Below are 72,089 nucleotides of genomic sequence, written 5' to 3'. Positions count from 1 at the left end.
ATCTACCAGTTTTCTATTTTCTTTTGACCTGTACTGTGTAATGAGATGGTGGTTTTTCAAACCTACCCCCTCATTTTAGAAGAATGTTTTAGTTTTCATTTTCAAGTAATTTCATTTTCGAATTAATTTTGGAGAAAAATATTTTCAATTTCCAATTCAGGATTCCGACATCGTTCGGAATTGTAAACATACCGCACCGTTTTTGTTCCGTTTTCATTTCCTAAAAACGATGTCGTACCGTATAAAACATCCTGAATTGGAAGATAACCGTGTTTTTTTTTTGGTCGCTAGCTAGATAAGTCGAAATTAAAACGTTTTCATCGACGGAAATTTACCGAATTTCGACTGTCGGGCACATCTGATTTCCGCACCTCCCTGTGGGTATAAAATCAGATGTTCCCCCGCAGGCCATTTCACTTACGATTGACTGACGATTAATTCACCTGCTGTTCACGTTTACGATTAATTAGTGCCGTCCGCCGTAAAAACTTGTTGGGAGATTTCTTTAGAGTTGCTTTTCTTTTTCTTGGTTTTGATTCAGAGTATTCAATTCAATTCAATTCATTAAACCAAAATTATTACAATAACATTAAAGAAATACTGTCATTTGAACCTATGTTTTGTGCCTGACAGTGACAGTGATTTTACCTAAAAAAAAAATATAGCTATAAAACTAATTCATATACATGAATCCATTTTATCATAACTATACCATCAGTTCTTACATCATGGACAGAGATGAATGCAGCATAGTACAACTTAAGAATTAAGGATAAAGCTTTTTATTTTTCTAACAAAATATTTGAGGTTACTTATGTGCTTTATCTTCTGGGGTAAGGCGTTGTACAATCGTAACCCTACATGTAGGGCATGTTTTTGGGAAATTGTTTTCTGTATCTTCGGTGTTTGTATTGGACTTTCGAATTGACCTCTGGTACTATAAGGATGTTCATACCTGACATAACTTTTGCGGTGTTTATAGATCATTAAAAGAGCATTTTTGTGTAATAGTTGATCAATTTTGTACACTTTAGCTTCCTCGAATAGAGAGTGGGAGGAGTAGAAACGATCCCTTTTTATAATTATCTTCAGAATGAATTTCTGAGTTGTTTTCAAACCTTCGAGATGAGTATCATAAGCTGCGCCCCAACCAACTATACCATATTCCAAAATTGACTGTACCAATGCGAAATAAATCGTAAATATAGTTCTCTGTGATAATATACTGACTAATAGTCTGAATTTCGGTAATGTACATCTAAGTAATTTTATGATATGTTTAATATGCTCATCCTATCGTAGTAGTCGGTCAATGTATACGCCCAAATATTTTATCCTATTAGTCTCTTCGATGAAATCCCGACAGTCACAATCATGTTCACAGTTCTTTCTCTTGTGTATTTTAATTGTTTTTATATTTGGATAAGTAGCCTCAGTCAACGTAAATGTGAGAAATTTCGTCTTCTTGATGTTCAAAGTTAACAAATGTCTTTCCATTTCCCCACAGATCACTGTCAATCCCTCCTCAGCTCTCTTGGTTACAGACTCCCACGTATCTCCCCTAAATATAAATGCAGTATCATCGGCATAGGCTACAACCCTGGTATCAGAATCAAATTTTAACTTTAGCATTTCATTAATATAGATATTGAAAAACAAGGGTCCCAAGACTGTACCCGGGGGACACCGTAGTTGACTGTTTTTGCATTACTTTTAGCATTATGAACTTTTACTATCTGACTTCGATCTTTAAGATATGTTAGCAAATGTTAATTTGACCCCCCTTAAAATATACTGATAATGTCCGACGACGAATGTCGAAGGAAGAATAAGAGTATAGAACCTATGCTCTGTGAAATCTGTGCTCCAATGTTACCTGCTCTCTCTTCTGCACAGGCCGAACACCCAATTACTTGAACTATCTTGTCGGGCGATACGCTTTGTACCTGACCCTTTGTTAGAGCACCTCCACGTGCTAGATAACCGACCGCCATCTTACTTTGTGAATAAAAAGTATCAACCACGTGTTTTACTTAATTCTAACATCAGAAGTGGGATTAAATTTCTTCTTTCGAGAAAAGAAATTGAGGATCCTATTTTGTGAGTGAAAATCATTTGTGTTTTGTGAGAATCTAAAAGAATAAGCCGAAATGGACCAGCAAAATCTCAACAAAGCTCCCGAAGAAAGTGAAGCCATTTCGGTAATGCGGATAATGGAGAACCAGGCCCAACTTCAAATGAAGATGATGGAGTTGCTAGCCAACATGTTTAGTTTAAGGAACGACACCGACCACGTGGTGACCGCATAATTATCGTTAGCCCAGTTTGACCCCGACGATACATCCTTTTCAACCAAGGAGTGGATTGAGGAAGTTGATCAAATTAAATTCGTAAACAGGTACGTCTGATACTGTTGCAGTATTAAAAGCTGGGCAAGCCTTGAAAGGCCGTGCAGCCAAAATTTATCAAAATTGGAAACCGATTGTTAGAAATTGGTCAACATTTTCTAGGAATTTAGAGATAGCGTTCCCTGAGAAAGGAACTCCGGCCACGAGGCTTAGAGCTAGCATGTTGATAAGTAGTGCAAATTTTAGTTCGTTAGTAGAGTATGCTCATGCCAAGTTGAATTCGATCAGGAAACTTTGTGAAAAGTTTCCGTGGGAAATAGTGTTGAGCTTGATAGCACATGATATCACTAATGTAGAAGTTAAGAATAGATTATTAGTGCAAGAACCTAAGAATGAAATGCAGCAGCTGAAATTGCCTTCTTCATAGGATTCCGACGCTCCATATTAGTCTCAGATAATAGTAGAAAACTAGAAAAATGAAGCAGCTACTGAAAACAGAATCAGACAAAACCTTTCATGGGAATTGTAGGAACTGTGGAAAATTAAGGCATAGAAAGTTAGATTATTGTAAAGAAACGTTGTTTTAATTCTAATCAAGAAAATTCCAGTCTTGAATGTAATTTCTGTGATAGAAAGGGACATACTGAAGATTTTTATTTTGTTAAGAAAAAGAGAGAAACAAGTTCAGTCAAACTTTAGTTACCCAGTGTTCGTAACAATCAATTAAGCACATTAGATTTGAATCTAGACTTGTCAGGATTGGACGAGCGATTAGTAAAGTATTGAATAAATCGAATATTGTCAAATAACAAAAATTTTCATGCATGTCGACTAACTTAGTCGGAACAAACCTAGTGAAAATAAGATACTGGCGCTTTGTTATGTTTCAGGAAAATCAAAACCAATTGCAAAAGTTTGATCTGTTTTGTACGTGAATTCTTATGAAGATTTACACAAGACAAGCGCTCTCAAGAATGTAAAATGTTCCCGTTGAGCAATCCAGGAGTATAGTATAACGCTGGCAGGTCTCGAACATCAGGTTAGGTTACCGATTGATGTTAATCAGAAAATTTCCATGAAGGTGACATCTATCGAATGAAGAAAAACTGAAGCCAACATTTATTGGACCTTTCGAAGTGCAAGCAGTCCTACCAAACGATCTATATGCCTTGAGAAGAGTAGGAGTCCAGAATAGAACCAATGAGATCTTGGCCTAAAAAAAGCAAATAGTGATGAGTGAGTGCTAGTTTCAATGATGCGCCATGATGAAGTGAAATATTCTCATGTCCATCAGATTTTATGTTCTATACTGTTCCTTATGAGATTCTTATTGTTATGTTATGATCCATTGTATTGTCTCATGTTCATTTTATGTTGAATGTTTTCCAAAGCACTTGAAATTCCATGATAAGTTTTCGGTACTTTAAATACGAAGATGTAAAATTGACAAGTAAGGCCCAGACGGGATGTCGCTAGTGAGGCTAACTCTGTGCAATTGAGAAGTAAGGTCCGGACGGGAGTCCCTAGTTGAGGCTAACCTCTGTGCAATTTCACAGTTGTGATATTGACAAGTAAGGCCTAGACGGGAGGTCGCTAGTGAGGCTAACTTCTGTGCAATTGACAAGTAAGGTCCGGACGGGAGTCCCTAGTAGAGGCTAACATCTGTGTAATTTTACAGTAGTGATATTGACAAGTAAGGCCCAGACGGGATGTCGCTAGTGAGGCTAACTCTGTGCAATTGAGAAGTAAGGTCCGGACGGGAGTCCCTAGTTGAGGCTAACCTCTGTGCAATTTCACAGTTGTGATATTGACAAGTAAGGCCTAGACGGGAGGTCGCTAGTGAGGCTAACTTCTGTGCAATTGACAAGTAAGGCCCGGACGGGAGTCCCTAGTAGAGGCTAACTTCTGTGCAATGTCACAAACCTAATTTAACAGTTTATATGTTGTAAATGACAATTTTATCAACTTTTTAAATTCCAAGTGTTTTGCTGACCTGATCTGTAAACAGTAAGCGGTGGTGGTTTTTTTCTCGCTTGGCTCTTTTTTCCACCTATAATAATGCCGCAGCGCGAGCCAGCGCATCAAACAGAGCCATGTACACAAAGATTCAACTGTTTTATGTTTACAAGCACCCTTTAACAATGTTGTTTGATATTAAGATATTGTTTATGCCTACCAAGTGAAACGAGGACGTTTCAGTGGTCAGTATGGCCGTGTTAGCAAATGTTAATTTGACCCCCCTTAAAATATACTGATAATGTCCGACGACGAATGTCGAAGGAAGAATAAGAGTATAGAACCTATGCTCTGTGAAATCTGTGCTCCAATGTTACCTGCTCTCTCTTCTGCACAGGCCGAACACCCAATTACTTGAACTATCTTGTCGGGCGATACGCTTTGTACCTGACCCTTTGTTAGAGCACCTCCACGTGCTAGATAACCGACCGCCATCTTACTTTGTGAATAAAAAGTATCAACCACGTGTTTTACTTAATTCTAACAGATATGATCTAATTAAGTCAGCAGGTTTACCTCTAACACCGTAGTGCTCAAATTTCTCAAGTAGAATATCGTGAGAGACCGTATCGAATGCTTTTTCCAAATCTACGAACATGACGATGACCTTCTTGTTTCTATCAATTGACTCATAAACTGTTTTTGTGACTTCAAAAATTGCATCACTGGTGCTTACTCCAGATATGAACCCGTATTGACCCGGTATACTTTGTTTTTATTTTTTTCTTTTCACGGTATTGGGTGATTTTGAAATTTGCAAATGCAAGTGGCCAAACCATAGGTAGGACGACACTCCGCCATTTTTTTTTCTATTTCGTATCATTGGAACTTCAGCCTCCCCTCATCCCTTCCTACAACTAGTTTAAGCTCCACTAGTACTGCAGAAGCACCCCGCTGGCGTGGATACTCAGGGGGCGCGGAAAGCACTTTGGAGTGGCGAGAAACTTCCTCCATCCCTTCCTACTCCTAGGTCAAGTTCCACTCCTACTGCAGAAGCACCCCGCTGGCGTGGATACTCAGGGGGCGCGGAAAGCACTTTGGAGTGGCGGAACACCTTCCTTCATCCCTTCCTACCCCGGGTTAAGTTCCACCCCTACTGCTAAAGCACCCCTCTGGCGTGGATACTCAGTGGGTGCGGAAGCACTTTGGAGTGGCGAAAAACCTTCCTTCATCCCTTCCTACCCCGGGTTAAGTTCCACCCTGACTGCTAAAGCAACCCGCTGGCGTGGATACTCAGGGGGTGCGGAAGCACTTTGGAGTGGCGAAAAACCTTCCTTCATCCCTTCCTACCCCGGGTTAAGTTCCACCCCGACTGCTAAAGCACCCCGCTGGCGTGGATACTCAGGGGGCGAAGAACGCACCTAGGGGTGAGCTGTCGTAAATCTGTGCCGTCTTTCATCCCCTAACCTGGCTGAAGTCCGATATCTGTCCGTTAAGTGTACGTCTCAGGTTCTGGCTGGCGAACTAGTCCGTATACTCCCGCATAACTGTTGAGATCGGATTCCGTTTCATTCCGTCCGTTTTGCCCTGTAAATTCACTGATTTCGAGTCTTTCACTGTACGAATTTTGTAATAGTGCCATTTGTGTTTCTTTTTTTTTTACGAGTCGACAAATAAAGGTTGTGTACGTTGATTTTGACTATAATTGGGCGTCGCTAACACCCCAGACACCAAGGAATCTTGTCTTCGGCTAGTAGCTACCAGGGTAGGTGTGCTATTCTCCCTTAAAGAATAGCTGGCGAGTGCACCGAGGAAAACCCGTTACAAAAATAGCGCCCGAGCAGGGACCGTTCAGAATCTACTAGGAAACAACTGAGGTGAGAGACAATAACCGGACAGTGAGTGAATTCCCGAAACAGTGAGTGAAACCTCAGAACAGTGAGTAACTATTTCTTGAACGGAAAACTGTGAAAAATAAACTTGAACTGTGTTTTATTCCCTGCCACTCTGTATTGAACTGTTATACTGTGATTGGAATTGGACTATATTTTGGAAATTTTCCTACTGTTGAACCCCGTTGAAAATAATTTGTGATTATTTTTTTTGCCGATTACTGTATTGAGTTGTTGAAAACTGAACTGTTATTACGCCGTTATATCAGTTAAAATTATTTCCGATTTCTTATTATTTCTGATTTATTGAATTGAACAGATTTTATTTCAGATTGAAGGTGAGTGAATTTCCGGACTTTGAAAAATTGAAAATTTATTGTCGCAATTGGTGAAATTTAATAGGTGTGATTTACCTATCGGTTCAATAGTGAATCACCTATTATCCTATTGATAACCTATCTACGTGTTTTCTATTTCCTCTCGACCTGTACCGTTGCAATTTACTGATTTATGGTGGTATTCGAATTTCAGGAAATTTTCCGGACTATACGAAGTGACTTGCGATTGTGTGCGGCATTTCTCGAATATTTTCGGACTTTAATGGGAAGAATTGAAATATTTTCGAGTAACGTTGGACTTCAATAATTTTTAAATTTTTTTTTTGTGATACATCGGGACTTAGATTGTTTTTGGTGTGCCGGGACTTAAACCTTTTTTCTTCTGATACACCGGCACTTACACTTTTTTGTTTGGGGTACACCGATACCCACTTCGAACTTAAGTGAATAGGTTGGCTAACGATTAACTTACCGGGTTGGACTTAGAACTTAAACGGATTGTGAAAGACATACCGAGTGTGAGATATTGGTACGTTCTGAATTGGACTTGGTTGAATATAATATGTCGAACATGGATGTGAACCGGTTACTCAGTGATGAACTTACATACGAATTACAAATACTAATAGAATCAGACAAACAATGTGTTTCAACATTTAAAAATCATGGTCCATAAATTCCTGCACTGAATAAAAACAATTCTGCATCAGCATCCCTTTCAATGACATCAGAAATTTCTTTCCTCTTTGTTTTTTCAGAGAATTCGGCAACTTATTGTATAGTTTGGCACACATGTGAAGGGGAGATTGGAGGCGGAGTCGACCACATCTCCCGGAATCTTGACTCCACTGGCACCGACTACCTGTAATGATAACCGTCCGTTAGTAGAGGTCAGAATAGCCGGCAAACACTTCCGAGCACTGAAAGATACCGGAGCGACCAGGAGTTTCTGCAGTCAGGCCGTATCCGATCAGTGTGAAAGTAAAGGAATCACAGGACAAACAATGCACAACAGTTTCGCAGTAATAGCGAACGGACAAACCACCGTCACACCGAAACTGTACATCACCACCGTGCAATTTCCGATTACACACTGCCTGATTTGAAATTCTCACTGGTACCAAACTTACCGGTAGACATTATTCTGGGGATGGATGTTCTGTCGACTTTCAAGTTTTCCGTAAATCTCAGTGTGCCGTCAACCAAGTATCTGTAAAAGATGCATACCCGTTACCGTACATAGGGATGGGCAAACGTTAAAAAAATACCGATATATATTGTATCGATATTTCCCTACAGTATCGATATATATCGTGAAAAAATATCGATATATCGATATATTAGAATAAACGGAAAAAAACACAGATTTGGTTGTATCATCAATATTTTTATTATTTGAATATATCGGTTTAACGATATATACCGAATTTGTGGTTACCCATGAGCATTCGGAATGAAGCACAGATTTGAAAGTTTTAATATTTTTATTATTTAATATACAAAAATTTTTCATTGAAGCCAGTATTCATCTGGTATTGACAAAAGGAGTACCCTCTGCTTGATGTGTTCCCCTGTCAATCTGCTCCTATTATCCGGCACTGCTAAATTAATCACCGAAGCCAGTCTTTCCGAAGATACTGAGGAGGCAGGACAAATCAAATATTTCAAGGCAATTTCGGAAAGAACTGGTGTAAAATGCTGGCAATTCACCCAGAATTTAATCGGATCTGCCTTCCTCTTTATAGCAATGGTTGGTCTAGATATTGCTTCAGTTCATCGGCGATGGAGCCAGAACTTGGTATCTCTGGAGTTGCAGGGCTGAGGGTCAACAGTTTTTCATGCCTGCTCCAGATTGACGACTCATTACTCGGTTCTGCATTCACTTCACTTGTGTTGCTATTTGGCGAGCGTTGACCTCTATGCCTATGCTCTCTTCTAATTTCATCACTTATTTTTGTAATAGCATTCGACACTGCTATTGGAGAAGTGAAGTGGATGCGTTTGAACCGAGGATCCAAAATGGTGGCTGTGGAAAGCAAATTATTCCTTTCTGAGGGAGCAAGCTTAATTTTTTTGAGTAAAGCTGCTTTTACAATCTGCCCTATAGTGGTTGATGGAGCAGCTTGGTCTGTTACTTGGAGAAGTAAGTTTGTGAGAGGAATAGCTAAGCTTGAGGTGACATAACTGTCACCACTTACTTCTTCAGTAGCTTCTTTGAAAGGAGCAAGAAGAGCAATTAGATCGCGAACTATGTTGAGTTGGGAACTTGTGAGCATATCTGGAATATTTTTGTTGGATAAACTCTTAGTAGCTACAAGAGCTGAAAGTTTCACAAAACGCTCCAACATATCGAAACATGAGTTCCATCTCGTGCTGACAGCTTGTGTTAATGTTAAAACTTCTAATTCTTTCTTTCCAGCTGCTTCTTGCTCCGATCTCAACTGATCCATAGCATTTACAGATTGTTTGAAAAATGTAACAATGCATTTCACCTGATCACAAATTTCTGAAAATGCATTTATTTCTCTTAGTACCCCATCAACCACTAGATTCGAAGAATGAGCCATACAAGGAATCCTACCATCTTCTCCTAAAAATAATCGCACCGCTGACACTATATTTGTGCCGCCATCAGTGGTAATAGAGACAATTATATTATTGTCTATTTTAAAATCTTCACAAATCTCTTTCCAACATTCCTTAATATACAGTCCTGAATGACTCTAAAAAAGGGTATATTGTCACCTATCACACCATATAAAACACGTTATCATTGCTAATCATAATAATTTGAAATAAAGTTATATCATAATGCATATGAATGGAAAAATATACCTCAGAAAGTTTTTGAGCACACAGGTTTATGCTCTGAAGGACAGGTGATTCTTTTATAGCTGAGATGAAGTGAACTGCTAATACGAGGAAACTCCTCGCTGAATTTGTTAATGTGAGTATGTCACTTGTATAGAAGATGTCTCATTCAAGGTTTTTGTGATGATCTCCTTTGTGGTACAGTCCTTGTTTTCAACTAAATGCGTTACCTGTAATTTGAAAAAATCATTGTTATAAAAATCTTATACTTTAGTCTAAATAGCAGCTATTCAACTGAGTTACTTTTATGAAATATATATTAAAATATTTTTAAGAAATACCCTTTTTTCTCAAAGGAAGTTTATAAAGAGGGCAAATTGTATTAATGAACTTTTGTAAGCCTTTTTTTTCTACACATGACCGTGGCAAATTATCCTTGCATATCATATATATTAATGCCTATGTAATTTCACTGTGTTTCTGTCCGCCTTCTGGAATAAAAAAATTATGATTTAGAATACAATTGATACATAATGAGAAAAAAGGATGAAAGTTATGAAATTAAACATATATTTTGCTATAATTCAACCACAAAATTACCTGCAGAGCTTGAACTCCTTTCTGAGCAACTCATTAAAGTAGGTTGCTCCCACTTTTTTGTCGCTGGCATGCAAAATTCAGAATCAGAAGATTCTGCAGATGTACTTGGCATTGAAAAAGTAGCCTGAAAATAACAAAGAGTTAACCAACCTATTAATCGATCATTTCAAAAGAAGTATTCAATTAATGCATCGTAGGATTGATTCTACTTACACCTTACACTTTCATCATCTAAGTCTGAAGACGCTGACGACGTCGAGGCAACACTTGCAACATCTTTTCCTTTTGGTGCAGAGGCATTGGTAGATTCAGTTGTCTTCCTTTGCTGATTAATTTGCATATAGGCAAAAGTTCTTCTTGACGCCCTGGTGCTCTCTCATTTCAATTTCTGTTGTTCAGTGTATGCACCTTGTTTTTTCTTTACCGAATACAAAAGGTCCAGAATTCTTGCCTTCGACTTCTTTATGGCGTGAGAAGGAGAGATCATATATCCCCTTATTTAAATAGGTCAGGCTGGCTTAGCATGCTGAATAGAGCAAAATTGTATTGTAACGAGACGGTAGTTTTCAAACCCATTTTAGAATAATTATTTTAGTTTTCATTTTTAAATAATTTTGTTTTGAATTAATTTTCCGAGAAATATTTTCAATTTCCAATTCAGGATTCCGACATCGTTCGGAATTGTCAACATACCGTACCGTTTTTATTCCGTTTTTATTTCCTAAAAACGATGTCGCACCGTATAAAACATCCTGAATTGGAAGATAACCGAGTTTTTTTTGTTCGCTAGCATAGATAAGTCGAAATTAAGACATTTGCATAGACGCAAATTTACCGAATTTCGACTGTCGGGCACATCTGATTTCCGCACCCCCCCTGTGGGTATAAAATCAGATGTTCCCCCGCAGGCCACTTCACTTACGGTTGATTCACCGAGTACTTACGATTTTCGCTTGATTTTTGACTTTCGACTGTTCCAAACCTTCCGCCGTTGAGTTTTAGTATAAGATTTCTTTTGAGTTTTGGGTATTTTTTTTGTCGTTCCGAATATAAATTTTTAGTTTGGTTTTCTCTCTGTAAATTGTCGTGCACCATTTGGGCGATTTCGAAAGTTGTGAGTGCAAGTGGCCAAACCATAGGTAAGACGACACTCCGCCATTTTTTTGTATCATTAGGACCTCAGCCTCCCTTCATCCCTTCCTACCCCGGGTTAAGTTCCACTCCTACTGCAGAATCACCCCGCTGGCGTGGATACTCAGGGGGCGCGGAAAGCACTTTGGAGTGGCAGAAAACCTTCCTTCGTCCCTTCCTACCCCGGGTTAAGTTCCACCCCTACTGCTAAAGCACCCCGCTGGCGTGGATACTCAGGGGATGCGGAAGCACTTTGGAGTGGCTAACCCTCTTTCCTCCCCCGTTGTTACGACGCTCACCTCAGCTGTTATCGAAGAACCCCGCTGGCGTGGATACTCAGGGGGCGAAGAACGCACCTAGGGGTGAGCCGTCGTAGGTCTGTGCCGTCTTTCATCCCCTAACCTGGCTGAAGTCCGATATCTATCCGTTAAGTGTACGTCTCAGGTTCTGGCTGGCGAACAAGTCCGTTAACCTCCTTATAACGTTTGAGATCGGATCCCGTGTTATTCCGTCCGTTTTGCCCTGTAAATCTCACTGATTTCGAGTCGCTGTAAGAATTTTTGTAATAGTGCCATTTGTATTCCCCTTTTACGAGTCGACAAATAAAAATTGTATACGTTGATTTTGACTATCATTAGGCGTCGCTAACACCCTAGACACCAGGGAACCCTGTCTCCGGCTAGTAGCTGCCAGGGTAGGTTTGCTATTCTCCCTTAAAGAATAGCTGGCGCTCGAGTACACCGAGGAGAAACCCGTTACAAAAATGGTGCAACGAGCAGGGACCGTTCAGAATCTACCAGGAAACAACTGAGGTGAGAGACAGTGAGTGAATTCCCGAAACAGTGAGTAAAACCTCAGAACAGTGAGTAACTATTTCTTGAACGGAAAACTGTGAAAAATAAACTTGAACTGTGTTTTATTTCCTGCCACTCTGTATTGAACTGTTATACTGTGAATTGAATTGGACTATATTTTGGAAATTTTCCTACTGTTGAACCCCGTTGAAGATAATTTGTGATTATTCCTTTTGCCCATTACTGTATTGAGTTGTTGAAAACTGAACTGTTATTACGCCGTTATATCAGTGAAAATTATTTCCGATTTCTTATCATTTCTGATTTATTGAATTGAACTGTTTTAATTTCACATTGAAGGTGAGTGAATTTCCGGAGTGAATTTAAAATTTATTGTCGCAATTGGTAAAATTTAATAGGTGTGATTTACCTATCGGTTCAATAGTGAATCACCTATTACCCTGTTCATAACCTATCTACCTGTTTTTTATTTTCTCTTGACCTGTACTGTTGAAATTTACCGATTATTTCTGATTTTTCTGAAAGCTGAAAGTCAATTATTGTGATTTATTTTCTGGCTATTGAACTTGAAAGACTATTTGGAATTTAACATGTGCGTTCTGGTGCTATTCGGATTTCGGGAAATTTTTCGGACTATACGAAGTGACTTGCGATTGTGTGCGGCATTTCTCGAATATTTTCGGACTTTAGTGGGACTGATTGAATTTTTTTTCCGAGTAACGTCGGACTTTTAAAAATTTTTGAAAATTTCTTTTGTGATACATCGGGACTTAGATTGTTCTTGGTGCGCCGGGACTTAGACTTTTTTCCGATACACCGGGACTTAGACTTAATTTTTGTTCGGGTTGCACCGATACCCACTTCGAACTTAAGTGAATAGGTTGGCGATTAACTTACCGGGTTGGACTTAGAACTTAAACGGATTGTGAAAGACATACCGAGTGTGAAATATTGGTGCGTTCTGAATCGGACTTAGTTGAATATAATATGTCGAACATGGATGTGAACCGGTTACTCAGTGATGAACTTACCTACGAATTACAACTGAGGGGACAATCGATACCGGGTACTGTAATGACTAAACGGAGTCTGCTGCGACAAGTACTTCAGTCTAATGAACCTCCACTACCCCCAACATCATTGAATCCCGCCTCCGAGATTGAGATCTGTCAAAATAAACTCACCGATTTGGTAGAATCCCTTCAGAACTTCAATCATAATAATGCGGCTAACGAATTTTCGCGAATTTACACCAGATTAATACACATTCAAGGCAGGCTGAACTTTATTGTCACCGCAGACACAACACAGTTACAATTGATTGAACAAATGAAGGCGACTACAGATAAAGCCTTGGAGACACTGGAGGAGCTGCGAAGGAAGAGTAATCGTGAACAGCCGCAGACATCCAACCGAGATCAGAGGTCTATTCTGGATGTAGAGGTGTCCAGTTCACCTGGGATGTCACCGATCTAACCGGAGAGGTTATCAAAGGTTGAGACATCACTTATCGACTTAGGAGATGGTGTCGATCCTCCTGCAGTAGCTAATGTCTCACGTACCTGTACACCTGTAAGGAATCCAACATCAGAACAGGTCATGAATGAGACAAGGCAGACATGTAGAGCATTACTGCGACAATTACCAACGATACCGCTCACACAGTCACAGGACTGTGGGACAACAACACCTGAGGGCCCGACACAAAGTAGATGGGTTAATTTCACACGAAGGGTGTCTTTTCCACACTTACCTGCACCGTGGATAAATTCTGACCGGCCAATTATCACAACACCTGCCAGATCGGAACCGGAGTCTCGATCAACAGTACCAACTGTTCCGGTACACAAATGGAACATCTCCTTTGATGGCACTGGTAGTGTGACCGGATTTCTTGAGGAAGTGGAGAGGCTGGCTGAATCACGTAAAGTATCCCTGGAACAAGTTTTTGAATCAGTGTATGAATTACTACGAAAGGATGCGAGGGATCGGTTCATTCCCCGGAGAGGTGCTTTCGAGGACTGGGAGGATTTTAGCAACCAACTGAAAGAAGCATTTCTGCGAGGAGAATCTGTTGGAGGAAATAAAAAGGCGAACACAAGGCCCTGAAGAAAAGTTGCTTCTATATGTTACCCGGATGCAGAACTTATTCCAGAAACTCACCTATGCAAAACCATCCGAGGTGGAGCAGATCCGGCTTATCCGACAGAGGTTGATCCCGCCCTTACAGCAAGCCTTGGCCTTCCAGGAGACCAAGACTTATGATGAACATCTCCGTAAGGGAAAAGTTTTCGAACTAGTCCAGTGGCAGATGAGCCAGTACACCCGGCCACCCTCCAAACCAGGTTTTGTGGAGGAACCTCACCTGACGTACAGTCCCCGTCAACTGAACCGATATCAAGCAAGTTTTTCTGTGGATACCGGAGGACAGGTTCACCAGACAATCGATCACAGGGAATCAGTACCGCCGACACAAGCCAACCAGACACGACTTTCTCCGCCGGGGGAAAGCCGTCCAAAGCCACCCAGGTCCAGAGAATCAATAGTCCAGCAACAGGAATCTCACCGTCCGACTTCTGAAGACAGGTCCGAAGGTCGATCCAGACCTGCAACACCGCCACCCCGCCGTCCAGCCGAAAATAGCCCCGCTGACCGGACTGAACCACCTTCAGGGAGGAGAGTGTCCTTCCAGACACAATGTTTCCGATGTGGTGGATATGGCCACATGCGTCGAGAATGTCGCAGGCCACCGAAAATCTTCTGTTCTCGATGCCAGAGGGAAAATATTCTCACGAGACTGTCCGTGTTCGGGAAACTGAAAGGGAGATTGGAGGCAGAGTCGACCACATCTCCCGGAATCTTGACTCCACTGGCACCGACTACCTGTAATGATAACCGTCCGTTAGTAGAGGTCAGGATAGCGGGCAAACACTTCCGAGCACTGATAGATACCGGAGCGACCAGGAGTTTCTGCAGTCAGGCCGTATCCGATCAGTGTGAAAGTAAAGGAATCACAGGACAAACAATGCACAACAGTTTCGCAGTAATAGCGAACGGACAAACCACCGTCACACCGAAACTGTACATCACCACCGTGCAAATTTCCGATTACACACTGCCTGATTTGAAATTCTTACTGGTCCCAAACTTACCGGTTGACGATATTCTGGGGAGGGATGTTCTGTCGACTTTCAAGTTTTCCGTAAATCTCAGTACCGCCGAGTGCTTTCTGGAAGGCCGACTGATCTCGAAACCGATGACTCCCGTCGAAACCACCGCAGAAGTTCACACCGCCGAAGAACACCTATTGGAATTGACGGAGTCTCAGAAACAGGAGCTGGAGGCATTTCTGAAAGTAGAATTAAAGAAGTTTGAAGACCTATATGGTACAACCGACCTGATTGAACATAAGATCAAACTGAAACCGGGCACCGAACCGATCAAACAACGATTCCGACCCCTAAACCCGAAAATGCAGGAGATCTTCAATCAGGAAGTAGACCGTATGCTGGCTGAGGGAGTGATTGAACCCTCCAAGTCACCGTGGAGTTCACCGGTAGTATTGGTCAGGAAGAAAGACGGAAAATACCGTTTTTGCATCGACTTCCGTGCCGTCAACCAAGTGTCTGTAAAAGATGCATACCCGTTGCCGTACATTTCTGGGATTCTGGATGAACTGCGTAAGGCCAAGTACATCTCCACACTGGATCTGAAACAAGGATACTGGCAGATACCGTTAGCAAAGGAAAGCCGTCCGATTACTGCCTTCACAGTTCCAGGAAGGGGATTGTTTCAGTTCACCGTCATGCCGTTTGGTCTTCACGCTAGTCCAGCCACATTCCAGAGATTCTTAGACACCGTTATTGGCCCAGAAATGGAACCGGAGGCGTTCGCTTACCTGGACGACATAGTTGTCCTGGGGGAAACTTTCGAGGAGCACCTGGAGAACTTAAGAGAAGTATTCCGGCGGTTGAGAGAAGCCAATCTTCGTCTCAACCCCGAAAAGTGTGACTTTGTGCGAAAATCCCTAAAATACCTAGGACATGTCGTTACTTCCGAAGGAATCCGTACCGACCCGGATAAAGTTTCCTCTATCGTAGCATTCCCAGCGCCGAAAACCATCCGTGAATTGCGCCGTTTTCTGGGAGTCGCTAGCTGGTACCGCCGTTTTATAGAGAACTTTTCCGATGTCGTATCACCGTTAACTCACCTGTTAAAGAAGAAACCACGTTGGAAGTGGGGTGAGGAACAACAAAAAGCGTTCGACCTCCTGAAACAAAAACTGACCGAATCACCGATACTGGCCTGTCCGGATTTCAATCAACCGTTCGTCCTGCAAACAGACGCCAGTGACGAAGGCCTTGGAGGAGCCCTGACCCAAGTTCTTGATGGAGAGGAAAGGGTGATCGCCTATGTCAGCCGTACCTTGAACACCGCCGAAAGAAATTACTCCGTGTCCAAAAAGGAATGTCTCGCCATCGTTTTCTCGATAGAGAAACTGCGACCATACCTGGAAGGATTTCATTTCACCGTAATTTCCGACCACATGAGTCTGAAATGGCTGAATTCCATCAAGTCACCGTCCGGAAGAATTGCTCGATGGGCCGTTTTCCTTCAGCAATTCGACTTTGAAGTCCAATACCGGAAAGGTGCCCTGAACAAAGTCGCCGACAGTCTGTCCCGAAACCCGTTACCGTCTGTAGATTCCGTATGCCTGGCCGACGTCGAAGTTCGCTGCAGTTGGTACAACAAAAAGCTCCAAGAGGTACAAAGAGACCCAGAAGATTTCCCTGACTACGCCGTTGAGGATGGGAAACTGTATCGTCACTTCTGGGACTCTTCCGACTTTACTGAAGTTGGATCCGGACAACCATGGAAGCTCTGTGTACCCACCGAACAACGACTGGAGGTCCTGAAAGAAAATCACGATTCTGAATTAGCTGGTCACCTGGGAATATCCAAAACCATCTCTCGGCTAGCCCGGAATTATTACTGGCCAGGGATGTTCAGAGATGTCGCAAAATACGTAAGAAACTGCCCATCCTGTCAAAGGTACAAAGTACCACAACAGAAGACGCCTGGAAAAATGCAACCACATAGAATGACTGATGCACCGTTCCAAGAGGTCTGTACAGATGTGGTTGGGCCACTCCCCCGTTCCAAGAAGGGAAATTCTTACGTAGTTCTGATGCAGGACCGTTTCACGAAGTGGGTTGAATGCCGTCCGTTGCGGAAAGCCACCGCTAAAACCGTTTACTCAGCCCTGTATGAACAAGTTATACTCCGATATGGCTGTCCGAAACTGGTGATAACTGACAACGGGGTACAGTATGACAGTAGACTGTTCAAAAACAGTCTCCGAGAGCTCAACATTGCTCACCGTTTCACCCCTCCGTATACACCACAGTGCAACGCCGTAGAACGAGCCAATCGTACGTTGAAAACTATGATAGGTCAGTTTTGTGAAGCCGATCACCGTAATTGGGATGAGGAATTAGGTGAACTAACTTTTACCCTGAACACCGCAAAACAAGAATCTACAGGATTCACACCGGCATTCCTGAACTATGGAAGGGAATTAACTGTTCCAAAGGCAATCTATTCGTCAAACATCCAAGACGAAGACACCGAGGAGACAAACAGAAGCCCAGAAGAAAGTAGAGTAAATCTTACTCACCGTACAGAACAAATCCGTCATCTTCAGGAGGCCTATGAGTTTGTCAATACCAGGTTGTACCGTGCATTTGAGCAGCAAGCTCACCATTACAACCTCCGTCGAAGAGAAGTTCGTTTTTACGTCGGTGATAGAGTTCTGCGCCGTGCTAATCCGTTGTCATCCGCCGTTGATAGCTTTGCAGCCAAGTTGGCTCCGAAGTTCTCTGGTCCGTATACCGTTGTGAAAGTGATTTCACCCGTTGTTTATGACCTGAAAGATGACAGTGGTAAGAAAATCACCAACATTCATGTGGAAGATTCCATCCGTCAGACCATTAGTAAGTATATTGTATGACAACCGCTGGGATACTACCTACCTTACTCACTGCCGGGTCTCTGTTCCGTTTTCTTTTCGCCTGTCCGAGGTGCCACTATGTGGCCAAAACCTACGACAAGAAGTCCCGTTAATGACCGAAATCAAAATAAACCGTACCGTTATATTGTACTAATCACCGATAATAAATGGGATACATCCGTTCTGTCTGACTCTATTTCACTCCTCTATTACCGTTAAAAATAATATTCATCACTGTAAGTAGGTTAGTAATGGGGTACTACCGCTGCTTTCACCGAATAAGTGCCCAGGTGAGTGAAATAGAGCCTTATACTTGTATCTCCTTATTAACTGACAAAATGTACATACCTATATTTCCGCGATTCCACCATAACCGATAGATCTAACCAGGTCTGCCAGTGTTGGAAGATTCTGTTCCGTACAGTTTTGTTTGTTCTGTGCAGCTTTTATTACCACCAAACAGGGCCGTCTGACTGTCATTGTGTAGATAAGTTGTATCCTAGAACACCTACAACAGAAAATTCCGTTAATTCACTGGAAAAACAGGAACCGTAACCGTTAATTCAATTTTTCTGTATTAATTGTGGGACCGATAATAACAAGTGAGATACACCCGTCCTGTCTGTCCCTATTTCACCCCTGTGTCACTGTTAAATACAATAACCGAATAGAAAATAGCCATAGAAGGCTGACACCGCTCATACCGATATTACAAACTGGCCTGAACGGTGTGATGAACCCCAGTTTTCTGAGGAAAATTGGAGTTCATCTTAGTGCATTTTTTTTTCTCGTTTTAAATTTCCGTCTTTGAAAATATTTTAATTCTCGAATATTCCGTACGTTCATTCCGACAGGCAGAGTAAATGTAAAAAACCGCTTATCTGTATTTCACGTTGTTTTTCTTACATGCCGCTGAAGATTTCGACGTTTTTCATCTGTTGATATGCGATAAACCGGAGCTGACGACGTTTTTCAGTCTTGTCGCATTCTGGAATTTTCAGATTTTTACCGTGAGAGGGGATATGCCTATAAAAGCAAATTTTCCCCCCGCGACGGTCACTTTTGACTTTTCGACTGTTACTTCAGTTCTTCGGCTGACTTTTGAATTTTACTTCAGTGCTTTCCTTTCGCTTGAGTACATTTCGCTTTCTAACGTGGTTTCTAACTTCTGTTATAAATTCAGTTGATTTTCCGTATTACTTTCGCCGTTGAAGATAATCATTTTGTGATATTTGCATCAGTGCTTAGAGTTAATTTTTTAGTTTTTTCTTTTAAATCGTTTGAGTCTCGAGTGCTTGAAACAAAGGAGGTAGGTCCCCGTCTGTACCGTTCAGTTTCTTTGTTAGACCTACGCCGTTACTTCTTTAACTTTGACACTGCTGTACTGTATCGTTTCCTGTTGTATTTTATCGTTCTTTACCCTGTCCGCGTTCCGCGTCATAAGTGTTAAATCCGAAATCTCTTCTTTTCTGTCAATCATGGCGTGCTATAACACTTGGGGCAGAGAATAAGAGATACCGCACGTAGTCAGTGAGATCCCGTAGTTGCGTTAAAAATAGACATTTTCTTCGCTGTCAGTCATGGCGTGCTACAACCCTTGGGGCAGCGAATAAAAGTCTCGAACAGGTCCGCCCTAGCCCTTGAGGTACTGAAGGGAAAGTTCCGTCAACCCCCCTGTCCGCGTTCCGCGTCATAAGTGTTAAATCCGAAATCTCTTCTTTTCTGTCAATCATGGCGTGCTATAACCCTTGGGGCAGAGAATAAGAGATACCGCACGTAGTCAGTGAAATCCCGTAGTTGCGTTAAAAATAGACATTTTCTTCGCTGTCAGTCATGGCGTGCTACAACCCTTGGGGCAGCGAATAAAAGTCTCGAACAGACCCGCCCTTATTGTGTTTCATTCCCGGAGAAATACAACTACACACCGATACCGTATAGCAAGTCCTTAGCATTCGTCAGTTCTGGTTGGCGCATTTTATTGAACCGTTAATTTTTCACTACACCCGGTATAAATTTCATAAAGTGCTCGTGACCGGATAAGATTTCCCGAATGTATTTTCACTTATAGAATCACTCATATCTCACATATCTCCCTTGTACATATAACTAGTTTCCGAAGGTGTGAATAAACTTTTACAAAATTCGATTTTGACTTCTTCGTTGTCGCTACCGCCCTAGACAACATCGAGCTCTGTCTCCGGCTAGCAGCTACTCTGGTAGGTTTGCTATTCTTCCTATTGAAAAGAATAGCTGGCGCTCGAGATTAAAGGCTTCTCCGAGAAACGCACGTTACAAAAATGGCGCCCGAGCAGGGACAGTGCAAAATCCAGTAGGAAACAACAGAGGTGAGAAACATTAACCGGACAGTGAGTGAATTCCCGAAACAGTGAGTAAAACCTAAGAACAGTGAGTAACTATTTCTTGAACCGAGAACTGTGAAAAATAAACTTGATCTGTGTTTTATTACCTGCCACTCTGTATTGAACTGTTATACTGTGAATTGAATTGAACTATATTCTGAAAATTTTCCTATTGTTGAAACCTATTGGAAATAATTTAATTAATTTGTGATTATTCCTTTTGCCGATTACTTTATTGAGTTATTGAAAACTGAACTGTTGTTGCGCCGTTATATCAGTGAAAATTAATTCCGATTTCTTATTATTTCTGATTTATTGAATTGAACTGTTTTAAATTTCGTATTGAAGGTGAGTGAATTTCCGAACATTGAAAATTTATTGTCACAATTGGTAAAATTTAATAGGTTTGATTTACCTATCGGTATTAGTGAATCACCTATTACCCTATTGATAACTTGTCTACCTGCTGTCATTTGCTTTTGACCTGTACTGTTGAAACTTACCAATTATTTCTGATTTTTCTGAAAACTGAAATTCGATTATTGCGATTTATTTTCTGGATATTGAACTTGAAAGACTGTTTGGAATTTGACCTGTGCGTCCTGGTGCGGTTCGAATTTCGGGAGATTTTCCGGACTATACGAAACGACTTGAGATTGTGTGCGGTATTTCTCGAATATTTTCGGACTTTAGTGGGACTGATTGACATTTTTTTTTTCGAGTAACGCTGAACTTGTAAAATTTTTGGTGTGATACATCGGGACTTAGATTATTTTAGTGCGCCGGGACTTGAACTTAGATTTTTTTTTTTTTTTTTTGATACACCGGGACTTAGACTTTATTCTTTTTTGGGGTTACACCGATACCCACTTCGAACTTAAGTGAGTAGGTTAGCTAACGATTAACTCACCGGGTTGGACTTAGAACTTAAACAGATTGTGAAAGACATACCGAGTGTGAAAGATTGGTGCGTTCTGAATCGGACTTAGTTGAAAATAATATGTCGAACATGGATGTAAACCGGTTACTCAGTGATGAACTTACATACGAATTACAACTGAGAGGACAATCGATACCGGGTGCTGTGATGACTAAACGGAGTCTACTACGACAAGTACTTCAGTCTAATGAACCTCTATTACCCCCAACATCATTGAACCCCGCCTCGGAGATTCAGATTTGCCAAAATAAACTCACCGATTTAGTGGAATCCCTTCAGAACTTCAATCATGAGAATGCGGCTAACGAATTTTCGCGAATTTACACCCGATTAATACACATACAAGGAAGGCTGGACTTTATTGTTACTGCAGACACAACACAGTTACAACTAGTTGGACAAATGAAGGCAGCTACAGCTAAGGCGTTGGAAACACTAGAGGAGCTACGTCAGAAGAGTAATCGTGAACAGCCGCAGCCATCTAACCGACATCAGAGGTCTCTCTTAGATGTGGAGGTGCCCAGTTCACCTGGTGTGTCACCGATCCAACCGGAACGGATTTCAGGGCTCCGAGAGCCATCACTTATCGACTTGGGAGATGGTGTCGACCCTCCTGTAGCAGTGGAGGTCTCACGTACTGGTACACCTGTAAGGAATCCAACATTAGAACAGGTCATGAATGAGACAAGACAGACATGTACAGCGTTACTGCGACAGTTACCAGCGATACCTCTCACGCAGTCACAGGACTGTAGAACAACAACACCTGAGGGTCTGACACAGGGTAGATGGATTAATTCTACCCGAAGGGTGTCTTTTCCACACTTACCTGCACCTTGGATAAGTTCTGACCGACCAGTCATCACAACACCTGCCAGATCGGAACCGGAGTCCCGATCAACAGTACCGACTGTCCCTGTACACAAGTGGAACATTTCCTTTGATGGCGCTGGAAGTGTGACCGGATTCCTTGAGGAAGTGGAGAGGCTGGCTGAATCCCGTAAAGTGTCCCTGGAACAAGTTTATGAATCAGTTTATGAATTACTACGAAAGGATGCGAGGGATTGGTTCATTCCCAGGAGAGGTACTTTCGAGGACTGGGAAGATTTTTCCAACCAGCTGAAAGAAGCATTTCTGCCTGTCAACTATGAGGAGAATCTGTTAGAGGAAATAAAAAGACGAACACAAGGTCCTGAGGAAAAGTTGCTTCTGTATGTTACCCGGATGCAGAACTTATTCCAGAAGCTCACCTATACAAAACCATCCGAGGTGGAGCAGATCCGACTCATCCGACAAAGGTTGATTCCGCCCTTACAACAGGCCTTGGCCTTTCAGGAGACCAAGACGTATGATGAACTTCTCCGTAAGGGGAAAGTTTTTGAACTGGTCCAGTGGCAGATGAGCCAGTACACCCGGCCACCCTCAAAACCAGGTTTCGTGGAGGAACCTCACCTGGCGTACACTCCCCGTCAACTGAACCGATATCAGGCGAGTTTTTCTGTGGATACCGGAGAACAGGTTCATCAAACAACTGATCGCAGGGAATCAGCCCCGCCGACGCAAGCCAACCAGACACGACTTTCTCCGCAGGGGGAAAGCCGTCCAAAGTCACACCGATCCAGAGAGTCAATAGTCCGGCAACAGGAATCACACCGTCCAACTTCTGGAGACAGGTCCGAAGGTAGATCCGGAAATTCAACACCGCCACCCCGTCGTCGAGCCGAAAATAGCCACGCTGACCGGACCCAATCATCATCAGGGAGGAGAGTGTCCTTCCAGACACAGTGTTTCCGATGTGGTGGATATGGCCACATGCGTCGAGAATGTCGCAGGCCACCGAAGATATTCTGTTCTCGATGTCAGAGGGAGAACATTCTCTCACGAGACTGCCCGTGTTCGGAAAACTGAAGGGGAGATTGGAGACGGAGTCGACCACATCTCCCGGAATCTTGACTACACTGACACCGACCACCTGTAATGATAACCGACCGTTAATAGAGGTCAAAATAGCCGGCGAACACTTCCGAGCACTGATAGATACAGGAGCGACCAGGAGTTTTTGCAGTCAGGCCGTATCCGATCAGTGTGAAAGTAAGGGAATCACAGGACAAACAATGCACAACAGTTTTGCAGTAATAGCGAACGGAAAAACCACCGTCACGCCGAAACTGTACACCACCACCGTGCAAATTTCCGATTACACACTGCCTGATTTGAAATTCTTACTGGTACCAAGCTTACCGGTAGACATTATTCTGGGGATGGATGTTCTGTCGACTTTCAAGTTTTCCGTAAATCTCAGTACCGCCGAGTGCTTCCTGGAAGGCCGACTGATCTCGAAGCCGATGGCCCCCGTCGAAACCGCCACAGAGGTTCACACCGCCGAAGAACACCTGTTGGAACTGACAGAATCTCAGAAACAAGAACTGGAGGCATTTCTGACCGAGGAATTAAAGAAGTTCGAAGACCTGTATGGTACAACCGACCTGATTGAACACAAGATCAAACTGAAACCGGGCACCGAACCGATCAAACAACGATACCGACCCCTAAATCCGAAAATGCAGGAGATCTTCAATCAGGAAGTGGACCGTATGTTGGCTGAGGCAGTGATTGAACCCTCCAAGTCACCGTGGAGTTCACCTATTGTATTGGTCAAGAAGAAAGACGGAAAGTACCGTTTCTGCATCGACTTCCGTGCTGTTAACCAAGTGTCTGTGAAAGATGCATACCCGTTGCCGTACATTTCTGGGATTCTGGACAAACTCCGAAAAGCGAAGTACATCTCCACACTGGACCTGAAACAAGGATACTGGCAGATACCATTAGCAAAGGAGAGCCGTCCGATTACTGCATTTACCGTCCCCGGAAGAGGTCTGTTCCAATTCACCGTGATGCCGTTCGGTTTACATGCAAGCCCAGCCACCTTCCAGAGGTTCCTAGACACCGTCATTGGCCCAGAAATGGAACCGGAAGCGTTCGCTTACCTGGACGATATAGTTGTCCTGGGGGAAACTTTCGAGGAGCACCTGGAGAACTTGAGAGAAGTATTCCGACGGTCTCAACCCCGACAAGTGTGACTTTGTGCGAAAATCCCTAAAATACCTTGGACATGTCGTCACCTCCGATGGCATCTGTACCGATCCCGACAAAGTGTCTTCGATAGTGTCTTTGCCAATACCGAAAACCGTCCGAGAACTGCGTCGATTTCTTGGAGTTGCCAGCTGGTACCGTCGTTTCATAGAGAACTTCTCCGATTTAGTTTCCCCGTTGACTCGATTACTGCAGAAGAAACACCGTTGGAAATGGGGAGAAGACCAGCAGAAGGCCTTCGAGCTTCTGAAACAAAAACTCACAGAATCTCCGATACTGGCTTGTCCAGACTTCACCCAACCGTTCGTTCTGCAAACTGACGCCAGTGACATGGGCCTTGGAGGTGCCCTAACACAAGTGATCGATGGAGAAGAGAGAGTAATCGCCTATGTAAGCCGAACACTAAACCCCGCAGAGAAAAATTACTCAGTGTCAGAAAAGGAATGTCTCGCCATAGTATTTTCCATAGAGAAACTGCGACCGTACCTAGAAGGATTCCATTTCACAGTAATTTCCGATCACATGAGTCTGAAATGGCTAAACTCCATCAAGTCACCGTCCGGAAGAATTGCTCGATGGGCCGTTTTCCTTCAGCAATTCGACTTCGAAGTCCAGTACCGTAAAGGATCGATGAACAAAGTAGCCGACAGCCTGTCCCGAAACCCGTTGCCTTCCCTAGATTCCGTATGTTTGTCCGAGATAGAAACAACCCAGTGCAAATGGTACAACAAAAAGTTACAGGAGGTGGAAAAAGACCCAGCAAATTTTCCTGACTACGCCGTTGAAAATGGAAAACTGTTGCGACATTTCTGGGACTCATCCGACTTCACCGAAGATGGAACCGGCCAACCCTGGAAACTCTGTGTACCATCCGAACAGCGAACAGAAGTACTGCAGGAAAACCACGACTCAGAACTAGCAGGTCACATGGGGATTGCTAAGACGATTGCACGGATAGCCAGAAATTATTACTGGCCAGGAATGTTTAGAGACATTGCGAAATACGTGAGGAACTGCACATCGTGCCAAAAGTACAAAGTTTCGCAACAGAAAACCCCTGGTAAGATGCAACCACACCGAATGGCGGATGCGCCGTTCAAAGAAGTATCCACGGACATAGTTGGACCATTGCCACGGTCAAAAAAGGGAAACTCCTACATCGTGGTAATGCAAGACCGGTTCACAAAGTGGGTAGAGTGTCGTCCGTTGCGGAAAGCCACCGCCAAAACTGTTTATTCGGCCCTCTACGAACAAGTCATACTGAAATACGGTTGCCCAAAACTAGTAATATCCGACAATGGAGTACAATTTGACAGCAGACTATTCAAGAACAGTCTCCGAGAGCTGAACATCGCTCACCGTTTCACACCACCGTATACTCCTCAGTGCAACCCTGTAGAAAGAGCTAACCGTACCCTAAAGACCATGATAGCACAGTTTTGTGAAGCCGATCAACGAACTTGGGATGAAAAGATAGGAGAGTTAACGTTTGCCATCAACACCGCTAAACAGGAGTCTACTGGGTTTACACCGGCATTTTTAAATTATGGAAGGGAATTAGAAGTCCCGAGGGCGATTTATTCGACAAACCCCCACAATAATGAAATGAACGGAGAATCCAACCGTACAGGAGAAGAAAACAGAGACATGACTTACCGTACTCAACAGATCAAACATCTCCAGGAGGCTTATGAGTTCGTCCGTACTAAACTGTACCGTGCCTTCCAACAACAGGCTCACCACTACAATCTTCGACGAAGAGAGGTCCGATACCATGTGGGAGATAAAGTTCTACGCCGGGACCGTCCTTTATCCTCGGCCGTTGACAGTTTCGCCGCCAAGTTGGCTCCGAAGTTTTCCGGACCGTTTACCGTCGTTAAAGTTGTTTCACCTGTCGTCTATGACCTGAAAGATACAGAATGTAGAAAAATCACTAACATACACATTAAAGATTTAAAACCATTTCATGCATAATATATATTATTGTCATGATCCGTTAACCGTTCTATAGAAATAACCTCTGAAAGGAGGAAATCCGTTATTTTTTTCCGTTACCGAATAGATATATTTTTTTCCGTTACCGACTATATTATTATTTTCCGTTTACCTGTTTATCTGAATAACTGTAGTTGCTCAACCAACCAGAACCAGTGCATCCAGACAATCTGTCTCCAAGAATCAACGGATAGAACCACCCCGGAAGAAGTTGAACAAGTTCCGCATGTCAACCAGTAGGGAGTTAGCCCTCTGTGCCTGTCCAAGAAACCAATGCCACCTGCAAGGAGAAATCTCGTAAATCTGAAGCACGTTATTAAGCATAATTATAACCAACTACACCGTCACAATTCCGTTCAAATTCCGTACAGGCACCACCGTTGACCGAAATACTGTATCTACAGATTTTCATCCGTTCAGCATGCAATTATAAATCAAACCTGTTAAAACTGTCCGAAAATCTGTTACTTATGTAAGGAATACCAATAAAGGATACTGTTTCACATTACAACTGAGTATATCCGTCTATTAATCCAATAGATCTAACCAATTTCTGTCCTGAACCGAATCGAAATTATTGTACCGTCAATTTAACACTGTTTACCTGAAGAAAACACCGTCTACCTGAAAACAGAAAGCAGAGAAAAACCGTTCCAAGAAGAAAAGTTGACCACGAGGAACGATGAAGATTGGAGAGTTTATTGTTAGAAATTACCCACCTGCAAGTCTCATGCCGGCTCCGAGAGTCCCAACGTCCGTGTAGCCAGGTAGGAAGGGGTGAACCGGTCCATTGCGCCCCACGTACCGAAGGTTTTCCACCTGTTGCAGCTCCCACGAATCCTGGGTAACCTACAAAACCACGATGGAATTCAAACACCCGCCAACCACAATTAAATTAGGTACTCACCGGAGGGATGAAGCATGGCACGCTTCCGACCAGCGATGAAGATGAATTTCCACATAGAGAGGGAGGATTTTTCACTGTTAGACACCATTTATCCACGGAACGCTGAACAAAGTTCTTTGACAAGATGGCGGAGACCTGCGCCGAAATGACTGACGCTGACGTTTCTGCGTGCGCATTGGAACTACCATTCCAACCATAGAGAAGATAAGTACTTGATCGAGTTGTAATTGTGATCTGGTCACGTGCATTTATAGGTGGCGCGCGCGAAAGTAAGGTCATTATTTCTAGGGGTAGATAGAGTCGTGAAATTAAACTCACTTTCATCGTAAGTTAATTTCTTTCGAGATGGAGGGGATGTGATGAACCCCAGTTTTCTGAGGAAAATTGGAGTTCATCTTAGTGCATTTTTTTTTCTCGTTTTAAATTTCCGTCTTTGAAAATATTTTAATTCTCGAATATTCCGTACGTTCATTCCGACAGGCAGAGTAAATGTAAAAAACCGCTTATCTGTATTTCACGTTGTTTTTCTTACATGCCGCTGAAGATTTCGACGTTTTTCATCTGTTGATATGCGATAAACCGGAGCTGACGACGTTTTTCAGTCTTGTCGCATTCTTGAATTTTCAGATTTTTACCGTGATAGGGGATATGCCTATAAAAGCAAATTTTCCCCCCGCGACGGTCACTTTTGACTTTTCGACTGTTACTTCAGTTCTTCGGCTGACTTTTGAATTTTACTTCAGTGCTTTCCTTTCGCTTGAGTACATTTCGCTTTCTAACGTGGTTTCTAACTTCTGTTATAAATTCAGTTGATTTTCCGTATGACTTTCGCCGTTGAAGATAATCATTTTGTGATATTTGCATCAGTGCTTAGAGTTAATTTTTTAGTTTTTTCTTTTAAATCCTTTGAGTTTCGAGTGCTTGAAACAAAGGAGGTAGGTCCCCGTCTGTACCGTTCAGTTTCTTTGTTAGACCTACGCCGTTACTTCTTTAACTTTGACACTGCTGTACTGTATCGTTTCCTGTTGTATTTTATCGTTCTTTACCCTGTCCGCGTTCCGCGTCATAAGTGTTAAATCCGAAATATCTTCTTTTCTGTCAATCATGGCGTGCTATAACCCTTGGGGCAGAGAATAAGAGATACCGCACGTAGTCAGTGAGATCCCGTAGTTGCGTTAAAAATAGACATTTTCTTCGCTGTCAGTCATGGCGTGCTACAACCCTTGGGGCAGCGAATAAAAGTCTCGAACAGGTCCGCCCTAGCCCTTGAGGTACTGAAGGGAAAGTTCCGTCAACCCCCCTGTCCGCGTTCCGCGTCATAAGTGTTAAATCCGAAATCTCTTCTTTTCTGTCAATCATGGCGTGCTATAACCCTTGGAGCAGAGAATAAGAGATACCGCACGTAGTCAGTGAAATCCCGTAGTTGCGTTAAAAATAGACATTTTCTTCGCTGTCAGTCATGGCGTGCTACAACCCTTGGGGCAGCGAATAAAAGTCTCGAACAGACCCGCCCTTATTGTGTTTCATTCCCGGAGAAATACAACTACATACCGATACCGTATAGCAAGTCCTTAGCATTCGTCAGTTCTGGTTGGCGCATTTTATTGAACCGTTAATTTTTCACTACACCCGGTATAAATTTCATAAAGTGCTCGTGACCGGATAAGATTTCCCGAATGTATTTTCACTTATAGAATCACTCATATCTCACATATCTCCCTTGTACATATAACTAGTTTCCGAAGGTGTGAATAAACTTTTACAAAATTCGATTTTGACTTCTTCGTTGTCGCTACCGCCCTAGACAACATCGAGCTCTGTCTCCGGCTAGCAGCTACTCTGGTAGGTTTGCTATTCTTCCTATTGAAAAGAATAGCTGGCGCTCGAGATTAAAGGCTTCTCCGAGAAACGCACGTTACAACGGTAAGTGAAATAGAACATTACATTTGTATCTCCTTATTAAAATTACCGACCGTACTTACCGTTTCTTCCGAAATTGTACCGTACACACTGTTATCCCTCTGCTCCAGGGTATCAGTGTACTAAATGCTTTTCTCTCATTTTTATGCAACCTACAACTGCTGCTGACTCCAACACCCTCGGAGAATTTCACCACCGTCACAAAGGGGAGCCAACGACGCTGTCTGTTATTCCAAACTACCCTGGTTGGATGATATTGGCAACTGTTAACCCCTATGACATGTGCCCGGAGCCGGCTTTGCGAAGTCCACCCTAAAATGGTTCAGAAATAACACAACGAATGACAAATCGAAATTGTAGTCACTTTGAAGATTCCGTCCTGCACTGTTTCCACTATTTTACGGCATTTCTTTCACCGATGGAAATGGAAATCGAAATTTGGAACCACATGGCGAAATTTGACAATTGGACTTTGGAGGTTAGCTGATAGAACACAGAACTTCGACAGCATCATCGAAGCGCGCCGTCAACGCGGACCATAGAGTGGGAGTAACCGAGATAGCATTAGCCGAGTATACGCCACCTGGAGTAGATAAGGTGAACCTGTTTAATGTAAATCGGATCTCAATCGTCTTGCCGTGAATAGTCAAACCGTTAACCGGACTTAGTAGATTTCACCGTGAAAAATTTAATCCCCTATTTCATCGTGGATTCAATTTTTCAACCGAAGCCCCGGGGATGTAACGAGAGGGTACTTTTCAAACCTACCCCCTCATTTTAGAATAATTATTTTAGTTTTCATTTTTAAATAGTTTTGTTTTGATTTAATTTTCCGAGAAATATTTTCAATTTCCAATTCAGGATTCCGACATCGTTCGGAATTGTAAACATACCGTACCGTTTTTATTCCGTTTTCATTTCCTAAAAACGATGTCGCACCGTATAAAACATCCTGAATTGAAAGATAACCCAGTTTTTTTTTGTTCGCTAGCATAGATAAATCGAAATTAAGACATTTGAATCGACGCAAATTTACCGAATTTCGACTGTCGGGCACATCTGATTTCCGCACCACCCCTGTGGGTATAAAATCAGATGTTCCCCCGCAGGCCACTTCACTTACGATTGATTCACCGAGTACTTACGATTTTCGCTTGATTTTTGACTTTCGACTGTTCCAAACCTTCCGTCGTTGAGTTTTAGTAAAAGATTTCTTTTGAGTTTTGGGTATTTTTTTTTGTCGTTCAGAATATAAATTTTTAGTTTGGTTTTCTCTCTGTAAATTGTCGTGCACCATTTGGTCGATTTCGAAAGTTGTGAGTGCAAGTGGCCAAACCATAGGTAAGACGACACTCCGCCATTTTTTTGTATCATTAGGACCTCAGCCTCCCTTCATCCCTTCCTACCCCGGGTTGAGTTCCACTCCTACTGCAGAAGCACCCTGCTGGCGTGGATACTCAGGGGGCGCGGAAAGCACTTTGGAGTGGCAGAAAACCTTCCTTCGTCCCTTCCTACCCCGGGTTAAGTTCCACCCCTACTGCTAAAGCACCCCGCTGGCGTGGATACTCAGGGGGTGCGGAAGCACTTTGGAGTGGCTAACCCTCTTTCCTTCCCCGTTGTTACGACGCTCACCTCAGCTGTTATCGAAGAACCCCGCTGGCGTGGATACTCAGGGGGCGAAGAACGCACCTAGGGGTGAGCCGTCGTAGGTCTGTGCCGTCTTTCATCCCCTAACCTGGCTGAAGTCCGATATCTATCCGTAAAGTGTACGTCTCAGGTTCTGGCTGGCGAACAAGTCCAGTATAACGTATAACGTTTGAGATCGGATTCCGTGTTATTCCGTCTGTTTTGCCCTGTAAATCTCACTGATTTCGAGTCGCTGTAAGAATTTTTGTAATAGTGCTATTTGTATTCCCCTTTTACGAGTCGACAAATAAAAGTTGTATACGTTGATTTTGACTATCATTAGGCGTCGCTAACACCCTAGACACCAGGGAACCCTGTCTCCGGCTAGTAGCTGCCAGGGTAGGTTTGCTATTCTCCCTTAAAGAATAGCTGGCGCTCGAGTACACCGAGGAAAAACCCGTTACAGTATATGAACTGTTTTTATTTCAAAATCTTGAAGTTTAAGACACCTCCCTACTTGTACAACAGGATCAGGTTTCGGACTGATGTTCACACGTTGAATTTAAAAAGAAGGACCCGATTGACTATTCCTAGACACAACAAGGAAATATTCAAGAGATCATTTTCGTATAATATTGTTGAGTGCATAAATGCTTTGGATAGACTGGAGTTGGATTGGTCCGTTTCTTCTTTCAAAGCGAGAATAAGGTCGATGATATATCTCAGTCAGTGTCAACACGTCTAGTTGAAAAAAAGGGGAATGTATGTGTTATATATTGGCGAATCTGCGCAGCAGATAAGAATGAAACACATGTGCCTAACATAATACGTAGGATTAAGAGATTCATTCAGAGTGTAACTGCGACCTGAAATAAATATATAAAATACAAACGGGTTTTCGTCCCAATCATACTATTGGAATAAATATAAATTGGTGAAATACATCACAGTATGTATGTGTGTATGTATGTATGGATGTATGCATGTATGTATGTATGAATGGATGTATGTATGTATGTATGCGTGTATGCGTGTATGTATGTATGTATGTATGTATGGATGTATGTATGTATGCGTGTATGTATGTGTGTGTGTATGTGTGTATGTATGTATGCGTATGTGGTCCAATTTTCGCTGCCTTCTGTCTCTCATTTGTTTCATTTTGTTTTGTCTTATATTCGAAATGTGATTTTTAGTTTATATAGCATAAATATATTATGATATTGTGTACAATTCAGGAGTTTTGTATTGTGTTGATAATAAAGAAGAAAGAGAAGAAATTGAGGCCGGAACAGAATCCTTGGAATTCTGATATTGGGCCTTTTGTTGTACACTCTGTATGGGATATGCTTTTTATGTTACAGATATAATTGCATAAATTTTAAGTGATACGAACAATAAAGTTATTATTATTTTTATTACAAAGCTTAACAATGATCGAATGATCTACCCGTACCGTAGATACGAAGGATGGAACTACGAAGTTAACCTAATATTTATTTATTCATTTATTTATTATTCATAAAAACCTTACGGTTTTATTACATGAATAAATATGTAATGAGGTACATTGTGCATAATAATAACTTTTTACAAAATAAAATTTATAGAATTTATAAAATTCCCAAAATGTAGACACCTAAGAAAAATAATTACATTCATATAATCTTTCCTAAATTAATTGAATTGTATGAGGATTGACACAAATTTCAAAGTTCCTCACAGAGATATTGTTAAAAAATCGAGGGTGTTATGATTTTTAATTAAAGAGTAGTGGACTGTATTAAAAGATAATTGAGTTGGAGATGGTATAAAAACATTTATTAAGAATCATTCACAACCATAAAATGAATATGTCACCTGCATGAAGCTAATACAGTAAAAAGCAACTAATATTAACAACATCTATAAACTCAGAGAGACAATATCCAATTAAAAACAAGAGATGGTCCAGAGCAGTTCAAAATGAGAAGTCACTTGATGTCAGACTTAGACGTTGAGGAGTTCAATAAATTCAATATCAACACAACGGTTACACAGTGATAGGGCAATCAATTGAAAATTGATTGCGAGAGCCTCCTTTTTCTATCAGAAAACGCGAAGGTTAGAATATTGAATTTTAAAGAGAAGACGCGAGAGTACAGAGAAATAGGCCCGAGGTGAAACTGCAATGTCTAAGTCTGATCATCAACGAGAAATCGATACATTAAATTTGAGTAGATCAATAATGTTAATGTAAGTATGAGCAGAACAAGAGTAGCACAAGTTAAATGAGAAGCACAGAGTTACTGAATTTGAGAAGCACTAGAATATTAAAAATAATATGAAAAGGGCAATAAATTCTAATTAAATGAGAAGTTCGATAATAATTAATTAAATGAAAAGGACAATCATAATTAATATGAGAAGAACATAGTATAATTCATATACATTGAGATGATCTTGAAGAGTGCAAAAATTTATCAATGAATTCAGCATTTACAGAGACGAACTGCTTACAAGTAAGCACGATTAGAACGTTCATCAGAAAAATAGAAGAAACAATTGATAAATTAAGAGAAGTCATGAGAGTACTGAGTTGAATAAATCTCTAATCGTAGATTTTGAGATGTGCTGAAGGCTGAGAAAACTAACATGCATGTTGAGTCCGATGAATGAATATAGAAGAGAAACAATGAGAGTACATATTATAAAGAGTAGACCATACCAATCGAGTAGACATGAGTGTTCGAGCAGACGTTCCAGGGTGGAGCCTAGGTCGAGGTGTATCGAGCAATGTCATTGATCGTTCAACTAACGTTGAGGTGTTCATCCTGTTCTGAAGAAAACAGCTACATCCAGGGTCCACCCTGGAGAAGATGAGGATTCATTCATCTGAAACTCAACACCATGAATTAGTCATATGTATAACGAGGTGATCATAAGAGTTGTCTTAAAAATGATTAAACTGATTCTAATAATAAGGAATATTATGAGTAGACAGTGAATCAGCAATCATTTTTATTGAGATGGACTTGAGAAGTGTCAATCCTGGTGCTACATACCCATTTTCATGTGAGAAGATCTAGAGAAGTCTGAAAATCTATATAAATTATGAAATATAATAAAATATATAGTTATGAGAAGACAATAGTTCGATTTGAGTTGAGTAGACGTTTCAGGTGAGCGGTGCTAGCAAGGATTATGAATCTATTTCAAGATTCTACAATCTCTTGCACGTGGACTAATTTTTTCAGAGTGAAATGGTCATGAAAATGGTGTAATTTATAATTTTGAGCAGTCTGAGAGTACGTTACCTTATGAGATGAACAATTTAGCACCAGGATTGTGCGAGAAGACTTAAAAATTGAGAACAACTAAAAGAGGTGAACTTAAATTGAGGTGTTACAAATCACAATGATAGCAGCGCGAAGTTAATTCAACGGAGCTAACAAAGAGAATCTTAAGAAATTGTGTAAAATGTGTGGTTTTTCACTCCTGAAAAACACTGAAAGTGGGGCCGCTGCGTCGTTCAACCAGCGCACCGCCGAATCGGAGTACCATACGCGGCCACCGGAGCTGGTCAGGAGCGTAGACTAGAGAGAGGTCGGAGGAGGGCTTCGCTCAATTTTTAACAGATATCAATATTAAATGCTTCAAGATTGTTTTACGAAACACTTCAGTAGAAACTGTCCAGTCTAGATCTATTGATGCATTGAATTGATTCGCAAGTCGAAGCATGTTTACCGTAGGTGATCTCGAGATGTTAAATGATGGAGGAATATTAAACATTGGAACCTGGCGCATTCTTCTAGGTGGCACGTTAAATCTAATAGAAGACAAAAGTTCAGGGGAGCTAATTCTATTATTTATAATATTATATAAAAATACCAATACTGAGAGTTGTCTTCTATTTTCTAGAGATAATATCTTGAATTCATTCCTATGAGTTGTACTTCTTATTATCTGGTAGTCAGGGTATACGTGATGTTTTTTAAAATAGAGCAACCTTAAAAACTTATTCTGAATTTTTTCTAATTTCCGTGAACCAAATTAATGAGCCAAACTCTAACTTGTTCCTAACCAAGCTATAGTACAAAAGTTCAAGTGTGTTAATATTATTGAAAACATGTGATTGTCTTATTATAAAACCTAACGTTTTATTAGCTGACTTCAAAATACTTTCAATGTGTATGGCAAATGAGAATGTGCTGTTGTAGATTATACCTAAATCTTTGACTTCAGTGCAGCGTTGTAAGCTTTGAACCCCCATTAAATAATTAAAGAGACACGGTTGCTTAATACGTTAGTTATAGTTAAAACAGAACATTTGCCTAAATTGAAATATAATTTATTTTTATAACTCCATTCAAAAACCCTATTAATGTCTTTCTGTAACATAACACAATCTCTCACTGTTTCTATCTCTTTTAATATTTTGATGTCATCTGCGGATATAAGGCCATCTGATGACATAAGTACTTTAGGCAAATCATTATTAAAAAGTACAAAAAGAAGCGGCCCAAGGTTGGAGCCTTGTGGCACGTCAGAATTTGCCTCAAATTTCCCCGATGTGTTTCCGTTGTGTTTTATCATTATATATCTATTTTCTAAATAACTTTTAAATAGACGAAGTAGGTTATATGTTAATCCAAAACTACCCAATTTCTTCAGTAATATGTCGTGATCGACTTTATCGAATGCCTTGCTGAAATCGGTATATACAACATCGAGCTGAGATTTACATTTCATTGACTCAAATACATGATTACTAAAAAGAAACAGATTTGTATTAGATGATTTTTTTGACATAAATCCATGTTGGTGAGGTACTATATAATTTTCAACATGCGTATACAATTTACCATATAATATCTAATCAAAAAGTTTGGCAGGGGCACACATAATTGAAATAGGTCGATAGTTTTCGATATTCATTCTATCACCGGACTTAAATATTGGACATACCAGTCCTGTTTTCAAGGGTGAGGGAAATATACTAGTTTTTAAAATAAGGTTTGGTATGTGACGCTTTAGTTGAAATAGACGTGAAAATTTGGCATCCGATTGAATTGTGAATTTTTGCGGAATTGGGTTTGCGAATTAAAATTTTAAACCTTGCCAATTGGTGCATTTCTTGAACAGTTACTCGTGTTCTGAAAGGTGCCAATTTCCACTGAAAAACAAGCAAGTTTTTGAACAATTATTGTTATAAGTGTTGAGTGAATATTGTTTGTTTATTCACGCATATCAGTGATACATCTGTCACTGGCTCTAGCCGCTTCTCGTTAAGCGCTCCATACACGTTCCGACCTGTTCACATCAACTATAAAAATTTGCAAACAACATGCCCTCCTGCCACAGCTGTTCTAAGCCAGTTCCTAAAGCTGATGAATCGATCCAATGTTCGACCTGTTTGTGCACTTTCCACTTGGTGTGCGGAAATCTCACTCCCGCCGACAGGACGGCTCTGATCGTCCTTGGAAAAAAATGGTGTTGCAATTACTGCACCTCTTCAAGACGATTGAAAAGAGCCGAAGCGGCCGCTGTCTCCCAAATTCAGCAGACCTCTCCGTTGGCGGATGATGCTCCTGTTACCATGAGGGAGTTCAAGCTACTTTTGGAAAAGATCTCATTCCAGTGCAATGCTCTCGATAACCTCACCACTGCTGTTACTTCTATGAAGGAGGACATCGCTGGAATCAAACTCTCTCAGGAGCGGCTTACTGCGCAGGTGTCCAGATGTACGTCCCGCCTCGACGAACATGAATCAAAATTAACATCTCAGGGCGACAGCCTCCAAAAGCTGGGCACGGATCTCTCTTCTCTTTCTTCGCATTTGTCTCAAGTCGAAAACGAGGTCACCAATTTCCATGGTTTTGCGGAGAAATTGAAGAACGAAATTGTGAATGATCTGCCAGTTCCCACTACTTCATTCGAATATCCCGAATTAATTGATAGAGTACGTCGTTCACATAACATTATTGCACGTTTCGTTCCTGAGAATTCTGATAGCTCTTCCGACGAGAGCACGGTGAAGCAAATTGTCGATCAGATCCTGCCCTCTTATTTCCAACATATTGTTCACCACTCACGTCTTGGTTCGTCGTCCCGTGTGCCCAGACCTATTGCTATAACTTTCTCTAGTTCTATCTTCGTTAGGAAAATACTGCAAAATAAGGCAACTCTGGCTAGATCCCCACTTTTCCAAAAAATTAAGCTTTCTGATGATTTAACTCCGGATCAAGTCATGTGTTTGAAGCGGGCACGGAAGGAGCTGCGACGGCGTGAATCGGACGGGGAGGGGAATTTGACCATTAAATTCATTAAGGGTGTGCCCAAGGTGGTTGCTATTCCGGCAACTTCTACTTCAAAAAAGTGAATTTTTCCTCTGTTTCCCAATGGACTGTACTCTACCTCAATGCTCGATCAATCAAAAATAAGTTTTATGAATTATGCGCAAATATTGAACTCCTGAAACCTGATATCGTTTGTATTTCAGAAACCTGGCTACATGATGCTCTTCCAGATCAATTATTCAACATCAGAGGTTTTTCTTTATTTCGATGTGACAGTCTTCTCAATGTGGGATATAATGGTGTCTGTATATACCTAAGTGATGGCATTTCCGCGTCTTTCTCCACCGAGACATTCTCCTATGATATTCCGCACATTGACAACCTATTCGTGAGGATGTCCTCGCCCACCTTCTCTATCTGTGTTGGCTGTGTCTATAGACCCCATCCATCCCCGTCTGATGATTTACTTCTGAACCATATTCGTTCAGTATCGGAGACCCACCGTAATGTCTTCATAGCTGGAGATTTCAATTTCAGGGAAATACAGTGGCCAGTAAGTTCTTTTCCCTCCCCGAGTTCCGTGGCCGGGCGTTTCCTTAGCTTGCTTGATGAAACTGGCCTCCACCAAATCGTTGATGAGCCTACACGGATCGTACATGGTCAGACTCCCTCCACGCTCGATTTGCTGTTGACCAGTGATCCGGATTTGGTTTCTGACATAAAATATATGGATCCTCTCGGTCGGTCTGATCATAGGATGGTTGTTTCCACCCTTCAGTACACCCCATCCGCTGGCAACAAAACTTCAAAAAAACACATTTCATTAACTGATTTCGATTCTCTCAATCGTCATCTGTCCTCCATTGACTGGAACCATTTGTTGGGTGGTTTGGATGTGAACAGTGCCTGGGAACGTTTCTGTACTTGCCTCGATGAGTCCGTGTCACGTTTTACTAGAACTAAATTTGTTAGCTCCGTGGCGTCCAAGCCTTGGTTGAGTGAGGAGATTCTCTCTATGCTGCGTCGGAAAAGGATGTTATGGCAGTGTTATCGTCGCGATAGGTTAGAACAGAGTTACAACATCCATCGCCGCTACTCTAATGCTTTGAGTCTGAAAATAAGGGACGCTAGAAAGTTGTTTTACGACTCCTTAGCTCAACCTAACAATAGAAAGAAGTTCTACAAGCATATTCGGGACTCTCTGAGTTCGAAGGTATCAGTCCCTTTAGTGAGAAATGCAACAGGTGACCTTTGTTCTGATAGTTCCGAGTGCGCTGGTGTTTTTTCCGATACATTCTTTGATTCGTTTTCTAGTGAACCGTGTGATCCTATGCCGTCAATGTCTACACCTCGCACGGTCAATTCACTGGATAGCATTGATGACCAGGAGGAGGAGATTTTGCAAATTATATCTCAGTTGGACTTGTCTACTGCACCTGGTTTGAATAACATTTCAGCTCGTATACTAAAGAGATGCTCCACAAATCTGTCATTTCCCATAACCATGATCATCAGGTTATCTTTCCATACATGTCAGCTACCATCTGCTTGGAAGAAATCTAAAATTACTCCAATTTTCAAGAAAGGGGACAAACTGTGTCCCAACAATTACCGTCCCATTATTCTACTTCCTTTAATTTCTAAGATTGCTGAGAAGGTTGTGTCTGGTAGACTACTACAGTTTTTGATTGATAATGATATTATTCCCAATCAACAGCATGGCTTTTTACCGGGACGGTCAGTTATTACATGTCTTCTTGAGTGTCTCCAGCATTGGACCAAGTCTATCGATAGTGGAATACCTGTGGATGTCATATATCTGGACCTCTCTCGAGCCTTCGATCGTGTTCCCTTTCGGCGTTTACTTTTTAAGCTTGAACATCTGGGTGTAAGGGGTGGCGTTCTGGAATGGCTGCGTTCATTTGTTGTTGGGAGATATTTTTCGGTCAGGGTAGGTGACTCATTATCTGATTTCAAACCTGTCGTCAGTGGAGTGCCGCAGGGTTCTGTTTTGGGTCCCATCCTGTTTTTGGCGTACATATCAGACCTGCCCTGGTTGTTCTTGTCCTTCTGCTCCCAATATGCTGATGACATCAAGCTCTTTTATGATGCATGCTTTCCTCAGATTCTCCAAAATGACTTGATCCAAGTGAGCCAATGGTGCCAGAGGTGGCTTCTTCCTTTGAACGTGGACAAGTGTGGAGTTATTCACCTTGGGAGACTCAATCCACGAAATCGATACACCATTGATGGCAAATATCTGGAGTCCACTACGCACCATAACGATCTCGGGCTGTTGATCACCGAGGATCTGTCCTGGTCAGCCCATGTTAGCAGTTTATCCTCTAAGTGCAGTAAAATTTTGTACTTAATAAGAAAAGTCTTTCCTAGATGCTCAGTCGATACATGCAGGCAGTTTTACATCACCTACGTTCGACCAATACTTGAACACGCTGGCCCTGCATGGTTTCCTGATCTGATCTCTGACCGACAGCGTTTGGACGGTGTACAGCGTTCTGCGACGCGGATTCCTTTTGGGAGAATTCGTCCTTCTTATGAGGATAGACTTAAAATTTTTAAGCTTGACTCGTTTAGTGATCGTTTATTGCGTGGTGATCTTATAGTGACTTACCGGATTCTGCATGGTTTTATTGGTGGCAACCTGGACAACATTTTCACGCTAAATACAAATCAACTTCGCGGCCACCAATACAAGCTTTACCATGAAGTGTTCCGAACTCGTGCGAGACAGTTTTTTCTACCGAATCGCGTGTTCGCGGAGTGGAACTTGCTACCAGCCAGTATTGTTTGCGCTGAGAGTGTAAACTCTTTCAAAAACAGACTAGACTCATTGTAGTTTTTATGTGCATAGGATTGCTAAATTTTGTTTTTATATTTTTGTTTTGTTTTTATCTTCTGAAGTGTCATTTATTTTCATTTTGTATGAGATTTATAGGCTACGGCCTCTTCTCTGTTTCCTTTATAATAATAATAATAATAATAATAATAATAATAATAAAAATATGTATCAGTGGCTGCCTCACCCACTCTCCACAGGCCTTTAATATATAAGGTGGTATTTCGTCAGCCCCCTCTGACTTTTTGGGTTTTAGCTTTTTCAGCACAACAGCAAAGTCTAATTCACCAACTGAATTCAATACGAATGTATTATTTGTTACGTCCAAGTCAGAATCAAAAAGCAAATTGTAAGAGGCTTTTTTGTCAGCATACACTGACGAGAAAAATGTTGCAAATGATTCTGCAGTTTTTTCCTCTGTTACTACTACTCCGTTATATACAAATTTATCACTATTCGAATTTTTCCTATTATTCTTTATATAATTCCAAGAATTGTTTATATCAGAAGTTACTTTCTGCTCTAATTTATTAATATATTTCTTTTTTTCAATTTTTATAAGCTTAGTTACCTCTAGTCTCACGTCTATGTATTTATCATTAAAATAACCGGAACTATTTTTTAGTTTTCTATACCTCTCTTTTTCTCTTAAATTACTTCTTATGTCGTTTGTAAACCAAATGGGATACATCTTAGATCTTTTATAATGAACACATCTTGGCACACATTCCTCTATAATGTTATTCCAAATTCTATAAAAATAATCTAAGGTTCGGTTCACATCTAGTCTTTCGCTCAGTACCATATCCCAACTTGTATCCCTGATACGTTCCGTTAAAGTAAGAAAGTTGGCTTTTTTAAACTTGTAATTTGTATAAATTCCAGTAATATTATTAATGTTTTTACAAATCCCCCCATTAGTTATATTTTTAATACAAATTTCAAGAGCAGGATGATATTCATCTTCTTTAACAATTGACACAAAATCCCTATTAACTGTACACTTATAAGGTGTAAGGGGGAAGGATGCGTTTTAAAGCCTCTCCTCTCAAATGCCAACCTCACCTACACGCGGTGCACCCTGTTTTACGAACAAGGCTCTGGCGACCGAACATGAGCGGTATAACTCTGTTTCCCACAATTACCTAGCCTAAACATTGGCTTGAGCAGGAAATGGCCCTCTGCGTTGCTTAAGTTACGTCTTAGACCTTGTCGTCTCAGGATACCTGTGCCACAAGATAATCTAGTCGTAGCCGCAACCAAAGTTGCACTGACAGCGTAACCAGTGCAGCTTTTGAACACCTTCTAACGCAGCTCCTACAAAAAGATGGATCAGTCGAACAGGACAAAATTCGTATCCGGAGGTAAAATACCCTCCCATTCGGATCTCCGGGGGAGGGTGACTGAGCGAGTGAATCATCGAACAAACACCAATAAAAAGCACATAGCTTTTGCAGCATGGAACGTCAGAACCTTGCTAGATAACCACAAGGCTGACCGACCAGAGAGGCGTACTGTCCTAATCGATAAGGAACTGCAACGAACATCCATTGCAATAGTTGCCTTAAGCGAGACACGCTTTTCGGACGAAGGTAGCTTGGTAGAACAAGCGTATACTTTTTTCTGGAAAGGCTTGCCGGAAGGCGAAATCAGACAACATGGCGTAGGCTTTGCCATTAGAAACGACCTGGCGGCCAAACTTACCGAAAATCCAGTTGGTATCTCAGAACGTTTAATGACCCTACGTTTTCCTGCAGCGAATAACACGTTTGTGAACATCATTGCAGTATAAGCACCCACTTTGAACTCCTCTGACAACTTAAAGGACACTTTCTACTCGTTGCTACATTAAGTAAAATCCCAAAACGAGAACGAATTATTCTCCTTGGAGACTTCAACGCCAGAGTGGGCAGATGTCAAGACTCAGAACTATGGCCGGGAATAATAGGGAAACACGGCACAGACAGCATTAATTCGAATGGAGAACGTCTGCTGGCTCTTTGTGCAGAACACAATCTTTGTATAACGAACACCTTCTTTATTACGAGACCCAATTCAGGGGGGACCTGGCGCCACCCGCGCTCAGGGCATTGGCATACCCTCGACTATGTGATCGTGAGAAGAAAAGATCTGAAAGAGGTGTTGGTCACTAAACCCAGAGCAGATCTGGAGTGCTGGACTGATCATAGGCTGGTAATCTCGAGAATGAAAATCTCAATGAGCCCAAAATACCAACGCAAGCCAAAGTATCTAAGAGAGCGCCTTCAAATCTCCAAACTACAAAACCCTTCTACAAAGGAAAGATTCACAGCTACCGTCAAAGATAGCCTAAAACCACCGGATTATAACGACGACATTGAGACTCATTGGCTTCGCTTCAAGTCATCTCTTACAAATACAGCGAAAGAAATATTGGGCACAAAACGCTCCCGAAAATCCCCAGACTGGTTTGCCGATAGCGAAACCCATATCGCACCCCTTTTGGACGCAAAACACAAAGCGATGAAAACCGCAATTAACAAGCCTGGCGATGTTGCAGCCCAAATAGGTTTCATAAACATAAAACGCGAGGTCCGTCAAGAAATAAGAAAAATCAAGTATAGCTGGTGGAAAGAAAAAGCAAGGGAAATACAAGCTTACGCCAATAACCATGACTACAGGCGTTTTTTCGAAGCTATTAAAACTGTTTACGGTCCAAGCAGAAAAGCTAGCTTTCCTATAAGAGATGCTCATGGAGCTATTCTAACTGATGATAGAAAAATTCTCGAAAGATGGAAGGAGCATTATTCACAGGTCTTGAATCAAAATAACGTCTCGGATTTATCCATTTTAGACCTGCTCCCCGCGTATAGTCCGATGACATCGCTTGATGACGAAATCTCAACGTCGGAAATCATAAGTGTGATTAAAAATATGTAAAATGATAAGTCACCTGGTCTAGATGGCGTTCCAGCGGAGATATTCAAAGCCTTGGATGAAGACATTGTCAATAGTCTCCTAACACTATTCCGCAAGATCTGGGAACAGGGAGATGTGCCACAAGACTTCAAAGACGCTTTAGTTATCAACCTCTATAAGAACAAAGGCGATACGTCGAATTGCAACAATTACAGGGGCATATCGTTGCTTAATGTGGCCGGTAAAATTCTCTCGAAGATTATGGCTAATCGTCTGGTTCCACTCTTAGAGAGGCTTTTACCTGAATCCCAGTGCGGCTTTCGACCAAATCGAGGTACGGTGGACCTAATTTTTACACTGCGACAGCTACAAGAGAAGGCCCGTGAACAACAATCAAAGATTTATACAGCCTTCATCGATTTAAGTAAGGCATTCGACTCGGTGAATCGGAGAGCGCTATGGAAAATCATGGAACGTCTTGGAGTACCCGAAAATTTTTTAGCAGTGTGTAAAAGCCTTCATACCAACAACACCGCTAGAATACCGCATAATGGCTCTACAACCGACCATTTCTCAACCAACTCCGGAATAAAACAAGGCTGCGTATTAGCGCCTTTACTGTTCAATATTTTCGCCATAGCTGTATCGATAATTGCTGATATGAGTATGGCCGTAAGAGGTGTTGGGATAAGATTCAGATTTGATGGAGGCCTGTTTAACCTGAAGCGCCTCAGAGCAAAAACCCGTACCAAGTTTATCACGGAACTTCAATATGCAGACGACTGTTCACTCATCGCTAGCAGCTCAGAGGATCTACAGATAATGATGGACACCTATAAACATATATACGAAGCTTTAGGCCTTAGACTGAATATCGACAAGACCAAAATCCTGGTAAGTCCGCCAGAAAGCCTTCAAACAGATATCAGCCTGGAGAATGAAACTCTAGAACAGGTCGAGCAGTTCAAATACTTGGGAAGCTTCATTAATACTAGGGCTAATCTAGACACGGAAATACAAAACCTTATCAATTCGGCGTCACGGGCGTTCTGGAAGCTAAAGGACAGAGTGTTTCAAAATCACGACCTCAATCTGAAGACCAAGACAGCTGTTTACAAAGCAGTGGTCCTCCCAACGCTTCTTTACGGAAGCGAAAGCTGGACGCCCTACAGGCGACATATTAAACGGCTTGAACAAACGCAACAACGTCATCTAAGACAGATAATGCACATCAGATGGTTCCACAAAGTTTCGAATGCAGAAGTCTTGCAGCGCGCGTGTTGTACAACAATCGAGACCCAAGTAACGAGGGCCCGACTCAGATGGAGCGGCCACATTCTGAGGATGCAAGACACAAGACTCCCCAAAATAGCTCTATATGGCGAATTCACTGAGGAAGCCCGGAAACCAGGAGGCCAGAATAAGCGGTTTAAGGATACACTACATCAATCCCTAAAATTAGTTAATGCCAATCATAACTGGGAACAACTAGCGTCAGATAGGTCACAGTGGAGGTCTTTGGTCCACAGTTATAATGGAGAATTGAGAAGGATACAGCGGCGGCCAGATTTGGTTGGTGACTATCCATGCCCTGAGTGTGGAAGGATCTGCAAGTCACGGTTGGGTCTCTTCAGTCACAGGAGGGCACACAGTCGTAACTAGCCCTAAGAAATTACAAGTCTGTTCAATTTTTTTTTCTTCTTTTTGTAGATTTATTCCCGGTAACGGGATACAGCAATCAATGAATGAATATATAAATTATTCTCCGAAGAGATTACTAAATCTAATGTTCTTCCATGACTGTTTTTCATTATTATAATGTGAATCCATTAAAATCCATAAAATCATGGAAACTCTCAAGTACTTTGTTTGATCTGTTTTCATTATAATCAATTCCAGTTATATCAGGTATATTAAAGTCTCCAAAGAGTTAAATATCAGATATTTTTATATTATCTTGTAAAAATTCAAAAACTGATTCATACACGTTAATTAAACTTCCAGAAGGAATATATACCTCACAAAAAACGTACCTACAACCTTTTGCCTTGACTTCCACTATAACTGCCTCAAAAAATGTGTGTTTTTTGATAACTTTTAATACTTTATATTGTTTTTTAATTGCTAGAAAAACACCGCCACCGGTTTTTTTATTTGAAATTTCTAAATTTCTATCGCATCTTACCAAATTGAAAATTCCTAAATCTACTACCTCTCCATCATTCACTCCATCCTGTAACCAAGTTTCCACTGCTATTATTATACCAAAATCACCAATCAATGAGTTTCTAAAAAATTCAGAACATTTAGTGTTCAATCCTCTACAGTTTTGGAAATAAATATTAATAAGTTTCGACATATTGAGTCTTATGTGAACTCGCACTCTACCCTAAAATTATTTAATTTGAAATCGGAATAACTGCCTCCAAGCGAAATTTCAATCATCATAAACGAAGTAACAATCCATTTACCCCACATTGAAATATATTAGCTTTTCAGCGAGAATAGCTCTGGTACATACGTTGAAAACCGCGCTCTGCAAATTCTGAATTATATTGTTGAGTTGGTTGGTAATTTTGTTGTAGCTGTGATTCTTATCAGTGGTCATTTAATAGGGTGAGAGAATTTTGACCTAATTATCGGGATTTTTCACGCCGAAAAAGTAGCATTTTATTCATTGTTTATTTCGATTTTTTCCGTTCACTCAGAGGAATCGGCGTTAAACGTAGCGGGAGTCCCGTAATTCACGATCCTGTTTAGTACTGGCGATCTTTGAAGCGTATTTCGATTGCACTGCGATTCGCTTTGTTTATTAGTTGTTGCGTGTCGCCTTAACTTGTACTGGTCCTAAACTTGTTATCCTTTCCTTGTTTCCTGTTTCTCGTGGCCTCCCCAGTCTGTCCCTAAAGTCTTCCTTATAGGCCCAAGGAAGTGAAGTGTGTCTTTTCTGTTAATCCTTGACCAGTACCCTGTGCTCGATAGTTTTTCAGTATGCCTGCATCCTGTCCTGTCTGCGTCAGGACTGTTTCGAGCAGTCAATCATCCATATCGTGCTCAAAATGCGGAAAATGTTTTCACGCTTCTTGTGTAAATCTATCAGAGAAGGAGTTATCCCTGTTGAAAAGCAGTCAAAACTGTAGGTGGGATTGTACTGGGTGTTCCTCTAGTGGGCGCACCACGCGAAGTCGTACTGGCAGTTTTTCTATTTCACCAACACCGACTGCCGCAGTCCCTGATCCCGACTCATCGAAAAGTCAGTCAATTACTCTGGAACATTTCAACTTGCTTATGAACCAAATGAAGAACCTGATTGCTAGTGTTGAACGTGTTGAAAAGCGACAGGACGACTTATTTTCTCAGCTGGCTGTTTGCACTTCTACTTTAAGTGATCATTCAAGGATCCTATCCGAACATCAGAGTTCTCTGGAGCGATGTTTCGAGGATGTTGAGACGGTCAATCGATCTCAGGCGACCATATCTGAAGATTTGTCTACAATCAGAGGGAGGCTGTCTACCCTGGAAAGCGGTTTGTCCTCATCTTCTCGACCTCATTCTGACTATCCTGAAATTCTGGAGCGTATTAGGAGGTCACACAACATCATTTTGGTCGATGTGCCTGAAAGTGGGGATAGCTCCCGGGATGTGGTGCTTGCTGGAGAGATTGTTGATCACGTCCATAAACACTCTAGTTCAAGCTTGGTGGGGGTGACGCGGCTGCCGGCTAGAAATACTTCAAGACCACGTTGGCTGAAGGTATCATTTTCCAACCCTGATGTTGTGACTCATATCTTGAGGAACAAACTTTCTCTTCGCGGGAGTCCACAGTACAGAAACATTTCTATACAGGATGATAAGACGAGATTGCAAATTGGTGAGCTCTCCTCATTGCGCAAGGAGCTTAAGACGAGGCAGTCTGGAGGAGAGACGAATATCACAATAAAGTATGTAAAGGGCTGTCCTAAAATCGTAACTACCACTGTAGATGCCTCTCCGGGGACTTCGAAAAAAAACTAGATGTCATGTCATGGCCGATTATGTATACAAACGTTCAATCGCTGGGTTCTAAGTTCTCTGAACTACTGTCATTCGTTCAATCTTATCGTCCATACATCATTATGCTAACAGAAACTTGGCTCAAACCCTCAATCAGTGACAGCATTTACTCTATTCCATCCTATACACTTTTTCGTGATGACAATAAGAATGCCATTGGTTATTGTGGAGTCTGTATCTATGTAAGCGACTACATCGCTGACAACTTTTCCATTGATGTTGTGCACAAGGACTGGTCTGGAATTGATAATCTGTTTGTGGACATCTCGCGTAAAGATTTCTCAATCACCGTGGGGTGTATATGTCGCCCACGACCCTGTGCTTATGATCACATTTTGTCTGATTTTTTGTGTGAACTATCTTCAACAAAGGAGAACATTTTAATTACTGGAGACTTTAATTGCCCGGACCTTCACTGGCCTCTTATACACGTTCCTCCATGTACTTCATCATCGTACCCTTATGCGAAATTATTTGCTGATTCTGGATTGCAGCAGCTCGTTCTGGAACCGACCAGATATAGAAGTGGTCAAAATCCCTCTTTGTTGGATTGGATGATTTCCTCCGATTCCAACCTGATTTCTAGGATAGACTATCTACCACCGTTTGGGAAGTCTGATCATGTTGTCCTGACTGCGATGATCCAGATGACTCCTGTACATACTTCACCTCGGCATACCAGAACGATCCCAATAATAAATTATGAAGCAGTGAACACCGAGCTTCATGGAATCAGCTGGAGGGAACTGTTCAACCGATGTGATGATGTCGATGATATGTGGAACTGCTTTATTGATATTATGAGGTCTACGCTCTCAAGGTTCACTAGAAAGATAACTATCAAACTCAACCCACTAAAACCTTGGATAAGTCAAGATATTCTGAAAATGATCAGATGCAAAAAATCTTTGTGGCAAAGATATCTCCGTAGTCGATCGGATTCAGATTACCGCAACCACAGATCCTACTCCAACTTCGTTTCATCTGCGATTGATAAGGCTAAAGCCTCCTATGAGACTCAACTTGCTTCAAGCAGTGACAGAAAGAAATTTTTCAAGTATATGAGAGCAACGATGAACTCGAAAGTTTCTGTCCCGTTGGTCAGGAATTCTGCGGAGCAAGTTTCTGAAGATGCCAAGGAGTCCGCGGATTCACTAGCTGGGGTTTTCGCTGGCGTCTACTGTTCTGAGCCGGACGGGCCATTGCCCACGGTCCGTATGACTGGTCCAGATGCGAAACTTGAGACTGTATCCGTCGATGGGGACTTGGTGCTCAAGCATCTGTTGAATCTTAAGGAATCATCTTCTCCTGGTCCCGATGGCCTTTCTCCTTTTACTTTAAAAAGATGTGCTTCCGCCATTGCTCTTCCCCTATCCCTCATTTTCGGGAGGTCGCTGGGTACTTCCACCCTCCCGAAGGACTGGTTGAAGGCCTCAGTTACCCCTATCTATAAGGGGGGAGATAAGTTTTCGCCAAATAATTATCGACCCATAAGCCTTACCTCCTCTGTATGCAAGATCTTGGAGAGAATTGTGACTGATCAGCTTCTCCACTTCGCGTTGATACATGATATCATACCCCGCGAACAACATGGGTTTGTTCCTGGTCGTTCCACCATGACAAACTTGCTGAGCTGTCTGAACGATTGGACTCTCTCTTTGGATCGGAGTATTCCTGTGGATGTCCTGTATTTGGATTTCTCCAAGGCTTTTGACAGGGTCCCACATCGTCGTCTTTTGTCTAAACTACATCACCTTGGCATAAGGGGCGATTTGCTTGCGTGGATCAGAGCCTTCCTATCTGGTAGATCATTTCGAGTGAGAGTGGGAGATGTTTATTCATCGGAAGATATTTTCATGTCCAGTGGTGTCCCGCAGGGATCAGTTCTGGGTCCCATTCTCTTTTTGTTTTATACGTCTGATTTACTTCGACTACTGAAATCTCCAAGCGCACTTTTTGCAGACGACACCAAAATCTATAACCATGCGTCGAATGCGGGAGCTCTGCAGGACGATCTGCGGGCTGTGGACGAGTGGTGTCGAAGTTGGTTGCTGCCACTGAACCCCAGCAAATGCCACGTCTCACATCTGGGTAGAAATAATCCGCGTTATCAGTATGTGGTCGATGGTCATCGCTTGAGCCCCGTTGACCACTATAATGATCTGGGCGTCATAGTTTCTAATGATCTGAGCTGGTCCCGCCACGTGGCGGCTGTTGCAGCAAAAGCCAGACAGATGACCTACATGATACAGAGATCCTTTAGGGGCTGCAGCTTGGAAACTTGTAGGACACTTTATTGCAGCTATGTGCGCCCTTTGATGGAGTATGCTGGACCAGTGTGGTGTCCTTCTCTTAAAAGCGATCAACTTCTTCTTGAGTCTGTGCATCGTTGGAACACAAGGATTCCTTTTGGGAAGATAAGGCCAGACTATCACGCTCGTTTGAGACTGATGAATCTCCAAAGCTTTGGAGATCGACGAGATAGAGGAGATCTTATTGTGACCAATCGAGCATTGCATGGGCTTTTTGGCGTGAATCTCGATCACATCTATAGAAGAAGTAGCACACAACTCCGCGGCCATGCCTTCAAACTGGCCAAGGAGAATTTTAGGACTACACAGCGTCAAGTGTTTCTCTCCAATAGAGTTTTCGATGGATGGAATCGTCTTCCACATAGTGTGGTTGGTGCCAACTCGGTGAATACGTTCAAAAACCGACTCGATCTGCTCATTCAGAACCAGAATTGACTTTTCAGGTGATTTTTCAAATGACTTTTCAAGTGACTGTGAACATACGTGCGAGTTGTCTAGTTTATGTATTGGAGCATTCCATTTTTATTTTGTATTTTTGAGTTTATGGGTATAACCCCTACTCTTTTTGGAAATTAATAATAATAATAATAATAATAATAATATTTTATTAAAAAGCCAGTTAGTTATGTTAGAAGACAAATTGAATCAATAATTTTTCAAAAATAAAATATGTTTCTGCATATCAAGAGGTGAACCCTACATGAAGGAAGGTGAACTCTAATCATTACTTCCAAATCTTAAAAATTAATTATAAATCTAAAAATAAATGTAATAAGAATACTATCTATAATACAATAAGACATATTCGAAAGCTATTTTAAAATGCTTCAAATTACATTAAGCCGTCCTGTAGCAGTGAGCAGATTTATTCTTCAAATTGAAAAAGAGAAAACACAACAAAAATATTCCTACACAAAAGAATCGTTTTTGATAAGAGTTATTATCTTCTACTTGGTCAGATCCTTTACATTCTTGATCAACCTGACAGCGTTGTCACTCTTCACGAAAATTCTGCCATTCATAGACCATGCTGAATGACTTCCATATTTCAATTTTGCGGCTTTCAAGAGCTTGTATGCCTCATCTGTTTAATTTTCATTTACAAAAATGATTGAACCCTTTAATATGGTTCTTGCATTGAATATTTCTTTCTTCTTCAGTAGTGACACAAAACTAACAATAACTGAACTCTGATATGTTTGTCCTTCTTTATGTTGACCAATCCTGTATATATTATAAATTTCCCACTGAGAGCATTTAATTTTCATGGCGTCATTAAATAAGAATAGCACTTTAGATATTAGATTCTCTTTTTCCTCTTCTTGTATGCCTGATACAATTAGGGAATTTCCCCTATTTTGTAATTCCATCTGAATCACTTGGTCAGCAACCCTTCGGATTTCTTCCTCATTTGTCTTCACTTCTATTTCCATATTAGTAAATCTTGAGGACAAGTCATCTAATTTTCTGTTCTATAGATACGAAGTTCTTGCAAATATTTTGTATTTGTTCCTCAATTTTGGTGTTCATCTTCGGCAAAATTTTATTCAATATAATGGATTCCAACATATTTTCGTCCACCAGTCCAGCTACACTTCCACTTCTTGTTTTTTGACTCATTGTCAGAAAATATGTAGGGCGAAATATGGCAGCAATGTACAGAATTTTCAACTTAATTGTGATTATTATCAAATTATTCGCTCTATTTGAAAGAATGGGTCACACAAATTGCACTATTCTCTGTACGAACACTTTTACTAACAGTGACTCAAAACTAACTGCTTCAAATGTTAAAATTCCACAGAAATAACTAAATTTCTTCGGAGCTCACATAAACGATGTCTACACTCGGTCGGCCATCACACATATACCACTCATTGTCGTGGGTCGTGGTCGTTATACTACATACAAAACACATCAGATCAACGATGTGCGACACATGGAAAAATATCGAAATTTGATACATCGAAATAAATATCGATAGTCGATAGTATCGGAATTCGAAATATCGACGATATTTATCGATTATTTTTTTTTAAATATCGATATTTCGATATTTTTCGCCCATCCCTAACCGTACATTTCTGAGATTCTGGATAAACTGCGTGTGATGTATTTCGATTTGATAAAAACAAGTGGCTAGCTCGGTGTCTCATTTAATACTGAATTCACAATATGTACAAACATTTGTTATATACATTACATCTCCCTTTTCAACAAAATAAAATTCAATTCAGAATTATAAGAATTTTCCTAAATTTCTTACATCTATATTATCAATTATATTAAAATTATAATAATTTACATTATAATAATTGCCTAAATAGGTTGTCTTATTTTCCTACCATATCTTAAATTATAAATAGTAGTTCTGCGTGAATTTTCTATGTCTTGAGTATTTGAAGTACAAGTATTATTAACTTCATTTTCTTCATCCTCAATATCAATGTCAGATCTATATCTATAACTGTTCACAAAGTATGGTTTTATATGATATCTGTTTCTCCTAATTATAGAATTGGTACTTGCTATTTTAACTAAATAAGATCTTAAGTTAATTCTCCTAATCACAATTCCTTTTACCCAAATATTATTCATTTTTATATATATTTTTTCATTTTCATTTAAAATTCTTAAAGTTTTCGACATCCTGTCGTGATATGTCTTCTGTTTGTTTTGTCTTTTCACTAAGAGATTTCTCTGTCGCTTAAAATTTATATTTCTATGATATAACAATTCCTTTTTAACAGGTAAAATTGTCCTAGTTTTCCTATTAAAAAACAATTCACTAGGTGAAGGTATGTTTACATCTATTGGAGTATTTCTATAGTCCAATAAAGCTAATTCTAATTCTGTATCTGATTCTGAATTTTTCTTTATTATATTCTTAACAGTTTGAATGGCTCTCTCTACCATACCATTAGAGCGTGGATAATTTGGACTAGAAGTTATATTTTCAAATTGCCAACTTTTTGCAAAACTCTGAAATTCAAAACTGGAGAATTGTGTACCATTATCAGACATGAATATTTGTGGTATGCCTAATCTACTAAATATACATTTCAAATTTTTAATAACAATTTCTGAAGAAATAGAATTCAATTTACAAATTTCAACATATTTTGAAAAATAGTCAATAACAATCATATATTTTTTGCCATCAATTTCAAACAAATCACAACCTACTTTTTGCCACGGATATTCGGGAATGGGATGCGGTATGAGTGACTCTTTGAAGTTATTTCTAGAATACTTTTGACAAATGTCACATGATAATACTACATTTTCTATGTCACGAAACATATTTGGCCAATAAAGTAGTTCTTTTGCTTTTAAATTACACTTAACAATGCCCATGTGGCTTAAATGGATCAGATTCAACATTTCTCTTCTCAATGATTCTGGTACAACCAAGCAATTTCCTTTATAAATTATGTCATCAATAATAACCAATTCTGACCTTACATTGTAATATAATTTTGATAAAGAATTACATTTAGCCCGAGAATTCGGCCATCCTTCCTTAATATATTGACTAATAACTTGAAGAGTTGAATCTTTTTTAGTTTCCTCTTTGAACTTTTCTAAGTATTGTGGTGAAATTGGAAAAAACTTTTTCAAATAATTAACTTGTGCTTCATACTCATTTTCAAAAATGTTTGTATCGTCCTTTTGCATATTGATTCGACTCAAGGCATCAGATATATACATTTCCTTTCCAGGCCTGAACTGAACATCCAAATCATACATCTGAACATCCAAAAGCATTCTTTGTAAACGCATCGGACAATCAATTAATGCTTTCTTGAAAATATGAATCAGCGGTTTGTGATCGGTTTCTACAATCACTTTTCTACCATAAATATATTGATGAAATTTCTTTACCCCATACACTATTGCTAACATCTCTTTTTCAATTTGAGCATAGCATTTTTGCGCATTATTTAAAGACCTCGATGCATATGCTATAGGCTTGCTTTCTTGTAATAGTACCGCTCCCAAACCATCTTTTGAAGCATCCACAGATAACACCAACATTTTCTGTGGATCATAAAATTTTAATATTGTTTGCGATGACAAAATTTTCTTTAATTGATCAAAAACTTCCTTTTGTTTCCAACCCCATTCAAAAATTGTATTCTTTTTTAATAAATCCCTCAAAGGGGCAGTTATTTCTGCTACATTCGGAATAAATTTATGCAAATAATTAATAATACCGAGAAATCTTTGCAATTCTTTCACATTCGTTGGTTCTGGATAATTTTTTATTACTGAAATTTTACTTTCATCTGGCTCTATACCATTACTCGTTATTTTATGACCCAAGTAATTCACCTCCGAAACTGAAAATTTACACTTTTCTTTATTAAATTTAATATTATTTTCACGCGCCCTTTTTAGAACTTCGACCAGCCTTTCGTCATGTTCTCTTTGATTTTCACCCCAGACCAGAATATCATCTATATATATGCTGACACCTTGAATTCCTTCAAAACATTGTGAAATTTTTCTCTGAAAAATTTCTGCTGAACATACCAAACCAAAAGGTAATCTTTTAAACCTGTACCTGCCAAATGGAGTGTTGAAAGTACATAATTTCGAACTATATTCATCTAATTCAATATTCCAAAATCCATTATTCGTATCCAACACAGAAAAAACTTTAGCATTATTTAAATTAGCAACAATATCTGTAAAAGTGGGAATTGAAAAATGTTCTCGTTTAATTGCTCTATTCAAATCAGTGGGATCAATACATATTCTAAAATCTCCATTAGGCTTGTCTACAATTACTAGGGAGTTAACCCACTCAGTTGGCTCGAATTCTCTAGCTATAATGTTTTGTTTTTCCAAATTATCTAATTTATTTTTCAATCTCACCAAAATCCCTTGGGGAAAGCGTCTAGCTGCATGGATGCAAGGTTTAACAGTTTCATCTACCTTAATACTATATTGACCTGGTAAACACCCAATTCCATCAAAAACATCATGAAAATCAAGCATATACCTCTTGGTGTCACTCATTTCCGCTACCATTCTCGCAATATCCAAGTCTTCTATTGAGGTTTTTCCAATTATTGGACGGCCATATCCTTTAGCTATAAAAAATTTTACATTAAATTCGTTATTTTTATAAAAAACTGGGGCTGTAATATATCCTATTATTTCGATTTGATTTCCTGTATATTCTATCAATTTGGTATCATCTCTCATAATTAATTGGGATTTGAAAATTGCATTGTACAAACTGAATGGAATAACATTAACATCAGCGCCAGTATCTACTTTGAAATTTACTATTTCATTATTTATTTTTAAATCGACTGTCCAATTTGATTTTGTAGATGAAGTACTATTTTCCACTGAACCTATATAAAGTTCTTCTTTTCTTGCAATATTATTAACACTTTTACTTTTACAAAATGAAGCAAAATGATTATACAAACCACACTTTCGACAAATTTTTCCGAATGCTTTACAATTTCCCCTGAAATGAATAGTACCACATTTCGTACAATGAAATTCATTATTATTAAATGACTTGAAACTTATCTGTTTTCTTTGACGACTCCTGGGATGTTGTTGTCCTTGTCCATTAGATACTTCATTCTGTCTCCTTGTGTTCGGCGCCTGCTTCTTCATACCCATGTGAAAATTTTTTCGTCTCACTTCCATTAATTCTTGATTATCTTCTCTCTTCCTCATGCTCGGACCAGGATTTGAACATAAAATTTCCAATTGTTTATTCGTTATCTCTGCAGATTTACATATTTCCACCGCCTTTATCAAGTCCAGATTTTTTGTTCTCAAGAGTCTGTCCTTGACGTTTTTATCTTTGATGCCTAAGACCAATCTGTCCTTTATGAGAGAATCTGTTAATTTTTCGAATTCACAATTTTTACTTAATTGTTTCAACTGAGTTACATATTCATCCACAGTTTCCGATTCTTCCATATCTCTGGTGAAAAATATGTACCTTTCATATGTAACATTAACACTTGGTATGAAGTATGCCTCAAATTTTTCTAGAATATTCTTCAATTTCATTTTTTCTTTTTCATTTCCAAACTCGAAGGTATTGTATATTTTGAGGGCTTTATCACCGATGCAATTCAACAGCAAGGCGGCTTTATATTCTTCGGATTCACTTTCTGCTTTTGTAGCTTGAATGAAAATTTTGAATTTCTGTAGAAAGAATTTCCATTCCACTGCTGGATCTTCTTCTAACTTCATTTCGGATGGTGGCTTGGCTGACATGGATACGTACAACGAATTTTCTTCTGATTTCATCTCGGATGGTGTATTTGTCATTATTACAATTATAATTCAATATTATTTTTCCACGAGAGGATTTCAATTTTCCACACACGCTTATGTTCGCTTCGACTGCGCCATGTGATGTATTTCGATTTGATAAAAACAAGTGGCTAGCTCGGTGTCTCATTTAATACTGAATTCACAATATGTACAAACATTTGTTATATACATTACACTGCGTAAGGCCAAGTACACTGGATCTGAAACAAGGATACTGGCAGATACCGTTAGCGAAGGAGAGCCGTCCGATTACTGCCTTCACAGTTCCAGGAAGGGGATTGTTCCAGTTCACCGTCCTGCCGTTTGGTCTTCACGCTAGTCCAGCCACATTCCAGAGATTCTTAGACACCGTTATTGGCCCAGAAATGGAACCAGAGGCGTTCGCTTACCTGAACGATATAGTTATCCTGGGGGAAACTTTCGAGGAGCACCTGGAGAACTTAAAAGAAGTATTCCGGCGGTTGAGAGAAGCCAATCTTCGTCTCAATCCCGAAATGTGTGACTTTGTGCGAAAATCCCTTAAATACCTAGGACATGTCGTCACTTTCGAGGGAATCCGTACCGACCCGGATAAAGTTTCCTCTATCGTAGCATTCCCAGCGCCGAAAACCATCCGTGAATTGCGCCGTTTTCTGGGAGTTGCTAGCTGGTACCGCCGTTTCATAGAGAACTTTTCCGATGTCGTTTCACCGTTAACTCACCTGTTAAGGAAGAAACCACGTTGGAAGTGGGGTGAGGAACAACAAAAAGCGTTCGACTTCCTGAAACAAAAACTGACCGAATCACCGATACTGGCCTGTCCGAATTTCAATCAACCGTTCGTCCTGCAAACAGACGCCAGTGACGAAGGCCTTGGAGGAGCCCTGACCCAAGTTCTTGATGGAGAGGAAAGGGTGATCGCCTATGTCAGCCGTACCTTGAACACCGCCGAAAGAAATTACTCCGTGTCCGAAAAGGAATGTCTCGCCATCGTTTTCTCGATAGAGGAAGTGCGACCATACCCGGAAGGATTTCATTTCACCGTAATTTCCGACCACATGAGTCTGAAATGGCTGAATTCCATCAAGTCATCGTCCGGAAGAATTGCTCGATGGGCCGTTTTCCTTCAGCAATTCGACTTTGAAGTCCAATACCGGAAAGGTGTCCTGGACAAAGTCGCCGACAGTCTGTCCCGAAACCCGTTACCGTCTGTAGATTCCGTATGCCTGGCCGACGTCAAAGTTCGCTGCAGTTGGTACAACAAAAAGCTCCAAGAGGTACAAAGAGACCCAGAAGATTTTCCTGACTACGCCGTTGAGGATGGGAAACTGTATCGTCACTTCTGAGACTCTTCCGACTTTACTGAAGTTGGATCCGGACAACCATGGAAGCTCTGTGTACCCACCGAACAACGACTGGAGGTCCTGAAAGAAAATCACGATTCTGAATTAGCTGGTCACCTGGGAATCTCCAAAACCACCTCTCGGCTAGCCCGGAATTATTACTGGCCAGGGATGTTCAGAAATGTCGCAAAATACGTAAGAAACTGCCCATCCTGTCAAAGGTACAAAGTATCACAACAGAAGACGCCTGGAAAAATGCAACCACATAGAATGACTGATGCACCGTTCCAAGAGGTCTGTACAGATGTGGTTGGGCCACTTCCCCGTTCCAAGAAGGGAAATTCTTACGTGGTGGTGATGCAGGACCGTTTCACGAAGTGGGTTGAAAGCCGTCCGTTGCGGAAAGCCACCGCTAAAACCGTTTACTCAGCCCTATATGAACAGGTTATACTCCGATATGGCTGTCCGAAACTGGTGATATCTGACAACGGGGTACAGTATGACAGCAGACTGTTCAAAAATAGTCTCCGAGAGCTAAACATTGCTCACCGTTTCACCCCTCCGTAAACACCCCAGTGCAACGCCGTAGAACGAGCCAATCGTACGATGAAAACTATGATAGGTCAGTTCTGTGAAGCCGATCACCGTAATTGGGATGAGAAATTAGGTGAACTAACTTTCGCCCTGAACACCGCAAAACAAGAATCTACAGGATTCACACCGGCATTCCTGAACTATGGGAGGGAACTAACAGTTCCAAAGGCAATCTACTCGTCAAACACCCAAGACGATGACACCGAGGAGACAAACAGAAGCCCAGAAGAAAGTAGAGTAAATCTTACTCACCGTACAGAACAAATCCGTCATCTTCAGGAGGCCTATGAGTTTGTCAATACCAGGTTGTACCGTGCATTTGAGCAGCAAGCTCACCATTACAACCTCCGTCGAAGAGAAGTTCGTTTTTATTTTGGTGATAAAGTTCTGCGCCGTGCTAATCCGTTGTCATCTGCCGATGATAGCTTTGCAGCCAAGTTGGCTCCCAAGTTCTCTGGTCCGTATACCGTTGTGAAAGTGATCTCACCCGTTGTTTATGACCTGAAAGGCGACAGTGGTAAGAGAATCACCAACATTCATGTGAAAGATTCCATCCGTCAGACCATTAGTAAGTATATTGTATGACAACCGCCGGGATACTACCTACCTTACTCAATGCCGGGTCTCTGTTCCGTTTTCTTTTCGCCTGCCAGAACCGTCCGGCCTCCAGTGAGTACTAACCGAAATCTTAGTTTCAGATGTCCGACTCACGAACTACCGTATCTGGGGCGTGCTGGCGTTGCGGCCTTCCCGGACCGACCTGGCTGACTAAGGGGCCGACGTCCCGAAGCTGCAACCGTTGCGGCCAGTGGGATACCCTGGAGACTTGCGGCTTTATCGAGGGTAGAAGGGATGCTCCTTGGCCGTACGGGATGCCGACGAGCGAAGAACTCGCTGTTCGAGCGTGTCCGAGGTGCTCGGCGGACTCACAGCACCCCCACTTGGTAAACTAAAACAGAAAGAACCGTAATCATTTTCTACTCCAGACGTAGTCCGCGGCCCGGTGCTGGGTTATAAATCCGCACCGTTGTGTTGTCTCGATGCGTCGCAGGTCGCCCAGACCCTTAAATTAGATTACGGGAGGCGGTACCCCGTCAGTCAGAACCGTGTTCTCCGTCGTCATTTGCTATTAATATTGATTATTACCGTTGCAGGATGGAGAAATACTGTTTAGAGGCCATTCTAGGGGAAGGCGGCTTTGGCCGCGTCTACCGCGCCAGGGAAAGTGGCCAGGAGAGTCAGCAGCGGGCAGTCAAGGAGGTCCGCCTGAATCCGGAAGCCGCCAAGGAGGCGGAATTAATGGGCCTCTTTGACCACGTCTCATCGAGACGTTGGTGGAGCCCCTGCGGTTGTACCTGGTCTTGCCGTTGTGTGAGGAGGATTTGGGGACCTTCCTCGCCCGCGAGGTTCCGAGGAGAGGCCCTCTTCCTTCTTCCGGGTGGTCCGCCAGATCGCTGTGGGCCTCGCAGAATGCCATCGACAGAACGTGCTCCACCGCGATCTGAAACCCGGCAACGTGCTGAGACAGGGGGCTCGGTTTATGCTAGCCGACTTTGGGGTGGCCGAGCTATTAACACCGTGCCGACCACTCCTAACAGAGTTGGCTGGCACTCCACTGTATTGGAGCCCGGAGCAACTCCGCCGGGAGCCGTAAAGCACCGCGGTGGACCTGTGGTCCTTAGGCCTCGTGGCCATGGACGTGGCCACGGGCCGGCCCTGCCAAACCGATGGCCAGGCTACGGAGCACTGGGCCTCTTTCCCAGGTGGAAAACGCCAGAGGGAGTTGGCCCAGCTGCACCCGTCCGTTGTCTGGTTCGTCGTAGGGCTTTTGATGGACGAGCCGTCCCTCTGCCGCTCCGCCGACCAGTGGGAGTGGCCGGCCGTTCATCTGTCCGCCGTGGTGGACCTGGAGAAGACCCCGTCACCACCGTCCGATGGGCTGTGGGTGACCCGCCTACCGCCAGACCTGGCATCCAGACTACGAACCGTGCAGAATCCCTCAGAATGGACGAGGAGTCTGAAGCGGAGGGTGCGGGCACTATTGCCAGAGGGTAAAGAAGGCCCCCGAGTCCGCCACCGCTTCAGATTCCCGTCCGGCACCGTGCGCCGACTCTGGGTGCCGCCGGAATCCGACAGGACCGGGGAATCGTGAGGCCTCGAGTGCTCGCCGACTATTGGCGCTAACAACCAGAGCAAGGTCAGCATAAGCGATGGCAAGACCGAACTCTCTCACGAGAAGCAGCAGTTCGTCGAAGACAAGGTTCCACAGGGAAGGACCCAAAATGGAACCCTGTGGGCAGCCTCTAAACAGCTTACGTCTGCGATAGACAGAATGTCGAGAGAATAAGACATGCCTGTTGGTAAGGTAGCTATGCAAGAGTCGCAGCTGATCGACGGGGACCCCAATGTGGCGAGCACGGCGGAGGATGCTGGGCCACCAAAGATTATCAAAGGCGCCCTCGATATGAAGAAAAAGGGCGGCGGAGTACTTGAGAGGGGAATCCCTGACAAAATTAACCAACCTGCAAACCGCATCCTCAGTGGAGAGGCCAGGCCTAAATCCGAACTGGAGAGGAGAAGACTTTCCGGGGTCCAGCAGGTCCCGGGTGAGGCGAGACAGCATCAAGCGCTCCAGAGTCTTCCCCATGATCGAAAGAAGACTAATCGGACGATATGATTTGGGTTCCTGGAGCGGTCGGTCTTCGGGCTTCAGGAGGAGGCAAAACGATGCCTCCTTCCAGATGTTAGGAAAGTGGCCGAGTAGAAGACAATAATTATATAGTAAAAGCAGGATATTGGGGATCACCGACCAGGCCCTTCGGATAACGGGACCAGTTATCGAATCCGGGCCAGGGGCACCACGGGTCGGCGTGGCAGCCATAGCTGCCTCAAGCTCACCAAGAGTGAACTGGACGATAGAATCCAGCGCGACGATAGGAGTATGAGAATACTCGTGAGTGGGACCCGAGGAGCCCCGGAGGGAGTCGTCCGGAGGAAAGAGTCGATCTAAGATAACGTCGACCGACTCAGCAATGCTCTCGGTGTGGGAACCGTCAGGGCGACGAACAGAGTGGGAGACCGAAGGCTTGATTATTTTCCCAGACGAGATCTTGTAAGAAATACCCCAGGGAGAACTTTCCATTTCAGACCTAACAAATCTAGACCAGATTATAAGAGTTTTTCAAAGACTTATACTGGGACAGAAAATTATGAAGTGAAGAGGGAGGAAGACCGAGAGCTTTCGCTCTCTGGAGAGTTCTGCGACTTCGAATAACATTTGATTTCATAACGGAGAGTTCCTCGGTCCACCACCCCACCCGAAATACACCCCGGGTAGAAACAGGGATGGAAAGGAGAGCGGAGTCGTAAATGGCAGAAGAGATGGAAACTGCCAAGTTCTCAACTTCCTCCGGAGAGGAAGGTGCCAGAAAGAGATCATGAGTCCGCAACTCCAGCTCCGCATCGAAAAGTTCCCAGTCAGCCCGAGAATGGAGAAAGCGCGGCCCACCCAAGGTGGGGGAGAAGTGAAATCCGCCAGAAACGCCGGGATCAAAATTGAATGAGATAGGGCGGTGATCTCCGACGCCGAGACCGTCGTAGACACGCCATGAAGAACTCCGCCCGGATTTGTGTTGGAGGTGTGGCCAGGGAGAGCACACCCGAGCCACCTGTAGCAGGACACCCATGCTCTTCTGCAGCCGTTGTCGACTACTGGGTACCCTCTCCCGGAACTGTCCATGTGGAGATGAGAAGAAGAAAGGTCCAACACCGTCTCCTTCTGGTCCAGGAAACAAGAAGCTCCGTACCGCTCCAGTCCAGAAGAAGGAATCGCTGCCCCGGAAGGCGTCCAAGAAGCTGACCCAGGCCTGTCCAAGTTGCCATTATGTGGCCAAAACCTATAACAAGAAGGCCCGTTAACAACCGAAATAAAAATCAACCGTACCGTTATATTATAGCATGCACAAATACTAAATGAGATAAATCCGACCTGTCTGTCTCTATTACACCCCTCTGTAACCGTTAAAATAATATTCATCACCGAAAATAAGTTAATGATGGGGTGTTACCACCGTTTACACCGAATAAGTGCCCAGGTAACCGAAATAGAGCATTTTACTTGTATCTCCTTATTAACTGACAAAATGTACATACTGTAACGAGTTTTTCTCGGTTGCCGGGCTAGCGTGAAGACCAAACAGCATGACGGTGAACTGGAACAATCCCCTTCCTGGAACTGTGAAGGCAGTAATCGGACGGCTCTCCTTTGCTAACGGTATCTGCCAGTATCCTTGTTTCAGATCCAGTGTGGAGATGTACTTGGCCTTACGCAGTTTATCCAGAATCCCAGAAATGTACGGTAACGGGTATGCATCTTTTATAGATACTTGGTTGACGGCACGGAAGTCGATGCAAAAACGGTATTTTCCGTCTTTCTGCCTGACCAATACTACCGGTGAACTCCACGGTGACTTGGAGGGTTCAATCACTCCCTCAGCCAACATACGGTCTACTTCCTGATTGAAGATCTCCTACATTTTCGGGATCAGGGGTCGGTATCGTTGTTTGATCGGTTCGGTGCCCGGTTTCAGTTTGATCTTATGTTCAATCAGGTCGGTTGTACCATATAGGTCTTCAAACTTCTTCAATTCTTCTTTCAGAAATGCCTCTAGCTCCTGTTTCTGAGACTCCGTCAATTCCAACAGGTGTTCCTCGGCGGTGTGAACTTCTGCGGTGGTTTCGACGGGAGTCATCGGTTTCGAGATCAGTCGGCCTTCCAGAAAGCACTCGGCGGTACTGAGATTTACGGAAAACTTGAAAGTCGACAGAACATCCATCCCCAGAATAATGTCAACCGGTAGGTTTGGTACCAGTAAGAATTTCAAATCAGGCAGTGTGTAATTGGAAATTTGCACGGTGGTGGTGTACAGTTTCGGTGTGACGGTTGTTTGTCCGTTCGCTATTACTGCGAAACTGTTGTGCATTGTTTGTCCTGTGATTCCTTTACTTTCACACTGATCGGATACGGCCTGACTGCAGAAACTCCTGGTCGCTCCGGTATCTATCAGTGCTCGAAAGTGTTTGCCGGCTATTCTGACCTCTACTAACGGACGCTTATCATTACAGGTAGTCGGTGCCAGTGGAGTCAAGATTCCGGGAGATGTGGTCGACTCTGCCTCCAATCTCCCTTTCAGTTTCCCGAAAACAGACAGTCTCGTGAGAGAACAGAAGATTTTCGGTGGCCTGCGACATTCTCGACGCATATCCACCACACCGGAAACACTGTGTCTGGAAGGACACTCTCTTTCCTGATGTTGGTTCGGTCCGGTCAGCGTGGCTATTTTCGGCTGGGCGGCGGGGTGGCGGTGTTGAAGGTCTGGATCGACCCTCGGACCTGTCTCCTGTTGTTGGACTATTGACTCTCTGGACCTGGGTGGCTTTGGACGGCTTGCCCCTGGCGGAGAAAGTCGTGTCTGGTTGGCTTGCGTCGGCGGGACTGATTCCCTGTGATCAGTTGTTTGGCGAACCTGTTCTCCGGTATCCATAGAAAAACTGGCTTGATATCGGTTCAGTTGACGGGGACTGTACGTCAGGTGAGGTTCCTCCACAAAACCTGGTTTGGAGGGTGGCCGGGTGTACTGGCTCATCTGCCACTGGACCAGTTCAAAAACTTTTCCCTCACGGAGAAGTTCATCATAAGTCTTGGTCTCCTGGAAGGCCAAGACCTGCTGTAAGGGCGGGATCAACCTCTGTCGGATTAGCCGGATCTGCTCCACCTCGGATGGTTTTGCATAGGTGAGTTTCTGGAATAAGTTCTGCATCCGGGTAACATAAGGGTGTTTCATCATAAACTGGACAAACTATTATAATATGACGTGTAGAGAACATCGGGAGAATCTTTTTTTTCTTATGAAATATTTCCCGTTTTCGAAGCATAAGGGAGATACACGGTGTTTAATGTCATTTTCGAGCGTTATTATGTTGAGTGTGGTCGGTTATGTATAAGACTGGAAGTAATGGTTTCTTGTCATATCGTAGTATTTTTGGATGCTTCATTCAGAAATGGTGTAGAGCACCGAAAAAAAATTACAAAATGGCGGAAAACCTGCAATGTTCGTGATTTTTTTTTTCGGTTGCCAAATTGATTTTCATTTCGTAAATTAACACAATTTTTAAAGGATATCTGTGAAAAATTTTTTTCAGAAATCGAACACAACTTTTTTTTACATGTCTACAGCGAAAAAAAAATTTCACTCGAAATTGATGAAATTTTTCACGATTGTACTTACTTTCATACCTAACACGAATATCAAAACAGAATCGAAAAATATCAAACGGTTTCGTTTTTACAGCCATTCAAATGTCCCGTTCGAATATCTGAAATAATAAAAAAACATGACACAGCTTGTGTTCTTAGGCCCATAATTTTTGAATTTGTATGTCGAAACATTTCAGATTGCAAAATGAATTTAAAAAAATCAGTCAAACTTCATTGAGAGTCGAACTCCCTACTCTGAGTTAAGTATTAATGTGAAATATGAGTCTGTTCTAAGGTTCTGAGTATACATATTAATTTTCGTTGCCGAGCAACAGTAGCTGATAGAATTTGACAGGGTATTTGAATTTTACTGAATAATTCGAGTATATTGAAACGATTTGTATGCAAACGAAAATGAAATATTCACTTTTAGAAAAAAATGATATGGTTCAGGCTTATTATGAAGCGAATTCCTCAGGGAGAAAAGCAAGGGAAATTTACGCTCGCAGATTTCCAAGCCAAAACGTTCCTAATTTTAAAACTTTCATAGAAACAGTGCGTAAATTACGTAAAGAAGGTATTCTTCACCGCAAGAAGAAGGAAACAATCCGAAATAACGAAGAACGTATCCTGGATTTAGTGAGTGAAAATCCGATGGTATCAACGAGAACTCTAACAAATCATCCAAGTGTGAATAAGAGTAAATCCACTGTATGGAGAGTTTTGAAAAGAAATCGCTACCATCCGTACCATTTCCATTCATGTCAAACCTTAGAAGAAGGTGATTTTGAGAAGAGGAAAGAATTCTGTGAATTTATTTTAAGAAGGACACGTGAGAATAGGAATTTCCTACGTCTCATACTGTTTACGGATGAAGAAACATTCCACAGAGATGGTTTCTTCAACAAAAAAAATAATATAATATGGCAAAGGGAAAATCCACATGCAACAGTAGCAAAAAATAGCCAGAAGAGATTTTCTGTCAATGTTTGGGAGGGAATGAAGGATGGATTCATTATAGGACCGTACATTCTTCCTGAAACATTGACTGGAAATGGCTATAATCAATTTTTGAGGGAAACTCTGCCCGATCTATTGGAAGATATTCCTTTGAGTCACTTTCAAGGAATATGGTACCAGCATGATGGTTGCCCTGCTCACACAGTGAGGAGTGTACGAGAATTTTTAGACTCTCAATACCCTCGCCGATGGATCGGCCGATTGGGACCTGTCGCATGGCCTCCTCGTTCTCCAGATCTTACACCTATGGATTTTTATTTCTGGGGTCATATGAAGAGTCTTGTTTATGATAAGCGAGCTCCAGTGACTTCGAGAGAAGAACTGATTCAAAGAATCGAATCAGCCGCCGAAGAGATTCGCCGAAACCCGGAAATGGTTCGTTCAGCGGTGGATAGTGTGGCGAAAAGGGCGAGAAAGTGTATCCTGAAAAATGGCAATATTTTTGAGAACGAATTATGCATAAATTTTATACTAATAGGTTTTTTTTGTTGCGTTTGTGAAATTGTGGAATTATTCGTAGAAATTTCCGCAATAATGCCATGCCATTAATATCTGGGAAGTATTAACCGCCAATTTCTACTCAAACTGCATAAATTGGTTTCAAGATAGTTGCAATATTATATTCAGTTAAATTCAAATACTCTGTCAAATTCTATGAGCTGCCATTGCTTGGCAACGAAAATTAAAAACCTTTGAACAGTCTCAATTCAGATTCCACATTTATTTTAATAGGTACTTAACTCAGAGCAGGGAGTTCGACTCTCAATGAAGTTTCACTGATTTTTTTAAAATTCATTTTGCAATCTGAAATGTTTCGACATACAAATTCAAAAATTATGGGCCTAAGAACACAAGCTGTGTCATGTTTTTTTATTATTTCAGATATTCGAACGGGACATTTGAATGGCTGTCAAAACGAAACCGTTTGATATTTTTCGATTCTGTTTTGATATTCGTGTTAGGTATGAAAGTAAGTACAATCGTCAATTTCATCAATTTCGAGTGAAATTTTTTTTTCGCTGTAGACATGTAAAAAAAAAGTTGTGTTCGATTTCTGAAAAAATTTTTTCACAGGTATCCTTCAAAAATTGTGTTAATTTAGGAAATGAAAATCAATTTGGCAACCGAAAAAAAAAAATCACGAACATTGCAGGTTTTCCGCCATTTTGTAATTTTTTTTTCGGTGCTCTACACCATTTCTGAATGAAGCATCCAAAAATACTACGATATGACAAGAAACCATTACTTCCAGTCTTATACATAACCGACCACACTCCATATAAAAACGCTCGAAAATGACATTAAACACCGTGTATCTCCCTTATGCTTCGAAAACGGGAAATATTTCATAAGAAAAAAATGATTCTCCCGATGTTCTCTACACGTCATATGAGTTTGTCCAGTTTATGATGAAACACCCTGTATAGAAGCAACTTTTCTTCAGGGCCTTGTGTTCGCCTTCTCATTTCCTCCAACAGATTCTCCTCGTAGTTGACTGGCAGAAATGCTTCTTTCAGTTGGTTGCTAAAATCTTTCCAGTCCTCGAAATTACCTCTCCTGGGAATGAACCAATCCCTCGCATCCTTTCGTAGTGATTCATACACTGATTCACAAACTTGTTCCAGGGATACCCTACGAGCTTCAGCCAGCCTCTCCACCTCTTCAAGAAATCCGGTTACACTACCAGTGCCATCAAAGGAGATGTTCCATTTGTGTACCGGGACAGTTGGTACTGTTGATCGAGACTCCGGTTCCGATCTGGCAGGTGTTGTGGTAATTGGCCGGTCAGAATTTATCCACGGGGCAGGTAAGTGTGGGAAAGACACCCTTCGTGTGGAATTAACCCATCTACTTTGTGTCGGACCCTCAAGTGTTGTTGTCCCACAGTCCTGTGACTGTGTGATGGGTATCGCTGGTAATTGTCGCAGTAATGCTCTACATGTCTGCCTTGTTTCATTCATGACCTGTTCTAATGTTGGGTTCCTTACAGGTGTACCGATACGTGAGACATTGACTACTGCAGGAGGATCGACACCATCTCCTAAGTCGATAAGTGATGTCTCAACCTTTGATATCCTCTCCGGTTGGATCGGTGACATCCCAGGTGAACTGGGCACCTCCACATCCGAAAGAGACCTCTGATCTCGGTTGGATGTCTGCGGCTGTTCAGGATTACTCTTCCTACGCAGTTCCTCCAGTGCGTTCAACGCCTTATCTGTAGTCGCTTTCATTTGTTCAATCAATTGTAACTGTGTTGTGTTTGCAGTGACAATTAAGTTCAGCCTGCCTTGAATGGGTATTAATCTGGTGTAAATTCGTTAGCCGCATTATTATGATTGCAGTTTATTTTGACAGATCTCAATCTCGGAGGCGGGGTTCAATGATGTTGGGGGTAGTAGAGGTTCATTAGACTGAAGCACCTGTGGTAGCAGACTCCGTTTAGTCATCACAGTACCGGGTATCGATTGTCCCCTCAGTTGTAATTAGTATGTAAGTTCATCACTGAAGTCCGAAAATATTCGAGAAATGCCGCACACAAACGCAAGTCGTTTCGTATAGTCCGGAAAAATTCCCGAAATTCGAATAGCACCAGAACGCACAGGTCAAATTCCAAACAGTCTTTCAAGTTCAATAGCCAGAAAATAAATCACAATAATTGACTTTCAGCATTCAGAAAAATCAATCGGTAAGTTTCAACAGTACAGGTCAAAAGAAAATAGAAAACAGGTAGATAGGTTATGAACAGGGTAATAGGTGATTCACTATTGAACCGACAGGTAAATCACACCTATTAAATTTTACCAATTGCGACAATGAATTTTTAATCTTTCAAGGTCCGGAAATTCACTCACCTTCAATGTGAAATTAAAACAGTTCAATTCAATAAATCAGAAATAATAAGAAATCGGAAATAATTTTCACTGATATAACGGCGTAATAACAGTTCAGTTTTCAACAACTCAATACAGTAATCGGCAGAAAAAAACAATCACAAATTATTTTCAACGGGGTTCAACAGTAGGAAAATTTCCAAAATATAGTCCAATTCAATTCACAGTATAACAGTTCAATACAGAGTGGCAGGGAATAAAACACAGTTCAAGTTTATTTTTCACAGTTTTCCGTTCAAGAAATAGTTACTCACTGTTCTGGGGTTTTACTCACTGTTTCGGGAATTCACTCACTGTCCGGTTAATTTCTCTCAACTCAGTTGTTTCCTAGTAGATTCTGAACGGTCCCTCCTCGGGCGCCATTTTTGTAACGAGTTTTCCTCGGTGTACTCGAGCGCCAGCTATTCTGGGAGAATAGCAAACCTACCCTGGTAGCTACTAGCCGAAGACAAGGTTCCTTGGTATCTAGGGTGTTTGCAACGCCCAATGATAGTCAAAATCAACGTACACAACCTTTGTCGACTCGTAAAAGGGAAACACAAATGGCACTTTATAGTCTTTATAGTTAATTATATTTACACAAGCCCCCGTATAAATTTTAAGTTTAATTTTTATATTTTCTATTTGCAGTGTAATTGTCCAATCCTTATTGTGATTATTATTTTGATGTAACTCATTAATACAATTTATAATAAAATCACCTTCTTGTACGTTGGAATCACCAATAAAATTTATATTTCTTATTTTACAGCAAGCAGCAAAATGATTCAATTTGCCACATTTCGAACACTTTTTTTTATATGCAAGGCATTTATTTATCGGATGTGAATATCCACAACGAGTACAATTCTTCATGTTTTTATTCATACCGCTCTCATCTCGCTGGTAGCGTCGGTGTTCTGAAAATTTCATCTGGGCCGCTGATTTGACCTTGGATGTCGATGCCTGCAGTCGATGTTTTCTGGAATTTTCACGAACATCATCAACTTTGGTGGAACCATCCTCGAAAAGGTTTCCATTCTTCATTTATTCGCACTGCCATTTGGCACTTTCATACACTAAGCACAATTCTACTACTTTATTTAATTTCAAGTCAATGTTTTGTAATAATTTCTCTCGTAATGATTCACTTTTCACATCGATCACCAACATAGTTTTTATGAATCCATCTTCATTTTCCGGATGAAATTCACAATTCTTAGCAGTATTTTGCAAAATGGTTACAAATTGTTCAATTGTTTCGTGATGTTGTCGCAGGGTAAAAAACTTATATCGCTCAAAGTCGACATTTTTCTTTGGTACGAAATACTGCTCGAATTTTGCAATTAGAGGTTCAATTTTATCTTTTTTGGAGTCAGTGAATGAGAACGTATTGTAAATTTCAAGGCCCTCATCACCAATGGAATAAATCAGCTTGGCACATTGAACAGCTTCCGGTTTTTCCGATGCTTCTGTTGCTATTAGATAATTTAAAAATTTCTGTTTCCACACCATCCAATTATGTGATGAATTTCCCTTCATCGGCATTGGTTCTAATTCCGGTTCGGCGTATCGGCGTATTCCAGTTCTGTCAGCGCCATCTCTTCCATCTCACCATCCGTCCATACGTTCCTCCTCGACTTGCTCTCAACTTCAGCAACCAGGTCGTCGTTATACTCATCGGGATGGGCTTGTCGCATGTGTTGTCTCATAGAGGCCTAGGAGGAGTAGTTGTTCAGACATACTGGGCATTTTCCTTCATCACCAGTAATGGGGCCTCTACAGTATCTCCGCTGATGAGATCTTAAATTAGCAACAGAGCTGAATCCCACAAGAACACAAGGTAGGGTTTTCGGGCTCGGGTGGAGGTGGCCCCCTACAGTATCGTCTTTGGTGATCCCTCAGATTTTTTTGGGTTCCAAAATTTTTGCTGCAGACGCATGGGTGAGGCATGATTACGCAAGTGTCGCCAGGCGGAATGAAACAATTTTCTCGCCTCGACTAAATTAAAACAATAATTTAAAAACACACTTGACAAATAGTGTCCCAGAACACAGCTCTCCTTCCAATATGTAATGCCGAGAGGGGCCGCATACCGCCACCGAAGATGTTCGAGCACCCGGATCCGCCAAAAATCACCGCTTTCCGTGACTAAATTCAAGTTTTCCGGAACTTTCACCCGGCACCTCCGCCAATTCGCAATTCGGGCTTTGGAATGAATGGAATCGCCCGAAGTGTCTCTCCCCTCCAATGGTCCTCCCGATGTAGAATACTTAATTGTGGGCTCGATGCGCAGCATTTCAGTCTAAAACATCCACGCAGAACCCCATATCTGGTCGGTAAATTGACCGGAACACTTTTCACCATTGAAAATGCATATACGCAGCCGGCTCGTGGTGGAAATATTTATATGCAGTCGGGTGGTCGGGCTGTGAGGTGCTCGGTAAAGCTCCAGGGGCAAAGCTCAAAGCTCAAAGCTCCCCCCTTTCGCAAAAGTGAAAAAGCTCAAAAGCTCCGAAAGCTCAAAGCTTAAAGCTCACCTATTTGGGTGGTGCGAAAGCTCCGTGGAGCTTTCGGGGTAGTGGAAGCTCACCCGCCGGCCGGGGCACCTATTCTGTTCGGGGGGATCTCACCAGAACAAGGAGAGTTGAACTGGCATTCTCCGTCTCACTTCCGAATGATCATAGTGACTCGTTGGATGGGATCAGGTATAACTCTGCCCCTTTATGCCCTCGCACTTCTCCGTTTGGTAGTCCGAAGGTCAAATGTTCAGTTTCATTCGGCTGATGGAATGAAAATGAAGACGGTGAATTCTCGCGATGTGAGTCCGAGTTTTTTTGGGACATAAGAAGCGGTATAAACACACATCCCACACAGCATGGAATATTGCAGTGAAAAATTTCAAAATATTCTCAAGAAAGATTTCGTTGAAATATTTATGAAAGGTTTCGAGAATATTTACGGCAAGAATGTTTTCGCAAGATTGGCAGAATATTTCAATGATATGTAATAAATGTTTCATGAAATATGACTTCATAAGATTCATTAATATTTCATGAAATATTCTACGAAATTTTTATGACAGATTTTGCAATATTTCAGGAAAATAAATATCCATAGGAATCAGAATATTCGTGAGAAATATTTGTTGAAGTTTTCAAAAAATATTTACAGGAATATGAACTAAATATTTCTAATTCGTCTACATATACATTGAAAAAAAACCTTAAAGTAATATTTCAGTGGAAGATTTTCGATGAAAAGCTGAAGTGTAAAAATCATATCAATTTTCATTCCCGAAATCTTACTGAATGCTCTTTGAAAGATTGGCTGGCCAATAATTTGTATAAAGATCGCTAATATGTATGAAATATTTTGTCTTCCAAAGTACCTATAATGCAACTGAACATTTCATTAACGTTTCAAGTAATACTACAATAAATATTTCAGAATCGCTCCAGAATATTTCTTTGCAATATTTCTGAAAGATGAAGTGGAAGCCCAAATAAATTGTTAATATTTCATGGAATATTTCAGGAAATGATATTTTGATTTCACTGAAACGTTTCCATATAAAAATTCATATATTTAAATAAATGTATAAGAAATACTGCAGGAATATTTCAACACATCTCCGGATTTTTGTTCGAAATATTTTGGGTTATATGTTATATCCGTGAAATATTCTACTGACTTTTTATTTAATGTTTTGCCGTTAGCATCCCTCTTGTCTAAAGTTACTGTCTTTTTAATGTGTGAATATGCTATTATTCTTTTCGCACTGATTAGTCATTATAGTACGTCGAAAGAGCAAATAACAACAACAAAATTCCTATCTGTATTAATATATTTGACGTTATAGTCTATACCTTGTTTCTTCAACAACAAAAAACTATATTGCATAGAGTAGCATTAATTTATATTTCATTTTTCCCTTGAATTACTTCGGAGATACTCAATTACATTCACCTACTACCCCTTTATGTATATTAAATTCATCTTTAAATTTTCGTCGTATCCTAATTAACTTTCAAATAATGCGCTCTTCTCTCGACTAGACTAGTGTGCGTCGACGCGGCATTCCCAGTCCCCCCCGATAGAATCAGCAGCGATGCCAGGTTGGAGAAATTTTCCTAAGATTTATTTTCCGATGTCCAGAAATCTGTTTTATTTCATATATTAGACTATCTTCAATTACTCTAAGCGACGGTTTTACATTCTACAGTTCAGGTTCAAACCGAGTTCAAAGTTGAATCCATTGTAATTTTGGACAGTTCAGTTCTATTTTGTCATTGTCAGGCAGTCAGTTGAATTGGGTTCAACGTTGGATTCAGCTTTTATCTGTAACTGTATAACCGGCATTCAATCATTATAAGTACCTAATAAATAATTTGTGAAGTAGATGAATTATTTTTTATTATATTGTCTTAGGAACTGACTTAAAATAAATAATTTTATTCCTTGGATACAAATGAACTTAACAAGTACTAATTTCAGAAGTCGATATTCTCTATATCTCTATCCGTTCTTCTCAAAGCTTGATAAAAATGAAAATCAAGAATCTAGGTA

The 72,089-nt window shown here is 41.4% G+C and overlaps 1 protein-coding gene and 1 long non-coding RNA gene across 2 annotated transcripts; one reads left to right on the top strand and one right to left on the bottom strand.

The window, feature by feature from the left end:
• Positions 1 to 3,182: 3,182 nt before the first annotated feature.
• LOC123320601 lies at positions 3,183 to 3,555 on the top strand. The gene is made up of 2 exons (XR_006538780.1): positions 3,183 to 3,373; positions 3,430 to 3,555. It is a non-coding gene; the product is annotated as an uncharacterized LOC123320601 (long non-coding RNA).
• A 47,395-nt stretch (positions 3,556 to 50,950) lies between these two features.
• Positions 50,951 to 58,497, bottom strand: LOC123320575. Its single transcript, XM_044907931.1, has 5 exons — positions 58,453 to 58,497; positions 58,086 to 58,323; positions 54,022 to 55,166; positions 51,788 to 52,548; positions 50,951 to 51,041 (listed from the first exon to the last, which is right to left on the bottom strand). The coding sequence occupies exons 1-5, from the start codon at positions 58,495 to 58,497 to the stop codon at positions 50,951 to 50,953; spliced, it is 2,280 nt and encodes a 759-aa protein (XP_044763866.1).
• Positions 58,498 to 72,089: the final 13,592 nt, after the last annotated feature.

The sequence above is a fragment of the Coccinella septempunctata genome, chromosome 9, assembly GCF_907165205.1.
Source record: "Coccinella septempunctata chromosome 9, icCocSept1.1, whole genome shotgun sequence".
Lineage (NCBI taxonomy): Eukaryota > Metazoa > Arthropoda > Insecta > Coleoptera > Coccinellidae > Coccinella > Coccinella septempunctata.
The sequence above is the reverse complement of the archived record's forward strand: the minus strand, read 5'-3'. Positions and strand labels throughout refer to the sequence as shown.

What these genes read in the sequence shown, in the direction of transcription:
- LOC123320575 (XM_044907931.1), bottom strand. Translation starts at nt 58,497, where the DNA reads ATGACGACGGAGAACACGGTTCTGACTGACGGGGTACCGCCTCCC. An exon ending in CTGACGGGGTACCGCCTCCC is followed by an intron (nt 58,324 to 58,452) that starts GTAATCTAATTT and finishes TTTCTGTTTTAG; the next exon opens with TTTACCAAGTGGGGGTGCTG. An exon ending in GCTTTCCCCAAGGGATTTTG is followed by an intron (nt 52,549 to 54,021) that starts GTGAGATTGAAA and finishes AATTGCTTGGTT; the next exon opens with GTACCAGAATCATTGAGAAG.